Source organism: Xenopus laevis, chromosome 7L (assembly GCF_017654675.1).
Source record: "Xenopus laevis strain J_2021 chromosome 7L, Xenopus_laevis_v10.1, whole genome shotgun sequence".
In the NCBI taxonomy this organism is placed as follows: domain Eukaryota; kingdom Metazoa; phylum Chordata; class Amphibia; order Anura; family Pipidae; genus Xenopus; species Xenopus laevis.
This window is the reverse complement of record NC_054383.1, coordinates 128886543-128958631: the sequence shown is the minus strand read 5'-3', so window position 1 is coordinate 128958631 and position 72089 is coordinate 128886543. Positions and strand designations below refer to the sequence as shown.

Sequence of the window (72089 nt, the reverse complement as noted above, 5' to 3'; positions counted from 1 at the left end):
ACATTTTTTGCAGCGGTTTTGCAAATTTATTCGCCGGCGGAGAATCGCGGGAATTTGCCACTAATTTTTGCCTGGCGAATAAATTCGCCCATCACTAGCTATGAATATATACAGTAAGGCCTCACTGATCATTCCTGTGCAGGTGCAAACTAAAAAATAGGAGCAAAGCTTGGCTGGAGTGGGGTAACTACAGAGGAAGCCTGAAGCCCTAATTCATATACAATTCCAATAAATATTGGCAAAACAGGTCAATCTCTAGACATTTTGTGGACCTGAAAACTAATTTGCTGTGGGGACAGTGAGATCTAGTTACGACGGACAGGCTGGAATTCATTATCATTCAGTAGAAATGATTATTTTTTTCTTTTTTAATTCCGTTTTCAAACTGGGAACCACAAATCCCAAATGGACATTACACAGAAGGCAGATCAGCCAGGTATCAGGGCTCAGATGATGGAGAAGTCAGGACCAAGGAGGAAGCACTGGGTACAAAAAGTCCAGTTCACGGTATCCAAAGGTTTAAGTAGAGACGTTGACGTTATTCAGGCAAAAGTTTCAAGGCAGGCAGCAAAGTATCATAGTCAGAGTCAAAGCAGTGGGTTGAAGTACAGGAATCAATCATAATTATATTAAGGATCACCCAGGAACACCAGTTATTGGACTGCATCCTTTTATTTTCATATTTGGCAACGGTTTTTGGAGTGATATCACAAATGACATCACCATGCGCTCCTGGGTGCTGCTAGAGTGGCTGCTACTGCAGCTGCTGCTACTACTGACGCATTGTTGCCAAATTTATTTAAGTACATGCCCAAAAGGGAAGCCTGTTTCGTGTGTGCACCATGGGTGGATCCAATTAACCTTCTTTTCTGAACACGTTTTAACAATATTGTGGCTGGATTGCCCTTATCAGACAACATAAGACAGTATTGCCCTATGTGCACTTCCTTCTCTTTTCTCTATCAAATGAAGATTATCTGCTGCAAAAAACTCAAAAACGAGATGCCAGCGCCGTTTTTTTGGCAAAACGACGTAAATTCGCCCATCACTAACTATGATTATTGTCACTCTCAGTCATGTAACATTGCATTATATTTATTATTAGTTGTGTCTGTTAGTAAACTAGGAGTAAAATATAAACTGTAGATGGTGCCTTTTGCTTAAACAGCAACATAGTATAGTAGTAGATGACATTACCAGTGGTAATGACAAAAATCAGACATATTTTTAAGAAATGAGAACATGGGAGCCTTTTTTTTTTTATTGAAAAATTAGTTGTAGCCTAGTGGATACAAGTGCTCTAACAATGTGTGTAGCAGAATACCGAGTGAAACATGCATGTGAATGGATCTCCCCTTCAACTCCAATGCAATTCAGTGAATTTTTACACCAGTTTGAGAATTTTGACACAAAGCGAAACATGACAGATTCACTTAACACAGTCAAGAAAGCTTGAAAGTAAAATGTTTTATTGGTAGCCCCAAACCTGAAAAATGTGCCACAAACAAAACCACCATTGACTTAAATTTAGTTTCCCTCCCAAATAATGTGATGAAAAACAAAGGTCGCGTCAAACCAGTTTTGCAAATTTTTCGTTATTTCTTGAATTTTTAGGTAATTGCACATTTTTTTCCAGCAAAATGCAAGCGATTCGGTCATCACTAACTATCACCGACGGTTGCAATATTGGGAGAGGATAGTATTAAAGTTTGCTTTGCATTTCTCTGTATGACTTGTGGTTGTACAGACATATACATGTGGGTTTGCCAGTAGCTCTTGAAGTTTTCATATGAGCAAACAGCACAGGCAACATCAAAATGAAATCACCAATAGAAATACACACACTTCAGAGTCGGATACCCCAGCAGTTATTTATAAATACCCATTATCACAAGTGCTATGGAACAAAAGAGCCCCAAATAACAGCCCTTCGTGCCCTTCTTTTCCATATTGGTGTGCATTACCTATGCTTGTGCTCATTTATTAAATGGTGCGAAAAACAGGACTGATAAAGGGTTCTTTGCCCCTATATCAATCAGTGCTCTACTCTCTCTGGTGTAAGATAAGTGTTATAAAAGGGGAAGATCTTGTGTATATTTCACCAGTGTTAGACTGGTAAAATGCAAACTTTAGGGAAAGGTGTGTGTTTCTGCAGCAAGCATGGTTGTAGTTGTATAGCGGCTCAGAAAAAGCTGGATAATGTCCCTGGATTGAATGGAAGAGAGCAGGGAGGTCTTCTATTCAGGGCCAGAACTATGGGTAGGCAGAAGAGACACCTGCCTGGGGCGCAATGAAAGGGGGGCGCTAGGCAGGTACCTGTGTTCTGCCTACCCCTAGTCTTTCTCCTCCCCTCCAGTGGCACATCCCTGTACACAGGTTATAAAGGGGCTGTGACCAATCACAAAACAACAATCACATGTTACCACTTTATGCAATCAATGACGATCCACCTAGTGGTTAAAGTGCTAAGTGTTACCAACATATCTGTGCAATACAATGTGCAAAAAGAAAGATAAAAAAATAAATAAAAAACAAAAGAAAATGGGGGAAATAACATAATATATGCTATACGTGCTCCTCAAAAAAACACAACCATACTTATATGCAAAAATATTAATAATTAGTAAGGAAAAAGTAATTGATAAGAAAAAAAGAAAAAGAAAAAAGGTAGAAAAAGAAATGGACTAAATAAAGCAACTATTAATGAATCTTTAAAAAAAAAAATTAACAAAATTAAAATAAAATTTAAGTAAACCAAGTTTTCTCCAATTGCACAACAGGAATATATATCAAAAGGAGATTTTTTCAAAAAGACACTGAGGTATACACATAGGTTTGAATGTTTGAATGTTACGTTATATTTAACATATGTATTCCATAGACTTACATTTAGAAATTGTCGCAGTTGACTCTATATTTAGCAGTTTAACAGACTCTGTATAATAGTCATAATAGTGGTAACATAAAGTGCATAAAGTGGTAACATGTGATTGTTGTTTTGTGATTGGTCACAGCCCTTTATAACCTGTGTACAGGGATGTGCCATTCAACCTATGAGTAAGTCCCCCCACAGGCACGAAACGCGTTAGGTCATGCTCTGATGTCCTAATAAATTTTTTAATTTTTTAATTGATTGATTCATTATTTCGGGGGATACTCACATTTTCCTTTTTTGAAATGTTGACTTAAACAAGAGAAAATACAACTTGACCAAGATCAATACACATCTTGCAGACACAAGAATATACCTTAAATTGACATTAGATCTGTTGAATAATATACAAAGTAAGATCCAAAATGTTGTGGATAAGGCGGTGGAGGTGGGCCTAATTGATGAAGCTGTACAACAATTTCTTCTACAACAGCACCTGGTAACTCCGTCTTTTATACTCTGCCAAAAATCCACAAGGATTGAAAACATCCACCTGGTTGACCTATAGTGGCCAGCAGTGATTCAGTACTTGCTCCCCTCTCAATATATTTGGATAAAATCTTACAGCCCTTTGTGACACAAACTAAATCTAACTTAAAAGATACAACCCAGTTATTGGGAATTCTCAATACATTGAGAATACCAGAGGATGTAACTCTGGTGACGATGGATATCCAGAGTCTTTATACATCAATTATGCATGAAGAGGGGCTATATGCCGTTAAAAGGTGCTGGACTCCAGTGATGGTTACTCACAGGAGGCAAAAAAATTCTTTGTGTCTTTGCTAAATGTCCTGAGAGAAAATGATTTCCTTTTTCAGGATAGTTTCTTCCAACAGTTACAAGGAACCGAAATGGGGAGTAATGTGGCCCCTACATATGCGAACCTGTATATGGATTTTTTTTGAGCATATGCATGTATACACTAATTTGAGTTACCGTATATACTCAAGGTCACAGCCCTTTATAACCTGTGTACAGGGATGTGCCATTCAACCTATGAGTAAGTCCCCCCACAGGCACGAAACGCGTTAGGTCATGCTCTGATGTCCTAATAAATTTTTTAATTTTTTAATTGATTGATTCATTATTTCGGGGGATACTCACATTTTCCTTTTTTGAAATGTTGACTTAAACAAGAGAAAATACAACTTGACCAAGATCAATACACATCTTGCAGACACAAGAATATACCTTAAATTGACATTAGATCTGTTGAATAATATACAAAGTAAGATCCAAAATGTTGTGGATAAGGCGGTGGAGGTGGGCCTAATTGATGAAGCTGTACAACAATTTCTTCTACAACAGCACCTGGTAACTCCGTCTTTTATACTCTGCCAAAAATCCACAAGGATTGAAAACATCCACCTGGTTGACCTATAGTGGCCAGCAGTGATTCAGTACTTGCTCCCCTCTCAATATATTTGGATAAAATCTTACAGCCCTTTGTGACACAAACTAAATCTAACTTAAAAGATACAACCCAGTTATTGGGAATTCTCAATACATTGAGAATACCAGAGGATGTAACTCTGGTGACGATGGATATCCAGAGTCTTTATACATCAATTATGCATGAAGAGGGGCTATATGCCGTTAAAAGGTGCTGGACTCAGTGATGGTTACTCACAGGAGGCAAAAAAATTCTTTGTGTCTTTGCTAAATGTCCTGAGAGAAAATGATTTCCTTTTTCAGGATAGTTTCTTCCAACAGTTACAAGGAACCGAAATGGGGAGTAATGTGGCCCCTACATATGCGAACCTGTATATGGATTTTTTTTGAGCATATGCATGTATACACTAATTTGAGTTACCGTATATACTCAAGTATAAGCCGAGTTTTTCAGCATCCAAAATGTGTTGTAAAAGTCTACCTCGGCTTATACTCGAGTCAGTGGGCAGTAGCTGAGATTGCAGTCACTTTTATTCCTATACCAACAGTTCGCTTGGGGAGAGACTGCAATATCACACAGCGCCCTCTGTTGGTTATATGAAAGAATAACAGTGCGCCCTCTGTTGGTTATATGAAAGAATAACAGTGACTGCAATATCACACAGCGCCATCTGTTGGTTATATGAAAGAATAGCAGTGACTGCAATATCACACAGTGCCCTCTGTTGGTTATATGAAAGAATAACAGTGCACCCTCTGTTGGTTATATGAAAGAATAACAGTGACTGCAATATCACACAGCACCCTCTGTTGGTTATATGAAAGAATAGCAGTGACTGCAATATCACACAGCACCCTCTGTTGGTTATATGAAAGAATAACAGTGACTGCAATATCACACAGTGCCATCTGTTGGTTATATGAAAGAATACCAGTGCGCTCTCTGTTGGTTATATGAAAGAATAACAGTGCACCCTCCGTTCGGTTATATGAAAGAATAACAGTGACTGCAATATCACACAGCACCCTCTGTTGGTTATATGAAAGAATAACAGTGCACCCTCTGTTGGATATATGAAAGAATAACAGTGACTGCAATATCACACAGCACCATCTGTTGGTTATATGAAAGAATAACAGTGACTGCAATATCACACAGCGCCCTCTGTTGGTTAAATGAAAGAACAGTGCGCCCTCTTTTGGTTATATGAAATAATAACAGTGACTGCAATATCACACAGCACCCTCTGTTGGTTAAATGAAAGAATAACAGTGCGCCCTCTTTTGGTTATATGAAAGAATAACAGTGACTGCAATATCACACAGCGCCATCTGTTGGTTATATGAAAGAATAACAGTGTGCCCTCTGTTGGTTATATGAAGGATTAACAGTGATGGCAATATCCCACAGCACCCTCTGCACATGGTAGTGGGACAATGCACAGTAATCTGTTTGTCAATTCTCTGTCACCATCAACTTTGCAAAGAAGTCCGGTTGATCGCTGGGGGGGTCGCTTTGGTGGAATGTGCGCTGCTGGGAGACAGGGCTGTAGTTGTGTCTAGGCTTATACTCGAGTCAATAAGTTTTCCCAGTTTTTGTAGGTAAAATTAGGTACCTCGGCTTATACTCGGGTCGGCTTATACTCAAGTATTTACGGTATATACAATATTGTCAACTATACAAGAGGTACATAAAGATATTATTATGATATGGACAGGTACAACAGAGAGTCTAATGGACTTTTGTGGACAGCTGAATTCAGCAACACCCACTATAAATTTACAATGACACATGATCCTGTGACAATTAATTTTCTTGATGTAACAATTCAAAAAGGAAATTGTTCTCTCAAAACTGACATATAACAAAAAGAGACAGACCGCAACAGTTTATTGCAATACTCTAGTTTTCACCCAACCCCATTGAGAAATAATCTACCTAAACACAATTTATGAGAGTAAGACGTATAACCTCAGATGGACATAAAGGGAATATGAGAATGGGGGAGATGAAAAAGAGATTTTTACAGAGGGGTTACCTGAAGCACTCCTTAATACCTGTATACAGGAAGTGAAAGATATGACCAAGAATAGATTAATGGAACAGCAAGAGAAAAAAAGAGACACAGAGATTGGCTTTTGTCAGTAAATTTAATGTGGCCAGTAATCATATACGTAAAATAATCACAAAACACTGGCACATTTTACAGACGTGTGCTCTACATGTCCCGGCATTTACAGAAGTTCCCCTAATGGCATACCAATGGGGTAGAAATCTTAGAGACATATTCTTAAGAGCAGATGTGGGACCATCAAAGAAAGGAGCACAAAGGTTTTTAGGAACTCCCAAAATGGGAACATTCCCATCTTATGAAGTACACAATGTTTCTATATTGAATAGGCAATGTTTCAATTGTTAAGCATCCTTTTATTGTACTCAAATTGCTCATAATTGTGTATCCTTTTTATATTTTAGAATTGCACTGCTCCTATCCTGGGAATTACTGGTGTCCTGACAAACGTAGACATCCAGAACTCCAGTGACAGAGAAAATATGTGAGTCACAGACAAGATTTTAAAACTCATTACCATGGATTGAAAATGTTATGTTATTATCACACTATATTTCACAAAAAATTCCCACAACGGAAAATGTTCACATTTGATGGACAAAAATAACTTTTTCACTTAATGGATTATGTTTTAATATACTGGATTTTTATACCAACGGAATTTTTTTTTATCTTAAATGGATTTTTAACACAAATGGATGAACTATTTATTAATATATTGAGCTGTTTGAGAGATGAATTTTGCACAAATTTTCACTGACATTTTACAGAGACTGCTGGGAATTGAGTCTCTTAATTGGGAGGTGGTGACTAATTGGTAAACCCTCCCTTCAATCACCTTGTAATCACCTATATATGCACATTTGTATGGGCTCTTACTCACGAGCGGTTGTAGCTGCGCTCCCCTGCGTTCTGTTTTTCTGCGTTTAGCTGCAGGGGAGCACAGGAATAGACGCATTAAATTTTTTCAAATGGGGCTGTACTCACACAGGCGCGTGTAGGCGCCGAACGCAGGTTGAGATGCAACATTCTGCATTTTTCCTGCGTTCAGCGCCTACAAGCGCCTGTGTGAGTACAGCCCCATTGGAAAAATGTAATTCCTGCGCTCCCCTGCGGCTGAACGCAGAAAAAAACGGGAGCGCAGCTACAACCGCTCGTGAGTAAGAGCCCTTACACATTTTGTTTGGCTTGATAAAGGGCTGGAATAGCCCGAAACATTACTGTTGCACGAATTAAAAGTTTGATCAAAGATCAGAGTGCTACTGCAATTGTTTAATCCACACTTCGAAAGAGTATGATTCCCCTGTGTTAAAGAGTTTGGAGAGAGCTCCAAAAAAATTACTGGAGAGAGGAAGAGAGAGTGAAACCCCTCCCAGGAGACAATGTAAAGAGTGAATCCAAGAGAGGATTCTGGGACTTGTGTCCAGTGAAGGCTGTAAGTGTTGGAAATTTGTGTCTGTGTGAACACCATTGAGGATGTGAAAGTGGGACTATTAATGCTCATGTGAAGCCAGAGGGCTGAAGCATTGTTTTTGTTCCAAATAAAAGCCAGCCAAGCAGCATTTAAACGTTAACGGTGGTGTCAGTCTCCCTTTCTGTGGTGAAATCTGTGTCGTGGCTATGGTTTTCTCTACCTGAAGGTCACTATATATATATATATATATATATATATATATATATATATATATATATATATATATATATATATATATATATATATATATATATATATATATATATATATATATATATATATATATATATATATATATATATATATATATATATATATATATATATATATATATATATATATATATATATATATATATATATATATATATATATATATATATATAGCGCAAAAGAGAGATCAGCACTCACAGGTCTTAAAAAAATAAAATAAAAATGATTTATTAAAGAGCATGGACTAACGTTTCGGCTCTTCCAGAGCCTTTCTCAAAGTAGCTAAACAGACAATGAACATTGTTTAAATACACACGCTGGCGGGAAACACACAGCACTGATTGCGTATATGTATCGTCATATGTTCAGTGACTATCATTAACCCATCACACTGATGTTGCAAACTTTAATCCATAAGGAATTAAAACTTACCCATATGTACCTAAATTGTATCATAACAAGTAAGAATAAAAACAACCATATGTAACATTCTTATCTCTAGTAATTAGTAACTTTGTATCATTCTCGCAAAAAAATCATTCTTTACAAATAAACTCAATAACCTGTGTTACAATATGTAAAAATGAGAAAAAAGATCTAATACATGGCCCATGGGTATTCCTCTCCCATTCCTCGAGTTCTCTACTCTCCAAAACTACTTTTTGTTGCCCAACTAAACCACTTATAAAAGCCCAGTCCATATAGATACTGCATATCTTTGTTTTTTATTATTTATTATTTAATGCCCTTACCCTACTACCCTGATGGTTTCCTACAGTCTTATAAATTGATTTATACTTAGTTGCCTTTATGCTATTAAATGACCGTACTTGTCATTGATTTATTTACAAAGTTGTGTTTATGCTGCTAAATGACAGTATTTGTACTATCATACCACTAGGGGTCTGCCTCTGAGAAATGCACTCATATTACAATAGCTCCTCTCTCCTGTGTACTTTTAGGTAATAAACCATTATTACTGTTCCATGATAAGCCCATAAGTGATTAATCATTCCATTTAAGTGTAAAGCTAAAAACGCACTCATGTTATAATCACTCCTCTGCCTTGTGTGCTATTAGGTGATAGACCATTTACCAATTCCATAATAAGATTACCCCATATATCATTAATCAATCATTCCATTTAAATGTGAAGCTATATCCCTAAAATATCTTTAACCCCGTCTATGTATACACAATATGAAGATCGTGTAGACAAATCGAATACTACAGAAAATTTGCCTCCATACCTACAGATAAAAATATTATCCCCATAATATCAATTATTGTAGTACTAAGTCAAACACCTAAATAAGTGAAAAGTTAGAAAAAATGAAAAAAATAAAAGAAAAACAAAAATTTTTTAAATCCTTTTGTATGTGTCCAAAACCATTAATGATTACCATTGGTGTAATCGTGATTGTCAGTCAGTTGTTGTACAATTGTCTGTTATCAGTACACATTCCGGATCAGGTGTAAATCCTCAAGGCTCCTGTGTGGATATAAAATCCGCCAGTCCTGCTTCAGAGGTTAAAGTATAAATCATGTGATTAAATTGTCACACGGGCATCCCCCAACACATTACAACACCGGCCCCCTCCATAGGTCATTATGTATTGTCAAAGCACTGTAGGGTAACCGGAGGCCACGGCAGTCCTCCCATAACCGTAGATCATTATGTTGGCTATCTGCTACGGACCAGCAATCGCTGCGCTGGATGCTCCCGGCAAGCATATTAGGCCAGATGATCAATCCCGATTACATACCGGATTTGGAGTGCTGCCTCACGAGGTAACTCGGATCTCACTGGGGGCCTCTCGGTCCACGGGGTGTCACTTAGTTCCACACAGCCCGTGATCCACCTCAGCCACCATCATCGGTCTGGCATGCGTTCCGATTTCTCAGTCCATCCTCCATTGGCTTGTTGTGTTTGATATCCCTTCTGTGTGCGATTCAAATGGATGAAGGATGACATAGGTGCCAAACATACATTCTCAGGCTCCATCCATAAAAAGGTGCCAGAGCCCTATGCAGATACGGTTATGGCGCTTTCTCGCTAAGCTTCATAGGAGATCCGCGTGAATGATATCAAAAGCAGGCCCTCCTCCGTAATGATTTAGCTCATCTTTAGGTAGGATGTTAGATGGGTGATGCTCGTTTAAAAATTATATGGACATTGCTGATAAATACTGATATCACTTATCTACAATGGGCATTTTGGATGTCCCAGTAGGGATGTAGCAAACCGCCGAGTATGTGTTCGCGAACGCCGTTCGCGAACACCGGCAAAAAATTCGAACAGTTCGCGAACTTCGAACATCCGAAAATCGTTCGATTCGAACGATCGAAGGATTTTAATCGTTCGATCGAACGATTTTCGTTCGAATCGAACGATCGAAGCCATTCGATCGAATGATTTCATTCAATCCAATGGATTCGATCGTTCGATTCGAACGAAAATCGTTCGATTTTAGCGATCGAATGGTCGAATGGTCGAACGATTTTGACGCGAACACCTATTGGCGAACGTCGCGCGACGTTCGCGAACTTGCGGCGGACGCGAACAGTCGAAGTTCGCGCGAACTAGTTCGCAGCAGAACAGTTTGCTACATCCCTATGTCCCAGCAGCAGTCGATCAAAGACCAGGGAGAGGTGTCCGTTACTGTCCAGTCCATCAATGTTTCCTTCGCCAACGATGATCCAAACATTATGTTCAGCAAATTGATAGTCAAATTTATATATATATATATATATATATATATATATATATATATATATATATATATATATATATATATATATATATATATATATATATATATATATATATATATATATATATATATATATATATATATATAATTCTATTGCTTCATGTTTGACTATATGTATTTTGTGGTCACAGCCTCATTGCAGAGCACAACTTTTCTTTGTTTGTTATAGTTATACAGGAGCAATGACCAGCTCCATGTTGTAGCTCCCACCCTTCCCAGCTATAGTCAGGTGATCCCACTGGTGTCTAATAAAAGGGCAGCCAAGTATGGAGGTTTACTTTGAAAGCAGCTAGTAAGTTGCAGGTAAAACCTAGTCCCTGTGTAAAATGATTAATGAAGCAATAGAATTCTTAATGAATCAGATGAAAATTAAGCGTAGGACTGGCCAGATATGGGATGACTTTGACGTAGTTGGCCAGCTTAAATATATTGTAATATATGGACAAACAATCCCTGTTTTGTTTAAAGGGTAAGGCATTTTTAGTAGCAGTATGCACAAAAATGTCTCTGTCTTAAATATATTGATAATGGGTTGAGTGCTGAGGACTCTTGTAGTTGACTATATGTATTTTGTGGTCACAGCCTCATTGCACCCCCGCCTAATGGTTTTAAAAAATAGTGGTGAGCACAACTTTTCTTTGTGTATATTATATATATATATATATATATATATATATATATATATATATATATATATATATATATATATATATATATATATATATATATATATATATATATATATATATATATATATATATATATATATATAAACACCAGGGTACTGATCCCATAATCTCTTCTCAGTGTCGCTCACTAGCCCTATCTCTCTGTACTTTACTTTATAATATTCAGGACAGTGACTTGGGCATTAAATTGCCATAAAATAAACTCTGCATCTGTTAAATAAAGTGACTAAAACAAGCAGAATTCATCTATGTAGATAAAAAAGGATCTGTTCAGCGGTTCATAAAAGATGTCTGACTCCTTACTTGTTTATTCCCTGTTGTTTCCAGCTTGATTTTCACTCTTCCCACAGAGCAGAGCCTCTGAATTTTCCATCAATGTTGTTTCCTTCTTTATATTTGTTCTCTCTTCTCATTGCCCTCTGTCATGTCACTGGCTGTGTCTGTGTCAGGGTTACACACTCCACCTTCCTCTTCTGTCTCTCTGTAGTTGTGCTACACTTTTTCACTATGTAAAAAAAAAAAAACAGAAGTAACTACGTAATCTCACAAGCCACAAAGTAAGACCAGTCTCCATTCAAAAGATTGAGGATTTTTTTTTTAAATACGTAGTTGTGTTGGTAAATAACAGCAACACACCTCTTTATCATTGTTTTTCAAACCTATTGGCTAAATTTAAATTTGCCTTTATATTTAGATGCTCTTATTGCAGGAAAAAGCTAGTGATCCAATTGCAACAGCTGTCCCGAAATAATAACGTTTATCTAGTCCAACTTAGAGCTCATTTAAGTGGGACATCTTTTCCCCGCAGTGAGTCTTTTGTGCCTTCTGTTCTAAATTGAGTTTTGCAAATCCTGGTGTTGACGGTAACTCCAGGTACCCTCAGCGCTCTGTGTTAATAAACGCAACACACTAAAACCTAAAGAATTGGGCATAGATGCCCCACACACCCCAAACACTGGAAATGACACATACAAATGAAAACAGGCAGGCTGCTAAAAGGGAAGATTGTATCATACTTACCGTGATCTTCCTTTCCTGGACAACTCCATGTCATACTTACCGGGATAGCCCCACCCCAGTGCTCCCATCAGAAGGACCCTCCCCAAAGCTTTAAAAGCCCAACCCCACCCCCCAGTCCGGTGTCTCGTAACAAGCTTCTAGAAACTACCGAAAAAGGGATGGGAAAACCTGACATGGAGTTGTCTAGGAAAGGAAGATCACGGTAAGTATGATACAATCTTCCCTTTTCCTGGACAACTCCATGTCATACTTACCGGAACGTAGCAAGCTAATATCCCAATGGGAGGGAATTTGTTCCACATAAGGATGTGGCCGAGTATAATCTATACCAGATAAAACTCAGAAGAATGAAACCCCCAAAGGTGGACCACAATTACCTTGTGGAAACCTGTGAACTCTGTATTTTCAGAGGAAATGGACTGGAAGAGAATAAAAGGAGTATTCCTTAAAGGAACCCACACCAAAGTAATGATACCGAGTGTGAAACCAGCATGACAATTACATTTAAAAAGAGAGAATTATCTTTAATTAAAGAGAAGCGGATAGGAACCCAGAGTAACACTTCTACATAGTCTTACTCCTGCTACATACCAGCACGTTAATTCCAACCGCATAACATCCACAAGAGCACTCTTGGAAATGGCTCAAAAGCATGGTACCTGCAAAAGAGGATTTAATAGGGGGAAGGAAAAATACCATCACTAGTATTCTACATGACCCCGCTCTGTATGACACTACCGGTACATGGCATCACCTAGTGGAGTTCCCCGTCTCTTTAATACTAAGGAACCTGTATTTATTCTAGACCATAACCAATACACCTCTCAATGAGAGGTCCGTAGACTTATGGAGAAGGAGTGCTGTCAATGTGGGAATACCTTACCTGCCATGTGAGGTATCTAGAAGCATTCTGCAGTCTGTACAGATTGAAATTGTTTTTCTCTTTAGCTCATGATCCAACACCAAACAAGACTGGATAGTATTAAAGATCAGCGTGCCCTGGAGTAGACCAGGTAAAAAATGCCTGCAGATATGCATAACCTTGCTATGATACAGTCCTCGAGCCTTCACGGATGTGACCTGTACATAGCTGGAGTTATTGTACCCCATAGATTGGGCCTATAAACAATCTGTATGGCCTGCTCCCATGAGTTTACCATATAGGAAGAAATTTGAATGACTCAAGGAAGTATTGCAACCAACAATACTTCTAGAGATTGGTTATTCTCAAATCCCCGGACATGGACAGTTCATGAGACCATCCTTAAGTGTTCAAGATTAAAATTAATCTAGGTATGGAGATATAATTATTTACCTATTAATCTGCAATGGAACTCCATACTAGCATGTCCAAGCCTGTTGGTAAGAGATGCAATAACCAGGACCTTGCCTAAGGCCGATACTGCAGCCTCGGTCTAAAAGGATAAAGTGAATAAGACCCTTTTGATATTAAGCCCTATGATACTGACCTCAACTAGCCAGGCCAGTCTATGGTGGTGTAAAAGGCTAAACCCAGAGTAACAGACCTTTAGAAAACCCAGCATGCCAAGATTGCATGCTTCCTGTCTAGCATAAGGATTAACATTACAGAAATAGCCCGTTATAATTAACCTGTGGATCAAAACTTTTAGCTATAACTGAATTGATGGAGAATACCTAATTTTACAGCCAGCTTTATATGGTACCCATTAATATAATATGTTCCATGAGTATATAGTCCGAGAGCTGACCCCTATTGTATTGGAGACAAACTAAATAGATCTGTACTATAAAATACCTCATTGCGAGGCTCTAAAACCCTGTGGCAGTAGTGAATACAGTATAAGTGAATTAACCAAACATTTGCACTGACTGATGTACCCACTGTCTTCCAGACTGAGACAAGATAAGTTGCACCCCTGTAACCAAGAAAGAGATCCTGATGAATATCATATAAATAGACCTTGATTTATCATTGGAATATACAGAACATTTATCTTGCCTGATCTCCAGCTGTGGCGATATTAGAATCCTTGTTAAGTGTATATATGACTTTATACATGTCTACATCCATTTAGCCCCAGGCCAATCCTATCGCAAAAGCAGGATACCGTACTTATCTTATTTTCTTAATAAGCAGGAATAAGTCCAGTCGTAGAACATAGATTCTAATTAGTGAGATCCTTAAGACTGATAACTATTCCAACAGCCTATAGTTATGAATGTAAGCAAAAATATGGACCACGTCAACTTCAAAAGTTGTGGTCTACAAGTCCATGTTATAATACAGCAATTGTATAAGACCTACCTGCTGTTTGACTATTGCATAACACCCATATGCAGTATATTAGTATACCTTTAAACCAGAATTGGCCACTACTCTCACACCTTCTTTGTAACGGTGCATAATCCTATATAATACACAAAAGCCATGAATATCTTGTAAATTATATCCTTATAAACGGTGAGTTCTGATGTCATTAGTTATAAACGGTGAGTTCTGATGTCATTTCTGTCACATGACTCACTGAAATTTGTGTATTATAATAAATAAAGTACCCCCAGTTGCAAAATATGAGGATATTAGAAGTTACCTCGGAGTTCCATGACCTGTATAAAAACACTAGGCCTTCGGCCTCATACTTTTATATGGTCATGAAACTCCTCGGTAACTAATAATATCCTTATATTTTACAAGAGGGGGTACTTTATTCACTATATATTACATAGCATTTGTATGAATCAGAATTGGCCTTAGCCAATCCATTTAGACAAGATATATGTCTACATCAGTTACCACCTTTTCTGTATCTGTAACCCATATACTGATTGTGGCATACTTACCGGGACACAGTCCCCTAAGCCCTTATGGACTGCTGTAAATAAGGGTATAATACTTATCTGCAACACAGCTGACGCACTTAATTAAGTTCATAATACCTATATCTGACTTGGCTAGCGCCTTTAAGTCAGTCTTGGCTGCTGTTATCAGTAAGCATATGTTACCCTATTGGCTTATTTGCAAGAGTAATGCATGCTTATAACCTAAATCAAAGTTATTTGAAACAGACATGACCCAGGGATACTGGAGCCTTGGCTTGTGTTACCATGCTTACATACAAACCTGAAGGCTATATAGGCACCCTCTGGAAATGCCTAGAACCTTACCACACCCATTACTCATCAGTTTAACATTTACCTTCAGTTTGGTTGTTCTATTGATTGGTGTCCCAACCAGAGAGATGTATAGCATGTACATTTACTTTTGGTTATAACCTTAGTAAGCACCAAAGCCACTGAAATGTTTAAGCATTTACATACAGTAAGGTTATAGTAGTAACCAGTGGCTGGCCCAATTAATGTATGACATGTGCATAAATGTGGTTATTACAGCCAGCTCCCAAACCACTGATGTTACCCCATCTACATTCAGTTTGGTGTAATATTAAAAAGTGCCTATACCAAAAAATGTATAACATGTATATTCATATTTGGTTATTAAAACCAGCTCTAGAACCACTGAAGAGTTTCCACATATATAGTCCGTTTGGTTACTACCGAATGCAGTGACAGGCCCAGAAATGTATAACATATGCATTTGTATTTGGTTATTGAAGCTAGCTCTAGAATCACTGAAATGTTTCACATATACAGTCAGTTTGGTTACTGCCTTATGCAGTGAGACACAGAAATGTTTAATATATGCATTTATATTTGGTTATTCAAGCCAGCTCTAGAATCACTGAAAATGTTTCCACGTATACAGTCCGTTTGGTTACTGCCTTATGCAGTGACCGGCCCATAAATGTATAACATTTGTATTTGGTTATTAAAATCAGTACTAAAATCACTGAAATGTTCCCACATATACAGTCAGTTTGATTACTAGAAAATGCAGTGATAGGCCCATAAATGTTAAACATATTCCTTTGTATTTGATTATTCAAGCTAGCTCTGGAATCACTGAAATGTTTCCACATATACTGTACACACAGTTTGGTTACTGCCTTATGCAGCGACAGGCCCATAAATGTATAACATATGCATTTGTATTTGGTTATTAAAGCCAGCTCTAGAATCACTGAAATGTTTCCACATATACAGTAAGTTTGGTTGCAATATTCAGTAGTGCCAGGACTAGGAATTCCTACATCATGCAGACAGAGCACTCTGCCCACGAGTAAAGAGGCCCCTTTCTCTGGCTGCCCATCCCAGCTAGCCAGCATCAACATGTTCACACATACACACATATGTACTGGCTAAACAGTTTACTTCCTCCCTTATGGCAATGTCTAAGCTTCTAAGCTAGCTACCGTATATACTAGAGTATAAGCCGAGTTTTTTAGCCCCCAAAATATGCTGAAAAACTCTACCTCGGCTTATACTCGGGTCAAGCGCAAAAACGGTCGCCGGCGTCCAAGAATAGTCTCCAAGAATATTCGCCAGCGTACAAGAATGGTCGCCGGCATCCAAAAACGAGACGCCAGCACCTCCAATGGGAGCAGAAACCCTCAATTTTTTGATTGAAACTTACCAGAAGCTGCTGCATTTCTCACCCTAGGCTTATACTCGAGTCATTAAGCTTTCCCAGTTTTTGGAGGTAAAATTAGGTACCTCGGCTTATACTCGGGACGGCTTATACTCGAGTATATATGGTAAATCAGAAGCAGAGTAGAAGAAGTACATGTTAATTTAGTTCACAAATCTATACTATAAAGGAAAGAGTTGAAACACAGAACCTTACCTGATGTTTCAGATAATCAATCTGAGCTGCTAAGGGAGGGGGTGGGAGGGGATCTACCTATTCATTAACTGAACCTGCTAAGGGAGGGGGTGGGAGGGGATCTACCTATTCATTAACTGAACCTGCTAAGGGAGGGGGTGGGAGGGGATCTACCTATTCATTAACTGAACCTGAACACTGACCTCCAGAGTAATTCCCCAATTACCTGCAGCTGCTGTACACAGAACCTGCAGATCAACATAGTATTCTGAGTGCTCAAATAAGAAGGCTAACATTGTATTTGCAACATTCACATAACATATAGACAAGGCTTGCCTTAATGCTGCTTTCAGACCCTGCAGATCATCATTGCATAGAATTGCTCTCAGCAATTATCACTGTTTTGCATTATCACTGCATTATCACTGCATTGCATTATCATTGCTCACAGAACGTATATATCAGCCTTGCCGCTGCACAGTTCTTCCAATGGCCAACATGGCTCATACTTTTTTAAGAGTTAGGAGACTCTGGAACAAGGTGGCATTCTCAGCTTAAATTTAGCTTTAACTGCCAGTAGATTTAAGACCTCAGGGTTTTCTTTTATTTAACCCTGGAAGCTGCCAATTACCTCAACCTTGGGAAAGTCTTTTGAGAGAGGCAGCTGGCACTGACACCTAAATTCCTCCAGAAGAAAAAAATAAAACCCCCGTGTGGGAGAAAAAAGAGAAGGAGGCCATAAGGTTCAGGCCGCTAACTAAATATTGTTATCAGAATAACGTACCTAACTGCCACCTCCCTCTCCCATCCGTAAAAATCATAAAGGGTGTATGAGCCATATAACCCAATGCCGCTGGACGCTTTTTAGACATGCCCAGGTAGGCATACGGATGGGGGGACATAGCACTTGCCACAGACCTGGATGTAATCAGGCTGGAGGGCACATGGATCAAGGAAAGCAATGATATTAGCCACAGTAAAACTGTGCCTACCTGATCCAGATGATTAAACACTGAAGATTCGACCTGAGGTAATGTGCTTAGGGGTAAAAGATCACCAGGACCAACCCCGAGTCCCTAGGACGCTTTCCAGCAAGCCCTACTGCTTCCCCAAGGTTAAAAAGAAAACTTGCTTCTAACAGGAGCAAAAAAAATCTGAAGCAGAAGGAAAAAAAGACACCGGACTGGGGGGTGGGGTTGGGCTTTTAAAGCTTTGGGGAGGGTCCTTCTGATGGGAGCACTGGGGCGGGGCTATCCCGGTAAGTATGACATGGAGTTGTCCAGGAAAATATTTTGTGCAACTGCTCTATATTTGCAATAAAGTGCACCATTTTGATAATTTAAACACATCAGACAGAGGCTCAAGTCATCATCTGCATTGTGCCCCTATTTACGCAAGAATTCTAGGGAAAATCATGTTGAACATGATGTATTTGCAGTTGCAGGTTCTTAACTGAGCTTATTTGCGTTTGTAGCACTGTAATAGAGGGACCAGCACCATCAGTGCCTTAATAACCACCTACAGTATATTTACCAATGGTTACAATGCTCTACATCCTATTAATGAGTCAATGTCATTTTTATTCTTCATTATATGACACTGGAATCAAACATGGGGATAAAGGACAGACTTGTTCAGTGCTGGGAAACTCTGCTTCAGGGCTCTTACAGATGAGTTTTACTTGCGCTTTCTTCCGTTAAGCCGTAGGGGAGAAAAGGAGTATATGCACTGAATTATTGTCAATGGGGCTGTACTTACACAGATGCATGTAAGCGCCAAGCGCAGGTTGGGACACAGCATGTTGCATTTTACCTGCGTTCGGTGCATACATGCGTCTGTGTGAGTACAGACCCATTGACAATAATTCAGTGCGTCTACTCCTGCGCTCCCCTTCGGCTCAACGGAAGAAAGTGAAACGCAGGGGAGCGCAGGTAAAACCGCTCGTCTGTAAGAGCCCTAAAGCTTCCAACTCCAATTACAGGAACAAAGAACAGGGAGTCAGAATTATACAGATCAGCTGGGATTCTCATTGGAGGATTTTTTTGCATTTTAAAGAAGTCTCTGGCTGTGGAGAGTTGGGGTAAGGTTTGGAAAAGTTTTATTGTGCAATATCGCTTTAAGAATACAACCCTGGACTACAGCACGCTTCAACCTTCATTATATGTTACATTAGTCTGGGATTTGTATTCCAGCCATAACTGAGTATAGTTTAGTTGAGCAGTGCAGTGCATCAGGGTTTACTACCCCTTTAAGAGTTTGCTTACACTGGGTCCAGGGGCCTTGATTCAAGCCATAAAAACCCAAATTTACAACTGGCTTTACAGATGTAGGCATTTTTCCGCTAGCTATAACAGTTACATTGTTAATTCAGGTTAAAACCCCTCCAAAGGATATACCAGAAACGTTATTGTCAAATACCTCACTCTCTGGACTTATAAATCAAATTTCCATTTTTATTACAGGCAAAAAAATCTTTTTATTTGCCTGTAATAAAATATATAAATATGTTTTATAAGTCCTGAGAGTGCAATCTTTGACAATATCGTTTTCTGGAATATGCTTTTTTGACCCAAACCTTCTTCATGGTACTCAAGTCAACAGGCTCATTGGGTATTATATTACAGTTAGGGGGTTATTTATTAAAATCCAAATGTCAAAATTTCGAAATATTCACATTTTTTTTCACTAAAAAACAAATTTTTAAAAGGAAAAAAACCTCAATTATTTTTAGATTTATTATACCCTGATGCTGGAAAAAGCCAGACTCTTAATATCCACCATCTCAGAACTGTTGTGGTCCTGTATAAGTCAATGGGAGAGGCACCTAACTCAATTTGAAGTTTTTGTGACCTGTGATGGTTTTAGTCCAAAAACCTGACTTTTTCAGGGTTTTTGGACTAAATCTCAAAAAATAAGAGCAATTCTGGAAAAAAACATGAACAATTCCAGCGATTCAGGTTTTGGTCAATTTTATCACATTTTTCAGTGATTTTCCAATTAAATCAAGGTTTTTTATTAATACATCAGCTAAAATTAGGCATGGGAGTATGGTCGTGGTTTTTTTAGATAAAATATGAGATAAATTCGGATTTTAGAAAAATAATCCCCGTAATGTTGTAGCTGAAGGGCTGTGTTTGTTATCATTATCTTGAAAAAAAAATCAAGGATCTCGTTTTTGATGCCGGCGTCCAAAAAAACCGGACACCAGTTTTGCGAATTTATTCGGTGAATGCGAGGAATTCGCTGCAAATTTGCGCCTGTTAAATAAATTGGTCCATCACTAAATGTGACTCATGAGTATAAAAGGTTGAGGACCTCCACTCTAGGCCAACTCCTTGCTTTTTTTCCCCAGTGTCTATTCTTGTACATAGGAAGAAGCTTGGTGATTTATAATATGATGTCACTCGTTCAATTAAACACAAGAGTCAGGCTTCCTGAAAGAGTCTAATAAAATTTTTCTTATTTGACTAGAACTGGAAAATATTTCTTTATTAACCCAATAGGAGGCAGCAATGCTTTTATGAGCAATATTGTGATTAGATAAGAGAAGGGGTCTCCATGGAGTAGAATGTTTACGCACCACATTAGGAAGTGACCCAGGTGCACCGCCCTGAGCCCTCAGCATGAGGAGCGGACAACCATGAAAAAAAATCTGGCGCAGGCACTCAAATAAAGGCAATCTTCCATCAAATAGTTGAAATCAAGTAAAAACGATATATTGTGTCCTCTGCTTTACGCATTTCGTGTTACAAACACTTAATCATAGGCTCATGATTAAGTGTTTGTAACCCGAAACGCGTAAGGCAGAGGACACAATAAATCTTTTTTACTCTATTTCAACTATTTGATGGAAGATTGCCTTTATTTGAGTGCCTGCGCCATTTTTTTATTAGCTATATCTCACATCTTTGTAATGAAATAATATATTGTTGTGTGAAATGAAGACTCTCAGTGGAAAGAACATTTGAATCTGGGATGGGATGCTTAGGCAATGTGGGCCATTTATAAACACTGGCCAATAACCCAGAGCAATAAAGGAAAGACAATAACCAGGCTTGGGCGAATTTGACCCGTTTTGCCAAAAATTTGCCGCAGGCGAAATGTCGCCGACGCCCATTAAAGTCTATGGTCGTCATTTCCGCGTCGAAACAAGATGAAAAAACTTCGCCCATCCCTATCTCAATCCCAATCCCAATAACTCCATAGATGTAAGAAATGTATAAACTCACCAGTGGAAAAGTGCCAAGTAGTGATGAGCAAATCTGCCCAAAACAATTCGCAAATCTCATTAAAGTCTAATGGTGTACTTTTTGCTGTGGTGACTTTTTTTAATGGAGTTTTTTTTGTAGCAAAATACATTAGGTGACCTTATTTCTCACTCCAATTGCATTAAAGTCAATTAATTGTCAAGGGGTGTGTTTTCTCACTTCAGTTGCATAAAGGCAATGTCTGTCTTTTCTCCACTCCAAATGCATGGATCTGTAGAATGTTGCTGCAAATCCAGGCATGGTGAAATGATTCACTCATCACTACTGCCAAGCCCCAAGCCTACGTTGGATTAAACCACTAAACCACTAAGACAAAAGTACTTTTGTCTTTGTTCCTCTTTACTTGTGCAACAATGGCTTTTGCTTTTCTGAATTAAGTTAAAAGTACGAAGTAGTAGTTCAATGTAAGTGCAAATTGCATCCTTATTGGAATAGAGATGTACATCAATGCACACTTGCATCAACGGTCAATTGATTGACTGATATGTAAAAGGAACTCAGAGATGGAAAGTAAATTTGCATGAAAAACAGAAACAAATAAAAATAGGTAAATGTGGCACAGGTGCAGGCAGGTGATAACAGAAGGCGACCATATTAATACTCTTAGTACAGCCTGATCTAGTGAGTTTTTTTCCTTTCTGGTATAAATTGGCTTCCTGTGACTACGTCTTTTGATCCCAATAAAGAATCATTCCACGAGTGCTGTTCAACTCCTTTTTATGTATAAACTGGAAAAGACTTGAGTGTTTAAATTCATCCATTTCTTAAAGGACAAGGAAAGTCTAAAATAGAATAAGGCTAGAAATGCTGTATTTTGTATACTAAACATAAGCATGAACTTACTGCACCACAAGCCTAATCAAACAAATGATTTATGCTTTCAAAGTTGGCCACAGGGGGCTGTCATCTTGTAACTTTGTTAAACATCTTTGCCTGACCCTGCACATGCTCAGTGTGGTCTGGGCTGCTTAGGGATCGTCATAACAAAGCTGCTTGAGTTCTGCATGGCTGGTAAGTAAGGTGGGGGCTCCCCCTGCTGTTCATAAGTATGATTGTTTCCCTGCTCAGCATTTAGGGACCATCTGACAATTCCTATCCACAGCAGTAAATGAAGGGAGAATTTCACTGCAAACAGTCAGGTTTCTTATAAAAACGGTACACATTTTTTAATTAAAGTATATTAGAGATAGGTTTCTTTTTCATTAAAGAAAGTAAAAATGGGATTTTATTATTTTGCCATTCCTTGTCCTTTAAAGTATCAGTCGTTTAATACAGGGATGAACTTGATGGATGTGTTGTTGCTACGTTGTATGTTATCCTGTTTTATAACATATTCTGGGAAGATACATTGAATCAGAAATGGTATTTTGGCAAGCCCATGACATGCACAAAATTACTATAACATGCAAACCCCCGTGACAAGAAGGACTGAAAAGGCAAAGTTATTCTCACTAAAGATACAGTAGATTTAGTTCAAATTGTAAGTCTTCTTTTATATGCCCAATTGGTGGAGGTTACTGGTTCTACTGCCTATAGCTGTTGTTACTGGACTATAAATCCCAGAATATTGTAGTTTATAATGCAGCTTGATCTGTAGTCCATCAACATCAGGGTTGCATTCTTAAAGCAATATTGCACAATAAAACTTTTTCAAAACTTTTCCCCAAATCTCCACAGTCAGCAACTGTTTTAAAATGCAAAAAAAAATCTGGCTCCCTGATCTTTGTTCCTGTAATTGGAGTTGGAAGCTTTAAACCCAGTTTCCCAGCACTGAACAAGTCTGTCCTTTATCCCCATGTTTGATTCTAGTATAATATCATCAAGACAAAATACAAAATTATCTCTATATGTAAGATAACAGCAAGATGCCTGACATGGTGTTGGGAATCAGAATTTTCATTGGTTAATTCTTTTGCATTTATAATGAAGTTTTGATCAGTAGGATTTTCATTGGTGAAATTTCTGGCATCTATAATTATGGGGTTTTTTTTGGCAACTTCTATAGAAAACGAGGAGGTGCTGTTGGTCATCATTATGGCTGGGTTTACAACTCCTTTAAGAATACAACCCTGATGTTGCTGGCCTACAGCTCCTTGCATGCTTCAAGCTTCATTATATGTTACCTTTTCTCCTGCCTCCTTTTTGCTGTCCGAAAATAGTCTCCTTTCTTCTCCATGTTACCTCAAGTCACTATTATTATTAAGTTATGAGCTAACCAATCACAGTCCTATCTATTTGCTTACCATCATCGTGGTACCTCCGTTATACAATAGTCAGGGAGAACCAGTGTACCAGGCACTTTGCATTCATAGAAAAGACCCTGAGAAAACAGACAACTGGTGGCTTCCTTTATCTACATTGTCTTATCTTTATGGTACAACAGTTCTCCTTTATTTACATCCATGTATTTTTTCAGTACGGTATATCTCCAGGGTTAATTGCGTTTGACCTCAGAATATATGATTTCTGAATGAGGAGCTTCCATTGGTTTTATTTTTGAGAAATTGAGGGAGGCATATTGCACCTCTTTTTCATAGTTCATATACAAATCTGAATCATCCTTATTCTGTTTTGTTTTCTCTGTGTCCATGTAGGATTTCTGCAGAAAAATAATTGATATTTCTGTATGACTACATGGAACATAATATACAGTGCCTTATTTATGAAATTCCAAATTTATCTTGATGAAAATTTATTTTAATAAAAAAAAGTCCAACCAAACTAGATTTCATGATTGGACCTTATTAATTGTTTTTTAAAAATTCATGATTTTATCAGAATGGGCACAAACTGAAAAATTGAGCGAAAATTTGAATTTTTTTGTTTTGAATTTTTTTTACGAACGTTTTATTTGGATTTTTTTCCCAAATCACTCAATTTTTTTTTTTGGGCTTTTCCCGAAAAGTCAGAATTTTTCAGCTGAAATAGTTGTATTTTTAGGGCTAATTCCAGTCTCCCATTGACTTATATACAACCTTGGCACGTCTGAGATGCCAGAGTTTCAGATTCTGACTTTCCATCCTCAGGGTTTCATAAATATTAAAAAATGTGAGTTTTTTTTCCACTAAAAAATGTTTTTGCTATCAGACTTTAATAAATAACCCCCACAGTGTGTGTACTGTGCTTTATTACAAGATAAGCAAAGATGAACAAGAACTATTGTACAGTATATGTCAAAATACTGGGAACATTTTTACAAGTTTTCTTCTTTCCTTTGCATCTATTATTTATATTACTGGTTCTCCAACATTGGGACTTCCTTGGGGGGGGGGGGGGGAACAGAGGTTGCTCATCATGAAGGCCACGCATGGTGAGTATTAGGAGAATGGTCATTTGCTTACTAGATTGAAGGTTATTTAGGGTGAGATTTTGGGTGAACATATATTTGCTGTCATAGATACTTGTAGTACATAGTTCATTTATTTGGTTGAAATTTAAATAAAGCAAAGGTCCATCCATTTGAGCACCTCCAAATAACTCTCAGTGAGATCTTCAGATGAACTGCTTTATTTATAAGCATGTGTATAAATAAATAAATAGATGATTGATAGATAGATAGATAGATAGATAGATAGATAGATAGATAGATAGATAGATAGATAGATAGATAGATAGTCACTCTACCATATAAAATTTAATTCCAGAACTAATAAGTATTTATTTATTTAGTTGTAATATTGGTGTGTAGGTGCATCTCAGGTCATTTTGCCTGGTCGTGTGCTTTCAGAAAGAGCCAGTGCTGCACTATGGAACTGCTTTTTGACAGGTAATTGTTTCTCCTACTCAATGTAACTAAATGTGTCTCAGTGGGACCTGGATTTTTACTATTGAGTGTTGTTTGTAGATCTACCAGGCAGCTGTTATATTGTGTTAGGGAGCTGCTATCTGGTTACCTTCCCATTTTTCTGTTGTTAAGCTGCTGGGGGGAGGGATATCCATCCAACTTGCAGTACAGCAGTAAAGAGTGACTGAAGTTTGTCAGAGCTCAAGTTGCATGACTGAGGGCTCCTAGGAAACTGACAATATATCTAGCCCCAATTAAGATTTCTAAATTAAATTGTTTGCTCTTTTGAAAAATGTATTTCAGTGCAGAAATCTGCTGGAGCAGCACTATTAACTGACATGTTTTGAAAAAAACATGTTTTCCCATGACAGTATCCTATTAAGAATTGGAACCCAAAACTGCACTGCATACTCAAGTTGTGACCTTACCAGGGATTTATTAAGAGGTAAAATTATGTTTTTAATGCTAGAGTTAATGCCCTTTTTATTGAAGGCAGCACTTTATTTTATTTAGTAGCCCATGAATAAGTCTGCGTACTGTTGCATGGTTTATTATAGTATATTATATATATATAGTATAGTATATTACAGCGGCCGCAATACATTACTATTAGGTGTATAAGTACCATTTATGTTATTTCTACTTGAATGCATAACCTTTATCAACACTAGGAGCACACACTCACATACATAATGATAATTAAAACATAGACCCAATATTATCACTTACATCGCTGATGCTTTGTATATTCTCTATATTATTATAAAGCACATCTCCATCACTTTTAGGCATCTCTTTAGTAGTTTTGTCCTCCTGTAACTTCTTCTTCCTGTAACAAAACAACGAAAAAACATTAGTGGATTAGTAAAACACCATGGATTAAATAAGCAGCAGATCAGTGTTAAATGTATTCTATATATAACCTAATAATTTGGATACAGACATGTTCAAACCTGTTTATCAAAATTACTTATGATAAGCGTAACTGGCAATGTATTTGGCTGTAAACCTGTTTTTTATACTACAAAAACTTAGCTCCAAGCCAGGAATTAAAAAATAAGCACCTGCTTTGAGGCCACTGGGAGCAACATCATCATCATCAAGGGGTTGGAGAGCAACATGTTGCCCATGAGCTACTGGTTAGGGACCCCTGGTGTATGATATCAATAATAAGACAATATAACAAGCCTCCTGTCAAAGGTCTACATCCTCCCTTAATAACTAGGGGGTTCACAAAAAAAATTCTGACTTGTAACTCCCATTAATATACCAAGAGTTTGCCTAACACCAGTGGCACCATGCTACCACTTTTACTTTCTAACCCTGAGAAACACCATTGAAAAAAGCTTCATTACTGATCATACTGGGACCTGTGGTTATTAAATTGCTGCTAATTATTTATTAAGAGGAACAAGGGCATTTCAGGTGGCACAGTATAAACATTAAAGCTAAGAAGTGTTTGCTCAAACAAGCTTAGTTGTTGCGCTCCTAGAGCCACCAGCCATAAGATCTAGCCCTCTGATAGATATTACTACTTTACGGGGTCCCCTTATGCTTTTCCTGTCTTCTTGTGCCACAGAAGTATAACCTACCTATTTCATTGAGGTGCATAGTGTGAAAAATGCTGACTTTCAATGTGTATGTGTATTTTTATGTATACACATGCTTCACATGCTTAGAACAAGCATTTTTTGTTGATACTCACGTGTGACAATAATGATGAGAGAATTATTTGATAGCCCATATTTATTTTCAACTTGGCATATACATACAATATTATGTGTAATCTGGATATTCAGTACATCATTATCAGACAGCTGTTTGAGCGGATCAGTCTGAATCCAGGAAAATGATGCTTGGGGGTTACTATTAGCATTGCAGTGTAAGGACAGTGTAGATCCATCTGGAACTGAGATATTTCCTACAGGAAGGCAACCTGGAAAGATTGAAAATTTTAAATACTGTAAAGAGAAAAATTAATTATAAATAACAGAGTTTTAGTCAGTCCATGAAGTCGGAATTACCCTGCAAGTGCAAGGAGTAAAATACTTGGCTCGCTGACCCAGGTATCACTGGCCAATCACTTGCATTAGTTACAGGTCTGGAAAACCGTTATTTAAAAAGCTCTGAACTACTGGAAGGCCGTCTCCCATAGACTCCGTTTTAATTATATAATTAAAAATGTAATGATAAAACAGGAACTTGTACTTGATCCCAACTAAGATATAATGAATCCTTACCGTCATATTGGGATTATTTAGGGGGTTATTCATCAAAGGTTTGGGGGGGGCCCATTCACTAAGTTCGAGTGAAGGAATAGAGGGAAAAATACTCGAATTTCGAGTACTTTTTTGTGCTCCTCGACTATCGAATTGGCGTAAATTCGCCTGAGTAGAATGATTCGAATAGATCGAGCGCAAAAACGCTGCGACTATTCGCCCATTCGATAGTCAAAGTACTGTCTATTTTAAAAATACTTTGACTGCCTACTTCGCCACCTAAAACCTACCGAATTACTTTAAAAGCCTATGGGAAAGTCAAATAGGCTTGTTTTTTAAGTTTTTGATCGAATAAAAAGGCATTCGATTGATCATTCGATTGAATGAAAATCCTTCGATCGAATATTCGATTGTGCGACTATTCGCCGGGCGAATATTCACCCATTCGACTATTCGCCAGCGTGTAAATTCGCCCAAATTGCCTATTCGATTCTATTCCCCAGTCGAATTTTAAGGTGTTTAACCCCTCGAAATTCGACCCTTGATACATCTGCCCCTTAATGTTAGAGTTTTTTTTACTTCAAAAGAACTCGAAAATCGAATGGCATCTTACTTAAGAAAAAACTTTAATGGCAAAAACCCGATTCTGCGAGTTCGAGTTCTGAAATTAGAAAACTTTAGTTTTTTTTAACCAAAAATGTGAATTTTTACCAAAAAAACAACAACTCAAAAACTAGAATTTTCGTGGAACACACAACTTGAGCCTTAATAAATCTGCTCGGTGTGAAGTTTCAAATTACAGAAACAATCCCTTATCCATTAAACTCCGGGTCCCACGCATTCTGGATAACAGGTCCTATACCTGTACTTTTGCTCCCTGTTGTGTGCTGTATGCATACATTCAATGGATTTGCATCTAAAAAATTGCAGACTACAGCGTCTTTCAATGCAGTGCTGAAAATTATGCAATTTGCACTTCCGTGATCACCAGCAAAATACAAATGCAGCTTCTACACCAACCTGAACATAAATCAGCCTTTGCATTGGTAAATCATAGGCGCATTTTGCAGGTGTCTACAATTAAGCTGGAATTCTGTGAAATACAGTTGTGTGTTGAATTTAAAAAGTGTCTATTTTTGCATGTTAGAATGTTAGTAAATATGCCCCTTTAATAGATTAGATTTTTTTTTTGCTTTGATAACAGTATTTCCCTCCATAAGACATTACCTTTAAAGGGAATGTCAACCCCGAAAATGATTTTTGCCTAATAAAAGAAATCATAATTCTAAGCAACTTTGCAATATAGATTTGTTACAAACTGTCTATGGTTTTTAAGTTATTTGCACATGTATGGCTATTGAAATCAGTGTCTGCCTGTCCTTTTCTATTCTCTTCATTGATGGCTCATGAAACAATGTAAGACAAACCAAGAGGTAACAACCAGGAAGCAAATGCTGCTTTCGATAGCAATTGTTTTTACAAATAGTTTTTAAAGCAGTGAAAAATGATATAAAAGGCGTATTAGAAATTTGCTTAAAATTATGTTGTCTACTATTAGGCAAATTTTTATTTTTGAGTTGACTTGTCCTTTTAATCCATACCTAACTATTTTAACCAGCAGGTAACATTTACTGATCTATTGCTTACAAGCACATGGTTAATTGGCTGGTAGGGGCTCAAAGACATGGGGTACATTGAGGGGAATATAAAGAGTAAAACTAGACTGTTCCAGACTTTAGTTTCGTGTAATTGTATCTATAGCCCCCTTATGCCTCTGTACGAACACATTTTCCTTTGCACGAATTTAATATAGCTTTTGCGAAACTGTTAAGCGACCACTTCCAACAGTGGTAGAAGGTTTGCGAATTGTATCGTTTGCACCAGTGCACAGTGAATGTAATAAAACTTCTTCCTGAAAAAGTTTTAGTTTGCTCCAAAAGTGTAATAAAAACTACTCACCCTGGTAGTCTAGTGGGGGGACGGCAGGGATGCCTGCCGCCCCCTCGGCGGGGACGCCCACCGCGTCAATCTTCAGCGCCGCAGGCGCCGGTTCCTTAGGCCGCACACGGCGTGCCTCTTTGTGATTTAAAGGCGCAGGGGCGCCAAATTTCTTTTTACACGCTGCCTGTGATAGGAGTTTGTTCCTGGTGCTTCTGAGCGTTTGCAATTCTGTTTTTGAACCTGTTTTGATTCCTGTTGTGACCCCTGCCTGGCTTTTGACTATTCTGACCTCTGGATCCTGGACCCCTGCCTGATTACCGACTACCTCTTCTGCTTAACCCTTCTGATTGACTTTCTGGTTTGACCCTTGCCTGCCTGACTACGTTTATTCTCTGCCTGCCCCGACCCGGCCTGATCTGACTACTCTATTGCCACCTTGTACTACAACCTTCTTTCTAAAGACTCTAGCTAACAGTCGTGCCCCTCTGCCTATCCAGAACCTCTAGCCTTGCAGCTCTCGTTTAAGTCCTGGTGGCATCCAAGTATCTGAGGGCTCCTCCCTAGGCCAAAGGCGGTCACACTACAGGTGAAGCACGAGCCGAGACCAGGGTGCTCGACATTTGTTCTGGTGTTGGGTGCCGACCGTGACAAAAAGATTACTTAAACGTGGGCAATGCCCAATGAAAATTCACAATGCAATAACAGTTTAAGGAAGAATATTACATGCAAATTTTCATTCTTATTTGTGCAAATTGTTTGGCTCTTTGTGACTTTTATTACATTTCCCCATTGGAATTATGTCCTTCATTGTGTTTAATGGTAACTGTCTGGACCCTGCTGGTGAACTCATAGGTCAGGTAGTAAACACATGAAAATAATCACTGCCAAATGTCTGGTTGGGAATTGTATGACCCTTGAGTGCACCATAAGGGTCCCAACAATTGGTTGGACTTCCAAAGGGGACAATGAATGACAAGCATTACCTTTTAGCAACACAACTAGGGAACTCAGCACTTGTGAGGGTTTTTAATTTTCAAGAGCATATCTAGATATGGCTGCACAAGAATAGTGACGGACATTGGGTCCAATCCTTGGTCTGCTCCCTGCTGCATTGCTGTCATTATCTGTATCAGCTCTAAATTAGGGAAGTATCTGCGTGGTGCATTTAATGCATCATAAAGCTGGTCTATATTGGTCTAGTTTCTAAGGAAAACATAAATGAATTGTGTTATTACCTTCCAGGTTATATACAGAGATTTTTGGCTGTCGAGGGGCATCTGAAATATAAACAAAAAAAATCTGATTTAAAAAAAGCAAATAAAAATTGGCAGTAGACACAAGTTCTCATCAGTCAGCTCAAACTGTAAGAGAAATACACGGTAATAACGATACAAAAAAGAATTGTTTCTTCAGAATTCCTTAATTTTGAATTTGGATACAATAGCATCTGGTGCAGCTTCCATTGATGAGGGTTCAGGTGGGCCCCATCACTGTATAAGATGTATGCAAGGCCTTTGCTGCAAGAAATAGGCATCTTCACAATAAATGCGATGAACTCAAACCACTTTATTGTTGTATAGCCTCATGCAGGGTAACAGCTTACGGTTCAGACCTGGACTCTGGTTGCTGACAAGGCTATTTATCACCCAATACTTCTCACACACCATTGTTCTCCCTTCTGAAGCCTCCAGGGCCCTCGTTATGTAGGATACACTGGTGGGAGTGTTGTTAGTTGTACAGGGGCCTCGTTTTGCTAAGAAACTCTTACCCCCGATTCTCTGCTGTGACCTCACATGCAGCACCCAAGCTTCTCCAGTAGGTTCTCCGCTAACCTACACCTGATTTCTTAAATCCTTCATTCTGGTGCATCACCTAAGGTTCTAACCCAAACTATTACTCCTTGGAGGAATTTACGAAAGGGTGAATTTTAGCCTGGGAAGGCTCCGCACTAGTGACGCGCAAATTTATTCACCAGGCGCAAATTTGCGCGATTCGCCGCAAGGCACAAAAATTCGCTGGCGTCAAAAAATTAATTGGGCTTCATCGTCAAAAATGGGCGTTGACGTCAAAAAACGGACGTCGGCGTCAAAAATGAGACGCCGGCACTGTTTCGCAAATCTTTTCGCAGTTTCGCGAATTTCATGGGAAATTCGCAAATTTTTAGTCAAAGTGAAATGCTGCAAATTCGCCCATCACTACTCCGCACTTTGTGCAACTCCGACAAACACTAATTCAGAGAGCATACACGTATTTATCAAAATGCGAAGTTACGTATCGCCAGACGATTTCTGGCAAAGTTTCGCGAAAATTCTTCAGCGAGGGCATTTCACTAGCATTACTTTCATCCTAGCAAATCTTCGTTAACACACTTACACTTGGGTCAATTTAAATAGGGCGGGTATATATAGGTCATATATATATATGTCTTTATTAGAGATGTTGGTGCAAATGCTTGAAGTGGCCACTTATTATTACACATGCCCAAGGAAGCAAAATAAAGACTAAAGAGATCCTCTAATGTCCTAGACATGAGCCCACCCTAAAACCAATATGGCATGAGTTTCAAATGGTAAAAAAAAAATGTAAAAAAAAAAAAATAGAACAGTTACAACTTTTAAACATAATCCTACTTTAAAATATGAAAAAAACCAGCGTTATTTCATTTTAATGACTTTCCAGCATATACAGTAGGATATGATGTCACAGACATAAGATTGAGGAGGATGTAGCTTTCATCTTATCAGTTCGCCAGGTATAACCTGGTGAAGTAGACTCTGGCGAAAAGGGTATGGAAAATTTGCAATTTGCAGAGTAACACTCTTTCCCTAGAGCAAAAATTCACCTGGTGAAAGGGCACGAAACTTCGTTAGCGCTGATCTCTTTTGCTAGAGAATTATCCTCTACGTCTGTTAGTAAATTGGTGATGTCTCTGCGGATTGTCTTTTTGGCAAATTTTTGCTAGCGATGGCCACTTCATCCTGTAGTAAATGTGCCCCTTTGTTGGGACTACAGGTTTTCCGTGCTCGCTAGCCCTTTTTAACTTTCACTTCTACAGTGAACTCACTTGCCACTGCTATCCACTAGCTAGCCCTAACAATACCAGCCTCCCCACAGGGGGTCTCTGATGAAGTGCAGTGACACGAAACGCGTCAGACCTCATGGCGCAGGGTTAACAGTTTGTTAATATGTTCAACAAATAAAATGAAGTTTTTTTATTGATGAATTGATGAGCATGCAATTCCCAAGTGTGTGCAGTATTACGCTCCCCACAGGTCTGGCCACTTCAGTCTGATGCTGCTTCTAGATGCTTTTAGGCTCTCATATGGACTTGGTGCCACCTGCACTACACCATAGCGTAACTATTTCCATTATAAAAATAAATTCTTTATTTGTACCCCTTTACACATTGCTTTGCAGTGAGCACACAGCAAATTGTTACTTTAAGAAAATTAAATGTACTTAAAGACACAGTTTCTTTTACACACTGCCCGTTATATGTTTTCGTTACCTAGTGGTGTTTGAAGCTCTGTGCTATTTGTATCCTGATCTGAATCCTGTTTTTGACCCCTGCCTGGCTATTGACTATCCTGAATTATGTAACCTGATCCTTGCCTGTTATCTGACTCCGATTCTGCTAAATCCCTTCTGATTGATTACCCGGTTTGAACCTTGCCTGCCTGACTTTGTTTGCACTCTGCCTGCCTTGACCCAGCCTGATTTGACTATGACTCAACGTTTTGTACTGTGACCTTCTGCCCAAAGACTTTGCATACCGTTGTGCCCCTTTTGCCTGGTCAGAACCTTTCACCTTGCACCTCTCGTTATAAGACCTGGCGACATCTGATTAGCTGAGGGCTCCTCCAGAGGCCAAAGGCGGCTGCTACAGGCGGAAGCAGGAGCCAAGACCAGGGTGCTTGGCATCTGTTCTGACTTTAGGGTGCCAACCGTTACACATGGGAGGCAGTGTGCAATAGGTGGTGCATTGTGGTAGTTGGTTCAGTGCCACAATAAGGGGGTTATTTATTAAAGTCCAAATGCCAAAAACACAAAAAATCCAAGTTTGTGAGTCAATAGGAGAAGTCCCAAAGATATCCTGATCTGCGCTGGGTTTCATGCAAAAATCCAAAGATTTCGTGGTTTTCGGGCAAAAAATTGTTTTTGGGCAGAAAATCCAAAAAATTCATACAATTCGAGTTTTCATACGATTTTAACCAGTTTCTCTAGTTTTTTCCCACTCTGGAATTTATCTGGAAAAATGTATTGATAAATAAGGGGAAATAACCTGTCCAGATGTGGTTGGAGAAAAAAATTAGAATTCAGATTTTGATAAATATGTATCATATTTGTACAAGGTTGTTATTGTTTGGTGAGAACTAGTGATAAGTGAAAAATGTTGCCATGGTCAGTCTGTGACATCATCCAGCCCAATTACAGGCTGGAGAGCCATCTGATTGGCTGGGTGCCCCAAGTGCATCCTTGGGAGAGGGGGAGTGCCTGACTTTGGATCCAAATGTACAGGGTTTCTGACAGAGCTTATAAATGGAATCCTGCTGCAGCAGCCAGAGAGATCCAGATCTGCGGAGTGTCACTGTGCTGCTTGAAAGGATTTTCCAGGGATAAGGAAAGGGCCGTGTTTTGCTCTACCTGAGGAAGTATTTGAGCATCAGGGAGAGCCCTGCCTGTGGATACTTTGGCCACTGTGAGTTTCCCCAGGGTGAGGACAGGTCTTGCTCGTGTACCTGCCACATGGGAGTGGCTACTAACTCCAAAGGGAAAGGTACCTTGGGGCAGGTAGCACTACCTGGGGAAAGAAGAACTTGGGGAAGGGACATTGAGTGACTGGATTTATTCTACATTTATCCCCCCGGTGTGGAGTGTGGCATTGAGAGACTGTGCCAGGGGTTGATAGTACACATCTCCAGAATAAAAGCTATATTGGGTGATTTGCATTTATAGTTACTAAATACAGTTTTACATAAAGTTTATATTTGTTTTATTGCAAACTCTGTGTTTTATTTTTACTAGTGTAAATCCTCAGTGTTCCCTAGGTGGAGGCACTGCACTGGAAATCCCAGTTCCCAGTACTTTTCATATGTAAAAGGGACTCAGGACCCTGGATTGCCAAGGGTAATTGCTATTTAAAGAGACAGTAACCAAATAAGTGTTATACTTACATTCTACAGAGACGCTGATTGAGTGGTTGTTGATTCCCCTTTGGTTCTGTGCAGTACATGTATATATATCAGTGTCATTCTCTGCTACATTCCATAGTGAAAGAGTCAATTTATGTCCATTCTGCTTGGTATTCTCAACAGGGCTTTTTCCTTTAGTCCAGCTAATTTTGGCCGTTGGGTTACTGTTCACTTTACAGTAGATTTCCTGGGAGTCCCCTTCTCTCAGAAATAGACTGCTGCTCTCTCCCGTTCCCCCTGTGATTGCACAGCAATCATTAGGCAAAAACAAATATAAAAAAACAAGCTAGGAAATAAGGCTAGACACAACATCTGTAGACTGAATCGAACAAAGTATGTTAGGTCTAGATAACTTTAAGAAGGGGTTGGATGGCTTTTTAGTAAGTGAGGGAATACAGAGTTATGGAAGATAGCTCATAGTACAAATTGATCCAGGGACTAGTCTGATTACCATCTTGGAGTCAGGAAGGAATTTGCTTTCCCCTGGAAAGGCCATCTCCCACAGACACAATTTTATCCAAAGAATCCACTATCATTAAAAAGGATTCCCTTCTACTCTGTAATAATAAAACAATACGTTGTACTTGATCCAAACTAAGATATAATTAATCGATATTGGAAACAAAAACCAGCCTGTTGGGTTTATTTAATGTTTACATGATTTTCTAGTAGACTTAAGTTATGAAGATCTAAATTATGGAAAGATCCATTATCCAGAAAGCCCCAGGCCCCAAACATTCTGGATAACAGGACCCATTTTCTCTAGCGAAGTTTCTCCAACCAAAATTCACTAGTGAAAATCCGTTAATTTATCAAAGTGCCATTGGTTCCCTTTTTGCCAAAGTGTACTTTGCCAGGTTCAGGCTAAGAACTCCCATTATAAAGATAGAGCAGCCTACATTGCAATCTACATTGCATTTTCCATGCTACTTTTCTCCATGGTGAAAATTCTCTGGCAAAAATCCTCTAGCAAAAGTTGTCTAGAGAATTTTCCCCAGTGATTTTTTTTGTCACTAGATAAAAATACCTGGCTGTGTCTGCTAAAAATCAGGAAGGTTTGAAAATCCTCCCTAACAGGTTTCTGTAGGCCAGTGTGTGGGTGGGCAAAACTGGTCAGAGATCCTTTTATTTGGTGACCTTGCCAAACAGTTGGATCTTACCCTTGTAAGCTTTTAGGATTCACAACAGACACTTTCTTCTCTGTAAGGCAGTTTATTAAGGCACAGGGGTGACCATTGCAGTATATGAAACATAAATGATAAAAATAAATCCTGCCCACTGGGCGCTACCTTCATACATTTCATGAGTTCCCTCACTAAACTGGGCCCCTTGTGGACTACCAGTACCAAGACACATGTTGGGGTCACCCTTGTACTCACAATCCTTTGGGGGAGTTGCCCAGCCTCTTGGGTTTCTCTTAACTTCTCTACCAGACCGCCTCTCAGTCATGTCTCCCTCTGCTCCTTGCAGGGCAGCCGGCACCCCCAACCCATCTGAGAGTTCCTTACACAGACGGGTAACCTTCCAGCTCAGAGTCACCTTCCTAACATTTTCATTGCAATTAAATACCTTTCCACAGGACAGCCTTTCTATTAAAAGTGAGCTCCAATATGCAAGCTGGATCAGTGGAATAGAGTGCTTGGCCAGCCCATTCCTTACAGAATGCTCCAATTTCCAGGACCTGATAGCTAAAGTCTTTGAACAGAGAAACCATTCTCTGTTTTGTAACCTCTTCCTACCTCTTCTCCATTATGGAGAACTCAAAAGGAAAACTTATCTTGATGCATTTCTTTGGTCACTCTACCAAACTCTGTAAATCCAGCTTTAAGACAGTAATTGATTGTTGGGCTTGTTTGCCCAGAAAAGCCCCAATTCATGTGGTTGTGAACCTTGTGGAGCAAGGCATGATCTTAAAGGGATACTGTCAAGGAAAAAAATTTTTTTTCCAAAATGAATCAGTTAATAGTGCTGCTCCAGCAGAATTCTGCACTGAAATCCATTTCTCAAAAGAGCAAACAGATTTTTTTATATTAAATTTTGAGATCTGACATGGGGCCAGTCATGTGACTTGTGCTCTGATAAACTTCAATCACTCTTTACTGCTGTACTGCAAGTTGGAGTGATATCACCGCCTCCCTTTTTTCCCCCAGCAGCCAAACAAAAGAACAATGGGAAGGTAACCAGATAACAGCTCCCTAATACAAGATAACAGCTGCCTGGTAGATCTAAGAACATCACTCAATAGTAAAAACCCATGTCTCACTGAGACACATTTAGTTACATTGAGAAGGAAAAACAGCAGCCTGCCAGAAAGCATTTCTCTCCTAAAGTGCGGGCACAAGTCACATGACTGGGGGCAGCTGGGAAATTGACAAAATGTCTAGCCCCATGTCAGATTTTAAAATTGAATATAAAAAAATCTGTTTGCTCTTTTGAGAAATGGATTTCAGTGCAGAATTCTGCTGGAGCAGCACTATTAACTGATTCATTTTATAGTTTCACAAAGGTCTGGGCTCCTTGACTAATATAAAATAATATCCCCCTGCCCCAACAAAACAGCATTAACATGCAACAGCATCAGTGCATGAAATATTACCTGGAACAGTTATATTCAGGATGGGTAGATCTGCAACACAAATAATTTAGACATATTAAACTATCATACAGAGAAACAACAGAGAAACACATTGTGTAACTTAAAGTGGACTAGTCACCCAGACACAAAAGCTGTATAATAAAAGTCCTTTTGAATTTAAACATGAAATCCAATTTCTGTTTTTTTATTAAAGCATTCATAGCTGCTGTAAGATCATTTAAAAATTGCAGCTGTCAATCAAATATTGTCTGCCACTCCTCTATGCCTTAGGTAGACAATTACTTTCACTTTCCATTCAGCACTTCCTAGATGTCACTGCTCTCCCCACATTCCCCCAGTTCTCTTCACCATTTAATTGTGTAACCAGGGCATGGGGATGGACATCAGGTCCCCCATTCTGGTGCACAAACAAGATTCTGAGATGATCCAAGGCTTGTCTTAATAACAGTGTCCACAAAATGGCTCCTGCCTGCTTGTTATAATTATGAAGTCCCAGACTGAAGGAAACAGGATTCAAATAATTTATGTTGTGTAATTAAAGTTCATTTTGCTTAACTAATTGGAATTTGAATAATTTTTTTTGGGTGATGGGTCCCCTTTAAGGGGTGGACACACACTGAGGTCTTCCAGCCAGCAGATAATGTAAGCAGGGGTTAGTTACTAATGTTAATATTGGCAAGGAGCCTGGTTTTATTAGAAAAAACAGAGCTGGAATGGTAAGAAATAGAAACATTTTCTAAAGACATTATAGTCAGTTAACAACCTGTAACATGTTATTAGCTCCAGATTGAGATTTACTGGTAATATAAAGCAATTAAAGTGTATGACCATTAGCCATGCACCCAGGGTGTGGCTGGAGCTATAAATGTTTGGAAATTTCTCATACGCCAATGCCTGGGCAGGAAGTGGAAGTTTGTTGCAACTGGAGGAGAAGGTTCAATCTAACATCTAAACCAAGACGAGGTTGTTGTCTACGTTTTATTAAAACCTTTAATTGCATTGCCCTAGTGAGTAAATTGTTGTTTTATTTGCTGTTGTTTTTAAGTTGAAATGATAATTGGCTAAAAGCATTCACATATCACATTCATCTACTGTAGTTTGTACAAAGGATGGCACCCTTTAGATGGAGGGTGTATAAGACCTGTGTTTTCTGGTAGAGTTTTTAGCAGCACTTCAACTGTACATCCAAAAGTCGTTATGCATGTACAGATAGAACCAGATGGCCTGATGATCATGACCGATATCCATATAAAATGGATATCAGTTGGCTCGACGATTGAACAGGTCTGAAAATATTATCTGGAGATACACCATGTTGACTAGTGTATTGTGCAGCCGCACTTGGTGAAGTAAAAATGAGCCATGGTGCCTTGTGGCATACACAGAAACTCAACTCACTGCTCCTGTCTTAAGGTGGCCATACATGATAAGATCCGCTTGTTTGGCGAGGCCTCCAAGTGAGTGGATCTTTCCCAGATATGCCCACCAACAGCAGGGTGATATTGGGTTAATCCGAATGTTTGAGCCTAGGGGCTAACTATTGGATCACAATGAATGGAATAGTCGATGACGGGTCCCATGATTGGATCAGCCAACCGATACGGTCCTCAGTCGCCAGAAAAATCAAACTTCCCCAATCAAACTTCCCGATTTTTGGTTTGATATCAATCAGAGAGACCCATCGGAATCCCCCATAAACTGGCAGATAAGCTACCGAATGGGTCTAAAGGATCAATATGGGCAGCTTTAATCTATCTGTGTATGGCGACCTTTAAGCACACTGTTATAACACTGCCCAAATGCATAAATCTAACAAATTCCTGTTTTGAAAAAGAATGGTAGCGATGACTGGCAATTTTTGAGGGGAGTAAAACCACTTCTTACTAACATGATTAAAGAAAAACTCACACTCAATATTCAAAGTGATACTTGTCTTTGCAGACTCATGTTTATAAGTCACAGTGCAGGTTAAGGAGGAATTATGGTCACTCAGTGATGGAGTGAAAGTGATAGTTGACCAGTAGGTGACAGTCCCATCTTGGTGCCTCAATGTATTATTCTGTGTATTTTCTGTATTTACACTTCCTTCCCATGTGAAGGTTGGAGAGAGCCCAGGACAGTGTGTAGGAGCAGTGCAAGTCACAGTCACTTCTTCACCAGCGGTCAGATCATTGTTTGGAGATATATCAGGTTCTTTTAAGCCTGCAAATGAAATGACATTTTAATTTGAAACTTGATTCAAGATCAAACTATTAAGTGCACAAATGAATGCAAATTTTTAAATCACATTGATACTCTTCAAAAAGGAGCTTACACCTTTAAGGGTCATTTGTATCTCTAGATGAGAAGCAATGCGTCCATTCAGCCAATCTTATAAAATATGCACAAGCGTATGCATTGAAGCAAGGGAACCCTAGAATTACTAGCAGCTTAGATCTACCAGTAATTACAGTGCTCCCTTATTGGGTTATGTCAATAGTAACAACTGACTTGCTCCAAGTGTGCAACTCCATGGACAGCAGCTTGTGAACAATTTACCAAATCAAATGCAATGTTGTTCATATTGGTGCATCATATGGAATTTCTGTGACTACAACGTAGCATGTGCCCTCTAGTAGTGCATTCTATTAAACTGGAATTCTCTGAAAAAAGACTGAGTTGAGGGTAAAATGCATACCAATTGTGTTTGCACATTTTATGGTGTTCACAACTGAGCCTTTTAGGAGTAAAACATAAGTTGCTTTGTGTTACAAATGACTAATTTATAGATGGAATCTTACTTTACTGGCAGAATCCACCTGCTCTAGCCTAAGCCTTAGGACAATGACACACAATGATGCATGTTAAAAGGTCTCTACTGCGGCAACAAGGCTTCCCAAAAGTGCCTTGTGCTAATATCTTAATCGCCACAGGTAAATCACATTACTTGTGTCGACTTGACTTAATCACAAGAAAATGTGAAAGTAGGAACTTTTATTGTGCGCAACAAATCCCCCTGTGTGTCATCGCCCTTAAGCAGGGATGGGGAAATTTTAACAGAATAGCAGCCATGGGGAGATATTTGTATTATTGCTGCCTGCAGAGTGACATAACCAGCTCTCCCTGTTCTGTTCTTTACTCTGTCCTAGATCTATTTGGTTCATTGTGATAATGGCAGCCTGTAATTGTAATCATTTTGTTTGTATTTTCACTCACCTGTCACAGATACCGATGGCTGGATATGAAGATAGCTAAATTTTAAAGAATCTTCATCCACAAGTCTGAACTGATAGTGTGTAGCATCTCCTGGTTGTGCATCACTGATAGAGAAGGAACAGTCTCCTGCACTCACTTTCCCAGTGAATATAAAGCACCCGTTTGTTGTATCAGGGAACTGAGAGGAGTCAGTAGAAGCTGCAACTATGCCACTTTCTCTTCCTTTATACCAGATTCCAATGGCATCTTTAGTTAAGGTATAATCAGGACCAATAATAAAGTTACAGGGGATGATCACACAGAGTCCCCTCTGCACTGTCACCTCTGCTGGTGCCTCGATTTTAAACACTGGTACAAGCTCTGTCTGTTCTTCACAATTCCTGCCTGTGGGAGAGATAAAATATTATGTGCTTTATTTATTATGTTTTACATTCTGTCAGAAGCTAGTCACATGCAATAAGATTCAAATAACAATTCCATTATTCCATGCAGTGTTGTTTGATTACCAAGGAGCAACTTGATTGGCAAGAAGGTGTCTGAACCAGGAGACAGTGGCATAGCAACAGAGTGCTCCCCCCCCCCCCAAAAAAAAAACTTCAGAGTGTCCCAACACAGAGCAGTCCCTACTTGTCCCCTCCAAAACCCGCTGCTCTCTGGCCACTTGTGCTGGATTAGGTAAGAGCATGGCTGAGGAGAGGGGGTTATTTTTGAAATATAGAGGATGCAGACCCCATGGTCTGGAACCCCCCCAACTATAATGGGGTCTGCTTCCTCTATAGTTACACCACTGCCAGGAGATATCCCTTTACATTGTGCAGCAGTGGAGGTGGTCAGAAATAAATTTGATGGCAAGTCCAGGCAACAAAAAGTAGTAAAATTATTTTTAAGACTACCTTGTCCTCAAGTGGTAGCATCAAATGCCTTAGCATAGAGTTGGAGCTCAAGTTTCCTATACATGTTGCCTCTGATGCCTCTAATTCTGAGAGTTCTAAGAAAGGGTAGGGCAGACAAAGCCAATGTTACTGAAATTCTGCCAGATCAGCCAAGGAGTTTCCACTATGTCACTCAGTGCTCATAAAGAATCACCTAGACCAATGCAGTCCAGACCTACTAATAAAGGGTCTGATAAAACACACCTCTCCTCTAATGCGCTCCCTCAAGGTATGGAGAAGGCAGAGGATGATAAAGGAGGGGTTTTCAGATACGGAGTTTGAAACCAAGTTGGCTGCCAGAAAGTCTTCCAAAAATAAGACTTATGAGAAGGTCTGGAAAGTTTTCCTGGTTTGGCTAAAGGTGGCCATAGACGCACAGATAATATCGTACGAATCGAATTTTCGTCCGATATTCGTTGCGTGTATGGTGGAAAAAGAGACGACCGATATCGGCAGAAGATTTGGCTATCAGTCGGCTCGTCGATCGGGCTGAACTGAACGGAAGATTTTGATCGGGTGCCTTTGAAGGGACCCAAACATCGTCCATTGTTAGTGCTGAATCGTCAGATACAGGTAGAATTCTATTGTTTCTTCCCGTCTATACCTGTATATCTGACGATTCAGCTCTACACGTGTGTATTGAAACGAACGATCTTGCTTGGAAAGATCTTTTCCAAGGAAGATCGTAATTGTTACGTCTATGGCCATCTTAACTCAAGAAAAAGACTTTTTGGAAGAAGTTTCAGTATCTCATGGCTTAGCGTTCTCGCAGAAAGGCTTTGACAATTTTCTAAGCATGAGGACCTTTAAGTTACAAATGTCAGCCCCAGTGCCAAGCCAAATTACATCAGCTCCCCAGGCAACCGGTGCATATGCCCACCCCCTCCCGTGCTACAATGGGGAGACCTGGAGGGTCCAGGGTACTGGCATTTGAGATGCTGCAGTGCCTGAACTAGGGGAACACAGAAAGAAGGGGTACATGTCCAGCAACCCTGCACTATTGCGCCCTTGGCACATGCCTCTTCTGCCTACCCCTATTTCTGGGTCGGACAGAAATTCATTGGGCCGAGGATGCAAAAATCTGTAAAATTTCTGGCAGGAGTTTTACATCTCAGACTTTCGTCCTGGTCATTTTCAGCAAGCAGGGTGTGGTAACCCATAGGCATGAAAGCTGCCTATAGTAGCCAGGAAAAGAAAAATCCTGTACATATGATATTAATTTTCCATTTTGTTTCCCAAAGCCAGAAATAAAACTATAATATATATAATATATATATATATTTTATATATATATATATATATATATATATATATATATATATATATATATATATATACGGACAAAAGTATTGGAACCTGAATGGTGCCACATACCCATAGAGAAAAGGCTTACATGAGAATGTTTGGAAAAGAAACAGGAATTGTTATACTGGAAAAAATATAGGACTGAGTAGAGATTATGAGTACAGCCATCCTTCTGCAATATTTTCTTTTAAGATGGATGTGTGTGAATACAGATACCAGTGGAGCTAATACTGCAGTCCTGGCTGTGACAAAAAACAAGTATTTGATATGTTACAGCTGTTCTTATAGTTTCTTAAAAATCTCACACAAAAAAACTGATGCAAATGGGTTAAAAATAATTCTATGATGATTCAACATGATTTATGCTGAAACACTGTAAACATGTAAAGACCTGGCAACAGTTTTTTCAGGAGTTACCACACTCCAACCAGGGCAGGGCAACGTTTATTTTATCTTTCTAACTATTTCGTTATAGTGTTTATAACCTTTTGTGTCCTCAATTACATTAATAAAAAGTCAACTATACTCACCCTTCCAGTGCAATGACAAAATAGACAGGAGAATAATATGGTATTCCCAGTAAAACCAATATCTTCTGACCCCCATCCTGATATAAAGCCAGCATAGACTGGTCTATGGTCAAAGGACTAATTTACCTAGAAAAGACAAGATCAAACACGTATCAATGCAAACAGATGACTAATTATGTTTAATAGAACTTACACTATAGGCGCGTACATAGAGCTGAAGTTCTCATCCATAGCCCCTTTGGCCAATGGATTGGAATTAAAATCATTCCTTTACAGCAGTGATCCCTAACCAGTAGCTGGTGAGCAACATGTTGCTCTCCAACACCTTGGATATTGCTCCCAGTGGCCTCAAACCAAGCACTTTTTTTTTAATTACTGACTTGGAGGCAAGTTTTTATTGCATAAAAACCACATATTCTGCCAAATAGAGCCAATCACAGCACTTCCTTGGCACCCCAAGAACATTTTTCATGCTAGTGTTGCTCCCCAACTCCTTTAACATCTGAATGTTGCTCATGGGTTCAAAGGGTTGGGGATCCCTGCTTTACAGGAACAACTTGCACATCTTGCCCCAGCAACAATAACAGAAATAACTCACTTCAGCAGTTTTAGCGTTCAATACCCCAAAAGACTAACCAGGCTTGGTCTCTTAGGAAATCCCACAGGTGAGTCTCACCTCAGCAAAATCTCCATGCACTCTGCTCTCAGAAAGTTCAGCCGGTGAAAATACAGCGCGGCTCCCATGTTCCTACTCTTCTCACACACCTGCTGTTCACTCCCTTATAACACCCCTTGGATGTCCAGCCCACACCTCTAGCTGGTTAACCCTCTGGTGTTTCTTAAAGGGGTCACTCTTAAATGGCTGGCTCAGAACCTAAAGATGGGGGATACATATCTGCCATCCACAATATACCCGTTCCGGCTTGTACACTATCTATATAAAGATATATTTTATATGTAATATATTCACAGAAGTGTGTGTGTGAAATGCTGTCCCCATTATGTAACAGTAGACCTGGGCCTCCAATTATTATGGAAAAACAGATTCCTCAGTGAATGTAGTGCTGGTGCCTCCACTGAATAGATACTTTTTTTGTGGCTTGTGCATCACATTTATCAATATGGTGATATAATGAATCAAAAAAGATGAAATTTAACAGTCTGTATATTAAAAAGAAAACTATACCCCAATAGAACAACATAGGCCTCTATAAAAAATATATTGCATGAAACCCTGCTTCATCAAAATAAATTATTTTCACAATAATATACTTTTTTTAGTAGCATGTGCCATTGGCTAATCCTAAATAGAAACAATTATTTTAAATACAAAGAGCCGCCATCTGGGATCCTCTGGGAACCACACATGTTAGGTCACATGAGCCAATGAATGCACAAGTTCTGTCTTTGATCCCACACATTTCTTTTTCCAGTTAGAGTTGCGGTATTTCTGGTCAGATGACCTCTGAGGGAGCACACAGACCATGGAAAAATAGTGGCACAAGGGAAAAGATGTAGTTGGGCAATATTTACTCATATAAATATCCATATTCCAATTTGGTAAGATTTTATGATTAAAGAATTATGATCTAAATGATAATAAACTAATAATCTGTTGGTAGTTTTAAGAAAATGCTGAACATGAAGCAGATAGGAAATGCTTTTAATTCCAACCTCCAATTTGCTTAGAATTCTTGTCAATGTCACCCTTGCTCATAATTTCCCTCGTTTGAGACAAAGTTTACTGATAGGCTCTATGTAAAGATCGACTTTTATACCATGCGCTCTGAACCTTTTATAAAGGTCAAAGGCCTGTCTTTTTAACTCATCATCCGATGAAAAAATGTGCCTTAGCCTAAGACACTGGCCCTTAGGAATGCCCTTAATGTAACTGTTGGAGTGCATGGAAGAGACATGCAATAAACTATTGCTTGCCATAGTTTTCCGAAATAAGGTCGTGGAAATTGTACCCTGTTCATCAATATTTATGATAACAAAAATTCAAGTTTTTTTAGAGTCGTAATTCATATTTAAATGCAAATTAAATTTATTCTGGTTCAACTTACTGACAAATTCCTTTAACAAATGTGCTTTTCTCTGCCAGATGAGTATCATGAATATCATCAATGTACCTGTGCCACTTTAGATTATGGCACAGTTACATCTCGAGTTCCTCATCTGTAAAGATATTTCTCTTCCAATCTCCCAGAAATACATTGGCAGAGCTGGAAGCTCCCATCGCTACACCCTGTATCTGAAGATTATGTACCCCATCAAACAGAAATACATTATTATGTAAAATAAAACTTAAGGTGCTTAAAATGAATTCATGACTTCAATGGCTGAAATTGGATTCTAAATCCTTTCAAAAACAGTTCTTAAAGTATCCAAACCCAACTTGTGGGGTATACTCAAAAACTGCATAAAAATACAACATACTAAAAGGTAACTTGAAGGTGAACCACCCCTTTAACTTTGCTTTGCATTTCTCTATATGCCTTGTGGTTGTACAGCCACATACATGTGGGTTTGCCAGTAGCTCTTGAAGTTTTCTTATGAGCAAACAGGTCAGGCAACATCAAACTGAAATCACCAACAACACACGCACTTCAGGTCTGGATACCTCAGCAGTTATTTCTAATCACCAGGGTACTTATCCCAGTGGGGCTCTCTGTGATGTACTTCATAAAAATTCAGCACACTGACTTGCACATTGAATTGCCAAACTCTGCATCTGATAAAAAACGTGAATAGAAAAGTAGAATTCCTCTATATTTGATAGAAAATGATCTGCAATCCATAGTAGATTTCTATCTCCTTACTTGTTTATTCCCTGTGGTTTCCAGCTTGATTTTGATTTTCACTCACCCTCTGAATTATCCATCGATTTTGTTTTCTTCTTTACATTGGTTATCTCTCCTACAGGCTGTGTCGGTGTGTCTGTGTTTTGCCTCTCTGTAGTTTTGGCAATACTTTTTGCAAATGAAAAACAAAAAAAAAAACCTGAAGTAACTACGTAGTCTCACAAGCCACAAAGTAAGTCCAGTCTTGAATGAGACGATTTAGGCGTTTTAAAATAATTTGTTTTGTTGTTAAATAGCAGCAACACACCTTTTTATTATTGTTTTTCCAATCCTATTGGCTATTGGGTAGTTTTTCTCATAGACGTCAATAATGTTTTCATGTGTTAATGTTCATGATAAACAGGTTGATAATATTTCTCACTGAATTGCATCTGGCTCTATGGGGAAATCTGTAATTGTAATAAAATTAACTGGTGTGCGGTGGCTTGGACGGCCGCCACGGCGCCGCGCTCCTGATCCGGCGCCATCTTGATTCTTCTAGGGCGCGCGCGGCGTGCCTGCGCGCCTCTTAAAGGTACAGGCGCCAAGGTACAGGCCTCTTAAAGGTACAGGTGCCAAAACGAGTGTCAATACGCGCTGGCGCAATCACGCCAGCGCGTATTGACGCTCGTTTTGGCGCCAATTTCGAATGTATATAAAGCCCATTCTGACCCCCAGCCAGTGCCCGTGATAGAATCTTGATTCTGGTGGTTACTGAAGCCTTGTGCTGTCTGTTCCTGTGTATTTTGTATCTGCTATTCCGGTTTTGATCCCTGCCTGTTCCTGACTATTCTGATATCCGATTCCTGACCTTTGCCTGCATCTCGACTACTCTTTCTGCCTGACCCCATCTGTTTGATTACCTGGTTTGACCCTTGCCTGCCTGACGATTCTTGATATCTGCCTGCCTCGACCCTGCCTGTCTGACGATTCTCTTGCCTGCTCCATTCGTACTGTGACCTTCGGCCTAAAAGACTATCTACCTGCCGTGCCCCTCTGCTAGCGAGAACATCTCGCCTTGTACCCCTCGTTAAGTCTAGGTGGCACGCAAGTAAGCTGAGGGCTCCTTCTGAAGCCCAATGGTGGTCACACTACTGGTGAAGCCGAGCCGAGACCAGGGTACTTGGCACCTGTTCTGGTATTGGGTGCTGGCCGTGACAGTAATTTAATTAGGAGATAAGGTTTTCTCATCAAAATAAATGTGGCTATAAATACAAGAGCATTTTAAATCCGCAGCATAACTATTTACTGGCTGGATGTGCACCCAGGCCCCAGCTGCCCCCCCCCCAATGATAGCAGGCCCCAATGCTGAACCCCCCAGTATTTACACCACTGAAATATTTATTTATTTAACCGCTTCAATGGCAGACAAAAGTGTGTATTTTGGATTGTAACCTACAATGCAATAGCCCATATATAGCCCATAATTGTTGTGGCCCCTAACAAAGGATTGGTTCTCCCCCCCAAAAAAAAAACTTTGCAGGAGCCTGCTGTTCCTGCCACAGCCCATGTGACAATTTAAAGAAGGATAGCAGGAGGGGGTGGGGAAGGTGGATTCTTTACACCAGACCCCCTGTTCTCCATACCCTCCCTGCTACTGTGGAGTCTGTTACCTCTAAAGTTATGCCACTGACTTGTACTTATGGAAATATGTGTGTAAGCCTATAGTAAAATGAGCAGTACTATTACTATCACTATGAGCTTTACCTCAATAACTCCAGATGAGATCTATAATTTTCAGAGGGTGAGAAACGGTGTGGATACAGGGTGTAATACACTGTAATCAGTGGTATATTGAAAGAATGGGTGCCAAGGGTTATTTGAACTTAAGCATATAACTGATTTATTAGAACAAATCCTAATACTAAATAAAGCAGGAACATAGAACATCAGTGAATATAGACATATACTCATAGCACCTGTGGTCAGTAAAAATCCATGCAGGGTAAGGGCGTGAATATACAGCATCAAACAGAGTACTCCCAGTTTTCAGCCTTCTCCCTAAGTGGAGCTCCACGGGTGTCCCTCTAGACCCTAGCTCTGACACTTATTCACTACTTTTGGGCAATTAGTACCCAGGATCCTAGTCCCACTCAACACTCCTTGGTGGAGCCTGGGCTGCTCGCTAAATAGCCCTAACTATCTATCACTCCTAGATTGAGCAATTAAAGTGAGTAGCCTGTAAAGAGGTAAAATAAAACATTTTATTTAACTCATGTATATATTTAGCATTATGCAGGTTTAGCCAGTAGGTGGTGCTTAGTCCATTTGTAAGCATATATAAGAAAGCACCTTGCTGGGGCTATTCATCTTTTGGCCTGTAACATCTGGAAGCAGCATCAGACCGAAGTGGCTACACCCTTGTGGTATGGTTGCCACCTTTTTGCGGCTCACAATCCAGGCAGGGGGTGGGGCCTTGACAGCATTGGGGTGGGTCCGTGACATTGCAGGCGGGGTGTGCTGCATCACATGAGTGGGGCTATGATGAGGTGATCAGCAAGTGACTGATCACCATGTCATTCAGGGGAGTTCCTGGTTCCTTTTTTGGAAAACTGGGCAGACAGTCTTGACCCAGGCAGTTCTGGTCAAATCCGGACAGGTGGTAACCCTACATTGTGGAGCTTGGTACCATTAGGGCTATCTAGTGGATAGTAGTGGCAAGTGAGTTCACTTTAGGAGTGAAGGTTAAAGAGGGCTCTCAAGTACAAGGAGTAATAGTTTGGGCTAGAGCCCTGAGGTGATTGTGCACCAGAGTTAGGTGTAGGTTAGCAGAGAGCCTATGGGAGAAACTTGGGCATTGTATGTGAGGTAACAGCAGAAAATTGGGGGTAAGAGTTCCTTAGCAAAAGGAGGCTCCTGTACAGCTAATGACACGCCTGTCACTGTATCCTACATAACAAGGGCCCTGGAGCAGTGTTGACTGGCCCATCGGGATACCAGGAAAACTCCCAGTGGGACCAGGTGCCAATGGGCCCTCATGCTGCTAGATATTTGGCCTATTTCAAGGCCATTCCCTATTTCTATGAGAACAAAGAGGCTAAATAGATGGAATAATAGATTATAGTATGTAAAGAAAAGAGACTAGGAGAATAGAGGTTGAGTGAGGAGAGGAAGAATAATAGTACTGATAGTGGGCCCCTGGTCTAAGGTTTTTTGATGGGCCCCTAATCTAAGGCTTTTGGGTGGGCCCCTGGTGTGCCAGTTTGACACTGCCCTGGAGGCTTCAGAAGGGAGAACACTGTTGTGTGTGTGAGAAGAATTGGGTGATTTATACCCTTGTCAGCAACCAGAGCCCAGGTCTGATCTGTATGCTGTTCCCCTGTAAGTGGCTGCAATAACAATAAAAAGTGTTTCGTTCATCGCATTTATTGTGGCAGTGGATTCTTCAGGCAGCATAGGCCTTATGTATGAACATTTAGTGACTGGGGCACACTTACCACGAGTGTTGATCACTAGCAAGACCTGACTTTGTCTAGGTTCCAAGTGCAAATCTGTCCTGCCTGCTCAAGTAAAGGGACTTGCAAAATGGACCCTGAACAAATTTATATATTTACATCCAAATGGAGTGTGCTTACTTCTATATAGTTGTGCTCAGTGCTGATCAGTCCTTCTTGCCTTCTGTTCCAAATTGAGCGCTGTAGTGATGGTAACTGCAAATCCTGAAGTGATGGTAGTTCCAGGTTACCCTCAGCACCCTGTGTCAACAGACACACTTGCACTCTTGCACCTAAACAATTGGACACAGACATCATTTGCACCCCAAAAATGCCAGAATTGATGCAAATGTCACCAGACAGACTGTGCCCAAATTGTAATGAAGCACAAATGCAGCTGTGACCATTTTAAAGAATTGAGCACAGCTTAGTTGAACCAGACGCAGTGCAATTACATTCGATCCATCATCTCCATTGTGCCCCTAAATACACAAGAATTCTGGGGAAATGGTGCATTGTGGGAAAAACATGGCAATTGTGCTTGAAAATGCACTCTGCTCATTGCGTCTGGGTAAATGAATGTGCCGTCTTATCTTTAACTGCATCTGATGTTGTCCTTAACTGAGATTATTTGCTTTTGTAGCAGAGTAATTGTGGGACAAGCACCATCAGTGCCTAAATAACCACCTAAAGTTAAATATTTCCAAATGATTAAATCCTCTATTACCCTCTCTATTAGGTAAGTGAATTTAATGTTTAAAGTGATCTTTACATTAGTGGGAAAAATTTAAAAAAAACTATAAGAAAAATTACACAAATAAGTACTGTATAAACATCCTATTCATAGTTTAATTTGTTCCTTTTAAATCAATGCTTCCTTCTGCATCTTTCTATGAGATTGAGGCCTCAGAAAGGGTCCAATAAACATAAGAAAGGTGTGCCTATTTTATGTATGCCTAATGATGGGGATCAATTGATGCAAAAAGTATGGCTATAAAATATAAAGCTATAAAGATATAGAGATCCATAACAGGAAATGTATTGTTCCCTTCATTCGTCATATGATTCTTCTAGTAAAAAAACATAAACAGACTATAGATACTGGGAGTTTTATTAGATGGAAGAGAAAGGGGGGGATGATTTTCAGTTCCAGTAATTCTGAAATTGTAATTGCATTTGGGTTACAAATTGCTCCAGAGAAAAATGGTTTATGCATAACCAAACTGGTTTCTGTACTGGAATTAAAGGAAGAACTTTATTCCCATGTACTGTACAATGTGCTCACAGACAAATGAAATAAGTGAGGGTTGAGCCTGCTGCTCTCATGCAGTCACATGAACAGGTAAGTCAATTAAAGAGACAGTATGCCCTCTCGTTCAACATGAGAACAATCAATAGGACTTGTTTATAACCTAATGTTTTAATCACAAAACAAACAAATTTATTTTATTTATTGAGCTAAACATGGCAATAAGGGAAACTGAAGCTACTCCATGCTTGATACTCGTGTGCCCTTGTAAGTGGGTGAAATTTTAAAGAGTAAAGATGTAATTTTCCCCCCCCACCATTAGAAGGAGTTATAGAGGGTATAAAAGGGAGCCACACCCTAGATTTGGGGTCTTTGATGGGAGAAAGCTGCTGGATGCAGAAGCCTGGTAGGAAAAAGAACTGAATGGCGAAAGAAGAGAGAAGTTGTTTAGAGTAGAAAAGTTTAAAGTGTAGCAGGCACTAGGTGCCTGAGGAAGGTTAGCTAGTACGGGCCGTTTTATGTCCCAAAAAAAGGTTAGGCAAGGCAGGGTTTGAAGGGCTTTGAGTCAGCAAGCTGCCAGTGAGGTAAACCCGATCGGAATAACAAACGGGTGCTGGACGAGCACCGGATTGTTGAGATGGGAAGGCCTGGTCAGAATGATAAAGGGGTGCTAAGGGGCACGGATTATCGAGACAGGCAGGAAAACTGGAGCCCTAAGTGATAACCCGCCCTAAGTTTCCGGGTAAGGCCCTTTGGGACAATGGAAAGGAATTGCATTTCTGTGTGAGGAGTCTAACAGCTGGTAAACACCCTTACACAATTTGGCACTGCGAGCAGGGCGGTGGAATGTGAAGCGCTTGGATGAGGACACCCCTGGCTACAGTATTGATTATTTCAAAGTGGCGCTGCAAATGTGACAACACACGAAGGAAGGCGGAAGCGGAAGACGTACAGCTGCTTCCTTGGAAAGGGCACAGACTACTTTGTGCAAGCCAGGAAGGGGTAGAGGTATCTGGCGCCATCTTGAGTGGTGAGCTCTGTGTGGCGCAGAACCATGAGTAGTACTGTGAGAGTGCAAGATGGAAGGAAAAGCTGCTCCCAGTGATTTGGTGGATACTAATCAGCACTTTCTGTGGGTTGGTTATTTCGCCCAGAAAGCTACTGACAGGGGTGAAGCAATGTTGATGCCTACTTGCGGAGGCTGTCATCCCAAGCTCCGCTGGGCCATATTCGCTATAGACGGAAGTTGTGCCCAATGTAAGCGGCGCTATTACATCGGTCCTTTCGTCGCGAATGGTCAGATGTTAGAGCCACTGACAAAAGACCAAGGCACCCAACAGCTGGAAAGCAGATGGGATGATGTCGCGACCACAACGACAGATTTGTCCCTGGCGAGCAGATTGAGCCACAGTATGCAGGTCCCGCTATACCTAATAATGTTTCTGCTGGGTCAGTGGCTCCTAAGAACAAGGTTGCTGCAGCGGAGCCTAATACCCCCGCAATAAAGGATGACCCTCTGCCTCCAGTGCTATTGTAGGAAATAAATAACCATATAGTAGGTTCCCTGTTTGCCACTGACACTGTGCAGGGTCAGTTTATTTGTTCCTTGGTGGAAAAGTTTATATCCACCTGGATAGAGGATTGGGAGCCTTTTAGCACTGCAGATGAATCTCGGATACATGCGGCAGGGGTATCGAGCCACTTCCAGAGGAAAAAACCTTCTTAATTTAAAGGTTTTTATTTTTCATTTTATAACAATAAACAAACAGACATTATATCATGCGTGGTTTCGTCTTTTTGTAGTTATGACAGTACAGCATAAGCATTTAGTATGTTTGAGCCCTGTACATTTCTATACATTGTAATTCAGTTATACTTCTGTATTAGCGACCCCTAGTCCTCTTGAAGAGATGGTACAGAGATCGCTGTTAGCTCCCCTCTCTGGCTTTAAGGCTCCTCTGTGGCTTCCAGCCAGTCTCGCCATACCAGATCATACTTCTGTGGACACCCTCTTGCTGTATAAGTAAGTTGTATTAGGGGGAGTGCTGTTTTTAACAAGTTCAACCAGCCATTAAATGTGGGGGATCGGGGGGACATCCAATTCAGGAGGATACATTTCCTGGCATAGAATAGTAATGTACGGAAAAGTATTCTCCTGACTGGCCTCGGGGTGACGTCATCTATTACACCAAGAATGCATACCTGAGGGGTTACTATTTTAGGAAGTGCAGTTTTGTCCTGAATATAGTTTAGAACCTGGGACCAGAAGGCTTGGATTCGGGGGCATGACCAGATGAGGTGTAGGTAAGATGCCTCTGAGGCTCTATACTTAGGACACTGTGGCGAGTCGAGTCTCTTCATACGGAACAGCCTATTCGGGGTTAAGTGGAGTCTATGTAGGATCTTGAACTGAATCAGCTTATCTCTGGTTGAGACAAGGTAGTCATAGGCCCTATCAGTTGCCTCTTCCCAGTCCCCATCCTCCAACCCTGGGATGTCTCTACTCCAAATTGTACCCGCTGCATTAAATGGAGGTTTAATAGTAGCTAAGAGAATCGAGTACAATCTTGTAACAAGTTTTTTGGCGGTGGGGGCTCTAAGAGCTGCTTCTATCTTAGAGGTTGTAAGGTTCATATCGTTCCCTTGGAATTGGGTAGTGACGGCCTGTCTAAGATGGAGATAAAAGAACCAGGGAAGAGGCTCCTGGGTTTGGACATGTGTAATTTTGTTCTTGGGGCGTACCACTCCTTCCTTAACCAAGTCCCCAAATGTACGTAAACCCCATTGTGGCCATATTTTTTACTCCGCTATGTGTTGCAGATGCGGGAGGAAGGAGTTCCCCCATAGGGGTAACTGAGGCGACAGGAGAGGTGATGGTAGGTGGCAAACTTTGAGTGCTGACATCCAAGATTTGTATGGGGTGATTATAACTGGGTGGGTTGTGTGTAGATCAGGAGATTTGCGAAATGGGATATATGAAAGTGACTCTGTTGAGCTTGCCAAAGTGGCCTGCATTGGGAAGTTCGGATTATATGGATCTGGATTAAACCACCAATGTTTATAGTTAGTGATGGGCGAATTTGCGCCATTTTGCTTCGCCGAAAAATTCACGAAACGGCGCCGGCGTCTCGTTTTTGACGCCGGCGCCCGTTTTTGACGCCGGCGCCCGTTTTTGACGCCGGCGCCCGTTTTTTCGACGCCGGTGCCTGTTTTTGCCGCGAATTTTCGCGGGCGTTTCGCGAATTTATTCGCTGGCGGCGAAACGCGCAAATGCGCTGCGAATTCGCGCCTGGCGAATAAATTCGCCCATCACTATTTATAGTAGATCTGAGCTGCTAATGAATAAAAATACCAATGTGGGAGTCCCAATCCCCCTTCGGCAACAGGAGCCCGCAGTTTGGCTCTAGCAAACATAGGGGGCTTGTTTGCCCAGAGGAATGCTGTTTGGGCCGTATCAAGAGAGGCAAAGAAGGAGCGGGGGATGGGAACAGGGGAATTATGAAAGATGTAGAGGAATTTAGGGAGAAATATCATTTTTAGAAGATTGATTGGAAAAAACCTTCTTGGTTTTATCGGTCGAAGCACCCCCCCAGGAAAGTTTCCAAAGTGCAACTAAAAATTAATTATGAAGTCCACAAGCGATGGGGATATTTCAGGAAAAAGGAAAGTGGATGAATATTTGCGGGACTGGATAGACCAGGCCATTTAGTTATACCTCAAGTTTGACAGCAACAGCCTGGACCAACACGAAAGCGATGCTCATCAGTAGGTGCGAGAGGTTATGATTGTCTGCCAAAGTGGTGGCTGGGTCGTACCATCCTACGCACACATGTGAGGAGCGTGTACAAAAGAGCGCATGGACTCAGTAAAGATGTTAAAGTGGGAGAAGGAGAGCTTGTGGAGAAACCCCATCCTGCCTACTATGTCTCCCATGCTCTCACCAAATATTGGTTCCATCGCCTAGTGTGAGGCGTGTAAGGATAAGCCTTGTTGACGGCACCAGAAACAACTGGAATACTTTGATTGTTTTGCCTGGTATCTCAAAATGTTTAAAAGTTTTATGCAGATCTTCCACTTCCTCTGGGAAGATATTATTTTCTTGCGATTATACCAGTTCATGGTACCCTCTTTAAACTGTTGTAGTTTAGCTGAATATGTTGATTATGTTGATATGATTGAAAAAAAAAAATGTTCTATGAAACAATTAGAAAACATTCTATTTTATAAACATTTTAGAGCATCACAACTATTTAGTCATTGTCTTCCTTGATATGATCGATGCGTGCACGAGGACGTTCTTGATTCAAGTGGGTGCGAGTGTAAGAGGGTGAACGAATTTATGTGGGTGAGTGGTAAAGGTGATGTGTGAACGTATTACCCGAATTGACCACCACGGGTTGCATTAGAATGTTAAAGAGTAAAGATGTAATTTGTTTCCCCACCACTAGAGTTAGGGTTATAGAGGGTATAAAATGGAGCCACACCCTAGATTTGGAGTCTTTGATGGGAGAAAGCTGCCAGGTGCAGAAGCCTGGTTGGAAGAAGAAGAGAGAGGTAGTGTTTAGAGTAGAAAAGTTTAAAATGTAGCAGGGACTAGGTGCCTGAGGTAGGGTAGCTAGTACAGGCCGTTTTATGTCCCAACGAGGAAATCAGTGGCGATAGTTCCTGTTGACACCTCACAAGACAGGGACCCAGAACAAAGGGGTTAGGCAAGGTAGGGTTTGAAGGGCCTTGAGCCAGAGAGCTCCCGGTTGAGGAAAACCAGAGCCGCAAGTGATAACCCGCTCTAAGTTTCTGGGTAAGGCCCTTTGAGACTACGGAAAGGAATGTGTGTTAACCTGTGGGGAGTGAAATTGTGTTGGACGGCTGTACCCTAACTTTGTGGATGTGCCTGTGTGGAATCATGCTTTCAAATAAAAAGCTTTTTCATGAATTCTGAACTGCATTTCTGTGTGAGGAGTCTAACAGCTGGTAAACACTCTTACACCCCATCCTTGTCTAAGCTGTCTCTGTATATACAGTTGCTTAAGTCTTTGTTATTGTTGATTCCTGGTTTGACCTCTGCCTGCCCTGACTTCTAGCCTGTTGTTGGCCTTCGATTCTGTCTAGACCACATTACCAGTTTTGTGATCAGGTTCCCTGTTAACTCCACAGCTGAAAGTTCTGGGGCCCCAAAAAGGCATTGGTGAAGTTTCCAGGGGTCTCCTGCTTCATGTATTTTTAAATACATATTTATAAAATATATGAATCAAATATATAAACTGCTCAAAAATAATGAAATGATCAACCGATCAAAATTGGGTTCATATATTACTTATATACTCTTGCTCGCTTCCCATATGATTGTCCACTAGGGATATATGATTCTCGCTCACATTTGTTTTCTTGAATTTGAATAAATACTTACTCAAATCGAGCCTGACCACGAAGTTCCCCCTAGGTCTGACTTGAACCATTCACATGCACTCATGATATTAACCAGACAGCTTTATTTGAGGTATATACAGAGTATTAAATAATGGCTTATACGTAATGAAAGCTGGTAAGGACATGGGGGAATATTTAGCAATACAGCATGTAACAATTTAACCATTTGTTCTCTCGTGGAGCTGATCCCGTGATATCCAATTATCATCCTTGCAGTAGCATAATGGTGCCTCCCTGTCCATCTGAATAAAACCTCTTCTAATATATAATAGCCAAATAAGTACAACTGCTATGTCAGCACAGTATCTAGAACAGTATCTGTGCAGTGAGAACTGTATGTTTATGAGTAGTGATGGGCGAATTTGCGCCGTTTCGCTCCGCCGAAAAATTCGCCAATTCCGCGCGAAATTTGCGAAACGGCGAAAAATTCGCAAAACGGCGCCGGCGTCTCGTTTTTGATGCCGGCGCCCGTTTTTTAGATGCCGGCGCACGTTTTTGACGCCGGCGCCCGTTTTTGATTTTTTTCCGTGAATTTTCGCGGGCGTTTCGTGAATTTATTCGCTGACGGCGAATCGCGCAAATTCGCTGCGAATTCGCACCTGGCGAATAAATTCGCCCATCACTATTTATGAGATTAATGACTATATGTCTTAGCCTTTCACTAGGAATACGTGTGACGGGAGACAACAGATGAATTCAGTGTAAATATTCAACAACCCTTTAACCTTGAGCTTCTTCTATAACATAGAAGTTCTGCACTACTGTCCTGTTCTATAATCTTTATTCTTGACAACAAGAATATGATAATAACCAATATATGACAATTCTAAAACCCTAATATCTACACATGTAGTGTGCGATTCTTAAACAGTCCCAGGGCTCCTACATTATTGTCCATAGCTAATTATCTGTGCTCTGGTATTCTATCTCACAAGGAAAACTCCCCTGTTTGCACTGTTTAGTTCAAGAAATAAAAAAAAATACAGATTTTTATGATGAAAACAATAGACAAAAAGTATGTTCAAACACATACATGTGTAGACTTGCAGACACTGTATCACATACAGAGATTATTCTTGCATGCAGTAACATTTTACTGTCATTAAATGCACCATTTTCTTTTTAACATTTGCCTGAAAACAAAACAGAAAAACGACCTTCTGCTCATACAGTATTTATTCCTAAATAGCATTATAAACTGGTTTGAGTTAAGTCATTGACCCTTAAGGCTTACAGTCTATGTTTCACGCTGGAGCAGCTCAGTGCCATAAGGCAATAACAGCATTAAGGGGTTATTTATTAAAATCTGAATGTTAAAATCTCGAAAATCTTGAGCAATTCGAGGAAAAAGCCCAAAAAAATTTAGAGTTTTTCGGGTTTTTGCTCAATATATCGAGTTTTCCCACAATCTGATTTAATTGAGTTTTTTTCCTTAATAAATAAGCTGAAGGCGGGCATGGGAGTTTGGTTGTTTTTTTTTAATAAAATATGAGATAAATTTGTATTTTAGTAAATAACCCCTATGTGTTTTTTGTGCCTGTAACCACTATAGCTGTGCTGATATTTCTTATGGTACTGGATGTCTTTGTGGTATTGTCAGGGGGCTGTGTTTTGCTTGTATCTCATCCAGCCAACTTTCAGCTCCTCAGTTACATTAATGGTGCAGTATACTTTTGTTCAGGGCAAGCTTGTGCTAAAAAAACTTTTAGTCTATTGTTTTAATCTCAATTTTTTTTTGTTATTTCTTGAGATGATTGTCCCGTGTAGCTCAAGAGCCATATATTTTTCATGATTTAGATAGCTGTTTCTCACTCAACTTTCCTCCTCCCAAGATGCTTTAACTCAAAGCACAGCAGAAAATAAATCATGACAACGGGAATTTTATGAGACATTTAACTTGTCTGTTTGGGTGAGACTTTGTGCAGTTACACAATACATTGCATTTTGGCAGCTCATTCCTCTGCATTAAATTGTCCCAACCCTTCTTTATGGTGCTCAAGTCAATAGGCTCATTGGATATTATCTTACAGTTAATGGCAACTGAAGGGCTGTGTTTGTTGTCATTATCATTAAAAAATCACAGATCCAGATTAAAGGACATTGCATATACAGTAATGGTTTAAGGCTCCAATAGCAGTATTTGTTCTGTTGAATTGATTTTTATAGGAAATGACCATCGAAAGCATCTGAAATCTGCATTCCCTCAAATATGTTCAGATTGATATTGAACAATAACTATAGAAGAGTTTAATCCAATTAACTAGTTGCAGAAATTTTAAAACATCACAGCTTCAATCATAACGTCAGGGGAAAAAAATGAAAACATGTGTTCCATCAACTCCCTAATATTGTATGGTTTGTGATTTCCATGTAACGATATTCAAATGGAAATAGATATTTTCATAGCTGACTTTGCAATCATTTTATATTGTTTCTAGTGGTGCCCTTTTATGAAGAGCTTACAGTAAATATATAAAAATTGCATGATAATCACAAGCAATTTACATGAATCACATTTTTGAGCACCACTTTTGTGCATTTGTAAAGAGCCGTTCAGCCTGAAGATCAATTAGGAAGATTTCTGGGGTGAATAGTTTGCTGTCCTGTGAACTCCTGGAAGCATGAAGACAATTTAGTATTAAGCATTATTATTGGTCCTAGATAATATTAGAACTGTAAAAGGATGACTGCTGTGCCAATGTTTTCAAAACTGTATGAACTCATGACTTGAGTTGACTGGAAAAAATGAAGGACTTCAAAATGGGATGAAATCAAAAGCCTCAGAACAAGAGATCTAACATGTATGTATAATAACACTCAGTTCCTTGCTAGAGCTTCAGGCTACTCAGTTACTATCCTGGCTATAGGCAAACTAGAAGGACACCAGGAGAAAGGACTTTACCATAAACTCCCACATTAAAGGGGTAGTAAACCCGGCTGCACTGCTCAACCAAACTTTACTCCAGTTGTTGCTGGACTACAAATCCCTACAAATCCCAGAATAACGTAACATATAATGAAGATTGAGACATGCCGGGTGCTGTAGATTAGCATCATCAGGGTTGTTTAGTACCACTTTAAAACATATTCCCTTTTATTCTTCATAGATAACCCCTGCATCTATTAACCTTCACGTGAAAATTATCTTTAAAAAACATAAAATATTAACATAATTCCTAAAATAGAGTGTGGAAAAAGCATACTCATTTATCAACACTGAGCAAATTAGCCGATGGGCAGTTACCTATAGCAACAATCATTGATTAGCTTTTTAAAGCCAGCTACAAGTAGAACAATGAACGCAACAATTTGATTGGTTGTCATCCATGTATTTTTTCAGTATATCTCCAGGGTTAATTGCGTTTGACCTCAGAATATATGATCTCCAATTGAAGTGCTTCCTTTGGTTTAATTTTTGAGAAATTCAGGGAGGCATTTTGCACATCTTTTTCATTCATTATATACAAGTCATCCTTAACCTGTTTTGCTTCCTCTGTGTTGGTGTAGGATTCCTGCAGAAAATCAAATAATATTTCTGTATGACTATATGGGATTTAACATACAGCGCTTGTACTGTACTTTATTACAAGATAAATAAAGAGGAACAAGAACTATTATGCAGAGTATGTCAATGAGTAACCAAGTAATGAAGGTTTACTTCTAAATAGTCCCAATTCTGTTAATACAACAAATGAAGCATGGTTCACACAAGGAGAAATTCAAAAGAGACTATAACATGTAACGGTAAACAAAGCTCCAGGACCAAATGGTATTCATCCCAGGGTACGAAATGATCTTAGCTCTGTGATTGCCAAACCTCTTTTTTTGATTTATCAGGATTCATTGAGTTCTGGCATGGTGCCAAGGGACTGACAAATTGCTAATGTGGTGCCGCTATTCAAAAAGTGATCCCATTCTCAGCCTGAAAACTATAGGCTGGTAAGTCTGACATCAGTGGTAGGAAAGCATTTTGAAAGGAGTATTAAGGGATACAGTACTTGACTTCATTGCAAATAATAATACTATGAGTTTGTGCCAGCATGGTTTTATGTGTAACCGATCTTGCCAAACAAATGTAATTGCCTTTTATGAGGAGATGAGCAGGAACCTCGACTCTGCAATGGCAGTGGAATGAATCTACTTGGGCTTTGCTACAGTACCACACAGAAGATTAATGGTTACATTTAGGAGTAATGGCTCTGAACATAGTGTTTGTACTTGGATAGAGAACTGGCTAAAAGAAAGATTACAAAGAGTTGTTGTAAATGGAACATTTTCTATTTTGACCAGTGTTGTTAGTGGACTTGCAGGGGTCTGTTCTTGGTTTGCTTTTCAACTTTATTATTAATGACCTGGAGGTGGGCATTGAATGTAATATCTCTATTTTTGCTGGTGATACAAAATTGTGCAGAACTATAAGTCATATGCAGGATGCTGCCACTTTGCAGAGTGCTTTGACTAGATTAGAAAACTGGGCAGAAAACTGGAAAATTAGGTTCAATGTTCATAAATAAAAGGTTATGCATTTTGACAGAAATAATATAAATACAAGTTATACACTAAATGGCAGTGTGTTGGGGTATCCTTAACTGAGAAGAATCTAGGGTTTTTTGTAGATAACAAGTGAGGTTGTGGAATGCCCAGCTGGGCAATGTTGTTGCCCTGATGGCTGATTCTTTTAATGCCTTTAAGAGGGGCTTGGATGATTTCTTGGACAGACATAATATCCAAAGCTATTGTGATACTAAAATCTACAATTAATATAGATATTGGTATAAATAGTTTCAGTGGGTCTGTGTAGGTATGTGTGCTGGGTTTCATTTGGAGGGGTTGAACTTGATGGACTTTGGTCTTTTTTCAACCAAATTTATCTATGTAACTATGTAATACTGGGGATGTATCTTACAAGTGTTCTTATTTCCTTTGCATCTATTTACTGTATAATCTATAGCACTAGTTCTCAAACAGTGGGACTTACTTCCTTGGGAGGCTTGAAACAGTGACAGAGCCTGCTCATACTGAAGGCCACTTATGGTGAGTATTAGGAGAATAATCATTTGCTCTCCTAGATACACTTGAAAACGTTGTTTGAAGGTCAGTAGAGTAAGATTTTGGGTGAATATGAATTTGCTGTCATAGATACTTACATAGTTACGATGTTAATTTATTTGGTTGAAATAAAACAAAAGTCCATCTGGTTGAGCACCTCCAAATAACCCCCAGTGGGATCTTCAGATCAACAGTTGTATTTATAGGCATGTTTATAGATTTATATGTATAAATTTATAAATAGAGTGATTGATTGATAGATAGATGATTAATAGATGATAGATAAATTGATGATAGATAGATAGATAGATAGATAGATAGATAGAGAGATAGAGAGATAGATAGAAAGATAGAGAGATAGATTGATAGATAGATGATAGATAGATCACAATAGCCTTTGATATTATGCATATTCAAGATGTCATCAACATCTTACGCCATCACAACATAAGACATACATTTGCAAAATGGCAAAGAAATGACTAGTTGCAAGTCTTCTGCCATCTCTCTAGCTCATTAATACCATTTCTAAGGACTGAGCCCCAAAACTGCACTGCATCAAGGTGCAACCTTACCAGGAATCTATTAAGATGCAAAGTTAAATTTTTAACCCTAAGACTAATGCCCTTTTTAATGAAGATAGCACTATATTTTCTTTAGTAGCTGCTTATTGTTGCACAGTATATTATCCAGAAAAATCCTCAAATCTTTCTCAATTACAGAGGCCCCAATACACTACTATTCACTGTATAAGTACTATTTATGTACCCAAATGCATAACCTTTATCAACATTTAACCTCATTTGCCCGTTTGCTCCCTGGTTCTCCAATTAGTCAAGTCACTCTGTAACATCCTACATGGAACTTTTGCACAAATTAATATCAGCAAGAATAGAAACTTACAATGCCGACTCTAGTCTGTTAATAAACAAATACAAAATTATGTTCTTGGAACTATGGTTTAGTACCTGATAAACTGATAGTTTACAATATATGTACCCATTTCATGAGCTAAGAGTGCCATCAACAAAAACTGAACCTTCGGATGGGCCCTAAACAAAGGTTGGACCATCAAGGAGAGCTTGAATTCAAAATGTTTAACAATCATTGCTCTATAATTACATTGTGTTACAAGGACATGATTCCATCTTACTACCTTGGTATCCCTTACGGCAGAGGTTTCTAAACTGAAGGCATCAGACTGAATGAAATCAATAGACAGGGACTGAGCTTTTTGGTGACAGACAACTGACTGTGCCTCATCTGATAATCTCTGTTTTTTGCAGAATATACCAACGAACCCAGGAGCACACACTCACATACACAATAACAATTATAAAATAAATGAAAAACCCAATAGTATCACTTACATCGCTGATGCTTTGTATAGTCTCTGTATTATTGTAAATCACAACACCATCACTTTTATCCAACTCTTTAGTAGTTCTGTCCTCCTGTAACTGCTTCCTGTAACAAAATGATAAAAATACATTAGTGAATTAGTAATACCACCAAGGATGAAATAAGCAGCAGATCAATGTTAATTTTTTTCTATATATAACCTACTGGTTTTCATACAGACATGTTCTAAACAGTTAATTAAAATTACTCAAGATAAGCATAAATAGCAATTTCATAGATAAGTCTGTTCAGAAAAATTCTTTACTCCAGAAGGGCATTGTCTGAACCAGATCAGCTTTCTGAGAAATTGTTAAAAATTGATACATTGAATTGACCGTTGACCTGCCAGGGTACCGAAGGATCTCCTGGTGGCCACCATCAATTCCTGTTTACCATAGTTCTACATGAACACTGTCAGCATCTGAATATTGTGAAAGTGGGCCCACAATGTTAGGTTCTCTGGTGGGCCCTACGAAGTCCAATTCAAAGTGTTTTGGATGGACACTATGACTTCTGATAATTCTGCCTCTAGATAACCCTATTTGACCTCTGTGGACCTGCTACATTCTTGGGAATTTGTTTCTGCACAACAGAAATAACAAATAAAGAGGAAGTTTCATCAATCTGTTTCAAAGCACCAATCCTGAAAGAGATATCATGATAAAGAAATAAATAACCGAAGACTTACTTTCTCATCCATCTGAATACAAACACCAATGTTATCACCCCAAAAGTGAAAAATAAAATACAAAGTCCGACAATGAAGAAATGTATCTTTGACTTTTGTGCATCTGAAAAACAAAAGGGGTTTATTACATATTAATGATCATATGAAAAGAAACAACTACACTGCAGATGATTTAAGAGGGGCCATCATTTTGGGCTGTTCCAAGCATATTCTAAGTTACAAAGCTATTACATGCATGGAAAAGCTGTTAACTGAGTTGTTGCTGGGCTAAAGATCCCAGCACAATGTATAACAATGGTCCCAAGCCTTTTTTACCCGTAAGCCACACTGAAGTGTAAAAATAAAGTTGGGGGGGCAACACAGGCATGAAAAAAGTTCCCGTGGGATGCAAAATAAACATTCATTGGCTATTTGGTAACCCCTGTATGGAATGGCAGATTACAGGAGTTTCTGCTTGATCACTAGGAGCATCATCCAAGGGGCTTGTGAGCAACATGTTGCTCATGGGCTACTGGTTGGGGATCAATTGTGTGTGATATTATCAAGAATAAGAAGACTTAGGGGCAGATTTATCAAGGGTTGAGTTTATGGGAGTTTGTCAAAAATCGAAATTTTTCAAAAAATTCAAATTTTTCAAACTCGGTTGAATGGGATCGACCTGCAAACTCGAATTGAATTTGAATTGAATCAAATTTGAGTCGAATTCAATTCAAGTTTTTTCTCCAAAAAAAACTTGATTTTCAGTAAGGGTGCAAACAACAGCAATTCGGCAGGTTTAAGGTGGCAAATTAGTTGAATTTGAACTCTTAAAGGGACAGTTCATGATAAATTTCAAATTCAAATTTTTTTAAAAACTCAAATCGAATTTTAACAATTCCCTAGTCAATTTTCACTAACATAAAATTCTAATTTTAAAATTCAAAGTTCAGATTTGAAATTCTAATTTTCACTTTGGCACTTTGATAAATCTGCCCCTTAATATAATAAGATATGAGCCCCCCCCCAAACTTTGTGCTCCTAGAGAACCTGAACGTAATCCTCTGATAGCTTCTCCTTCCTACGTCCTCCTGTCATAGGTCTACATGGTCCGTTTGTAACTAGTGGGTTCACAGGAGGATGTGGTGCTGGAGGTGGTTGATTAAGTGCCAAAGAAAGTCTTTTTTTTTTTCGGTTGCCACATTTTTACAAGGTTGTAAAATGTTCAGTGAGAACATTTCAAAGATAGATATAAAGATTTAGGGTATGATAAATCTGGGCCTTTTATTCTGTACATGACAGAGATGTACAAAGATATATATTCTTCACAGAGCAATAAAGAGTACAATTGTTTATTACACACACACACACACACACACACTTGTATGTTGCTTTCCATAAACAGAAATTGTATCTTGTTACTGATATTCAAGTCCTTCAATTAAATATATGCTAGACTTACTGTACATTAGAATTAACATCAGATAAGTGTAACTTACATTCTACAGAGACACTGATAGAGCGGTTGTTGATTCCCCTTTGGTTCTGTGCAGTACATGTATAAGTATCAGTGTCATTCTCTGTTACATTCCTTAGTGAAAGAGTCAGTTTCTGTCCATTCTGCTTGATATTCTCAACACGGCTATTTCCTTTAGTCCAGCTAATTTTGGCCATTGGGTTACTGTTTACTTTACAGTAGATTTCCTGGGAGTCGCCTTCTCTCACAATTAGACTGTTGATCTCTTCTGTTCCCCCTGTGATTGCATAGCAAGGTATTAAACTCATCATTAAACAAAAAAGAAATCTATAGACTGAATACAGCAAAGAATGAATCAAAGAATGCTTGAGCAAGAAATACACTGTATATAATATATAATCAGGCTGGGGCAGGATTAATAAAACATTACTCTGGACACTGGAAAATGTACCTTAAAAAATAAGGCTGTTTTTTTTGGCATAAAAATGTAAAGACTGGCTCCTCAACCAGACTCTAAATGATTGACTTGTGGCTCTCCAGGAATCAAAGGTTAATTAAATCCAGCATTTTGCTTAGGACAAAGTCTCCAGGCTGTTGCGCTTTATATCTTTTCTAGAGAATTATTGGCTCCTGAAGGCTGCTTAGTGGGAGGCAGCACCCACAACCCTTCTGGGAGTCCCTTCCACAGACAGACCAGACAGGCTCCTTGACTGATATAAAATAATATGCCCCACAAAGCAGCATTAATATGCAACATCAATTGTGCATGCAATATTACCTGGAACAGTGATATTCAGAATGGGTGGATCTGCAACACAAATAATTTAGACATATAAAAACACACATGTAGAGTATATTTACAGCAGCAAAGAAACACAACATGTGACACACATTGCTGCTGTCCAGCCAGCAGATAAGCAGGGTTTTATCGCTGATTTAATTTCAGAGTCTCAAACTCTGATAGTTGTGCAAAGTGTAAAGGTTTGCTGCCATCAGAGGAGGAGGTTTAAACTAGGGATCCACCGAATCCAGGATTCGGTTCAGAATTCGGCTATTTCAACAGGATTCGGATTTGGTGAATCCTTCTGCTGGCCGAACCGAATCCGAATCCTAATTTGCATAGGCAAATTAGGGTCGGGAGGGAAATCGCATGACTTTTTGTCACAAAACAAGGAAGTAAAAAAAATGTTCCCCTTCCCACCCCTAATTTGCATATGCAAATTTGGATTTGGTTCGGTATTCGGCCGAATCTTTCGCGAAGGATTCAGGGGTTCGGCCGAATCCAAAATAGTGGATTCGGTGCATCCCTAGTTTAATCTAATATCTAAACCAAGGCAAGTGGTTGTCTGCATTTTATTTAAACATAGTGGGGGTCATTTATCAACACTGGGCAAATGTGCCCATGGGCAGTAACCCATGGCAACCAATCAAATGGCTGCATTCATTGTTCTACTTGCAGATGGCTTTAAAAAGCTAGTCACTGATTGGTTGCTAACTGGCCTTGGGCAAACTGGTAACTGGCCTTGGGCAAATTTACACAGTGTTGCTAAATGAGCCCCAGTGACTCGTTTCTCTTCACCAAAAATGTGCGAAACAGCGAAAATTAGCCAAAAAGTCTATAGGCGTCAAAAAATGTTGGGCCCACAATGTGGTGCGTTTTAACCCATTGGAGTCTATGGGCATAATTTTTGCACCATTTAGAGTACAGGATAATACATGTGTTTTTTTCTGATAGAGCTTTCGGCAGTTATTCAATTGTACTTCCCAAAGTCGTTATACATGTATGGATAGAATTGAGTGGCCTGATGATCGTGATTGTGAAGTACTATGAATATCAGTTAGCCCTACAATCAGACAGGTATGGAAACAATCTAGAGATACACCATGTTGGCCAGTGGATGGTGCATCAGTCATTGGTGAAGTAAAGATGAGCCACAGCTCCTTTTGGCATATACAGAAGCTCAACACACAGCTCCTTTCTTAGCCACATCATTATAACACTGTCCAAAATCACCCTTCTTTTTCTTCTTAAAATTACTGCTTTGAAAATGTATGGTACTACTCACTGGCACTTTTTTAGGAGTAAAACCACTCCTTAATAATAGAACATGATTAAAGACTTACATTCAACATTCAAGGTGATGCTTTTCTTAGCAGACTCATGTTTATAAGTCACAGTGCAGGTTAAGGAGGAATCATGGTCACTCAGTGATGGAGTGAAAGTGATAGTTGACCAGTAGGTGACAGTCCCATCTTGGTGCCTCAATGTATTATTCTGTGTATTTTCTGTATTTACACTTCCTTCCCATGTGAAGGTAGGAGAGAGCCCAGGACAGTGTGTAGGAGCCGTGCAAGTCACAGTCACTTCTTCACCAGCGATCAGATCATTGGTGGGAGATATATCAGGTTCTTTCAGGTCTACAAGACACACGAGACAAGGAGGCTCATTCATGAATGCAAGGACAAATATAGAAGTGCACGATTCATATTTATTGCTATTCAAAAAAGATCTTACTTTAGGTGAGAAACAATGTTTCCCCTTGGGCACAATCTGAAAGAATATACACAAGTGTATGCATTGAAGCAAGGGAACTAGCAGCCTAGATCTTCCAGTAATTCTGGGACTCCCTTAGAGGGTTATGTCAATAGTCACAACTGACGTGCACCAAGTGAATTAGACACAATGCACAACAACTTGTGAAAAATTTAACAAATCAGATGCTATGTTGCTATCAGTGCATCATATGGAATTTCTGTGACTACAACTTAGCTTGTGCCCTCTAGTAGTGCCTTCTATTAAGTTGAATTCTCTGAAATAAAAAGGCTGTTGTTAAAAACACATACCGATTGTGTTCGACCTGCTCTAGCCTAAGCCGCAGGACAATTACACACACAATAACCCATATTGAAAATGTGCTACTCCCCGAAAGTGCCTTGTGCTAACATTTGCAATTGCCCCAGGTAAATCACATTACTTACATTGATTTGGCTTCATCATGAGAAAATTGGAAAGCAGGAATTTTTAATGTGCGCAAAAATATCTCCCCGTGTTTCATTGCCCTTAAGAAGGGATGGGGGAGATCTAAAAGAATAGCAGTCATGTCATGGGGAGATATTTGTTTTACTGCTGCCTACAGAGTGACAAAACCAGCAATCCCTGTTCTGTACTTTACACTAACACTAGGGATGGGTGAATTTATTCGCCAGTGGCGAATTTGCGGCAAATTTCCGCATTTCGCCGCCGGCGAATAAATTTGCGAATTTACTCCATTAACATTAATGGCCGTCAAAATCCGTGTTTAACAAATTTTTCGCCCATTTTGTGAATTTCACGGTAAATAGCAAATTTCGTGGAGAACTGAAACGGGACAAATTCGCCCATCACTATTTTACACTGTCCAAGATCTGTTTGGTTCTGTATGAACAAAATGGCATCCTGTAATTGTAATCATTTTGTTTTTATTTTCACTCACCTGTCACAGATACATTTGGCTGGATATGAAGATAGTTACATTTTAAAGGATCTCTATCCTCAAGTCTGAAGTGGTTCTGGTCAGTGTCTCCTGGTTGTGCATCACTGATAGAGAAGGAACAGTCTCCTGCACTCACTTTCCCAGTGAATATAAAGCGCCCGTTTGTTCTATCAGGGAACTGAGAGGAGTCAGTAGAAGCTGCAACTGGGCCATTTGGATGTCCATTATATCCTTTATACCAGATTCCAATGGCATCTTTGGTTAAGTTATAACCAGGACCAACAGTAAAGTTACAGGGGATGAGCACACAGAGTCCCCTCTGCACTGTCACCTCTGCTGGTGCCTCAATTTTAAACCCTGTTCGAGCCTCTGTCTGTTCCTCACACTTCCTGCCTGTGGGAGAGATATAAATATCATATGTGCTTTGTTTATCATGCTTTACATTCTGTCAGAAAAGAAAAATAGTTATATTCTTGAAGGGGGTTATTTATTAAAGTCAGAATGTATCTAATTGTTTTCTGAAATGTCCCCTTTTTTATCAATACATTTTCCCGAAAATTTCCAGTTTGGGAAAAACTCTAAAAAATCATGAAAATCGTCCAAAAATTTAAATCGTATTAATTTTTCAGATTTTCCTCCCGAAAAATCTAGTTTTTTTGCCTGAAAACCAGAAAATCCTTGAATTATTATTGCACGAAACCCAGCATAGATCAGCATATCTTCGGGACTTCTGCCATTGACTTATATACAAACTCGGCAGATCTGAGATGCCAGATTTTTGGATTCTGACTTTTTCCATCCTCGGTTTATAATAAATCCCAAAAAACGTTGTTTTGTTTTTTTTTAACTAAAAATTTCAATTTAATAGTAAAAAAATAGATTTTTTTGGATTTTTGGCATTCGGACTTGAATAAATAACCCCGTAAGATTCAAGTAACTCTTCCATAATTTCATGCAGTGTTGTTGATTTGCAAGTTGCATGTTATTCTGCATGAATCGGATGTGGCTCTACAGCAGCCCTGTTCAACTGGATCCACCATTCTGAGAACTTACACACAGGTGTTTAAATGTAAAGTGTATTGTTAAACATCTCAAAACAAATGTATTGCATTTATATGCATTTTCATACATGGAATCACATCTATTTTTTCAGTTCAACGTGTTTTATTATTTTATTGAATTTAAAATGTGCATCAAACACATAAAAAATACATATCGAAAGGTGGTGGCTTTTCTAAGTCTCAACATGATCAATAAGCATGAGTGGAGACTGAACCAGAAGATAGTGGCTTAAGACAGTGTCCTTCCCACCACCCTCTCACTCCCTGGCCATTCGCACTAAATTCTTCTCACACAAGAAACCAGTTGATACAAATGGGTTAAAATGATCCCATGAAGATGATGTAAACATGATTTATGTTGGAATGCAGTTCAGTTGTATAAAGACCTGGTAATCCTTCAGGATTTTTTAGGAATTAACCCCCACCCAAACAGGGTACACCAAAGGCACAATTGGGGCACAACTTGTAAGGGGGAGAATGGGGCAACACAAAAGTTATTTTGGGGTAATTACCATTTTCTGCAGCTAGATGGTTAAGTTGGATATATGTTAGTTCTAATTATAGTGTCTGGGCAATAGAGGGAGCTAGCGAGTAGGCAAAAACCTAAAATGTTCAAGGGGGTGGAGCTCAGTAGGATATAAAAGGAGACAGGATATCAGGCAGAGGTGTGCTTCATGGGAGGAACATCTAGGGAAGAAGACAACATAGAAAAGAGCCCCAGACAGTACCAAACTTATTGGAAAGAGTGAAGCCTGGCCTAGTCAGCAGCTTAGTTTTGTTATAGTACACTTAGCAGATTAATATAGTGACAATGGGCAGCCAAAAGCCCCACTGAGGAGTGCGTGGCAATAGTTTCCTAGTGGGTACCTCTCCAGTTAGGGTTAAAATGAATAGTGTAGGGCACTGGACTCCCGGGGAAGTTGACTAAGAAGGTGTTAAGACCAATTAAGAGTGCCGTGGAATTGCTGGTGTCATGGTTTTGGCCCTGTAGAGGAGAAAGTGTTCACGGTTCCCTAGAGTGATAGCACCTAAAGTGGTCGTGAGTAATTGAGAGAAATTATTTAACTGAGTGCTGACCTGACTGTGTTGACCTGTTACTTTAAATGCCTGAATTATGCTATGTACTTGTATGATGGTTTGGAATGATTTGGTTCCAGGGAGGTTAACATTGCTGAATATAATATAATTTTGCTTGGGTTTTCCTAAATAGGGAGCTAAGCAAAGAATTGGCCTACTCTATTCTACCTTAGCTGGCTGCCCTAATCTGATTTATCAACATTTGAAGAAAAATAATTACAATTTCAGTAGTAGTAAATAGAATTTTTGTTACCAGTGGAAAACATTTGATTCACCCGTGTTATCTAACATTTTGTTCAGAGTGAATACTTTTTAATGAGTTGTGCATTTCTCATAGATTTAGATTGTTAATTTAACTTTTTTGTTTAGTACTTTAGCCATTGCCAATTAAATACTTCAATACAGTATATAACCACTTTTTTTTTTTCAAAAAATCATAAAACCTAGTAAAAACATTTTCACGATGGAAAAAAATTAGTGGGTGGGAATAAGAATAACTAGATCTTTAACTATGTCATTACATTTAATATATATATATATATATATATATATATATATATATATATATATATATATATATATATATATATATATATCTTTTTTTTGCCACAGCAATATTTTTTTTTTTTGTAGTGTTTATTCTCCTTTTGTGTCTTCAGTTACATTAATAAAAAGTCAACTATACTTACCCTTCCAGTGCAATGACAAAATAGACAGGAGAATAATATGGTATTCCCAGTAAAACCAATATCTTCTGACCCCCATCCTGATATACAGCCAGCATAGACTGGTCTATGGTCAAAGAAGGACTAATTTACCTAGAAAATATGAAAAAAGTATGAAGTGTGAAGAGATGGCTAAGTATGTTTAAAGGGGAACTAAAGTCTAAAACAGAATATTGCTAGCAATACTGTATTTTATATACTAAACATAAACATTCTGAACTTACTGCACAGAGACCAGCCTAGCCAAGCCCAGAGGTTGAGAAGCCTAATAAAAATTAATGATTTATGCTTTCAAAGTTGTCCATAAGGGTTGCCATCTTATAACTTTGTTCCCCCGCCATTTGAGTGACTGGTGGACATGCACATGCTCAGTATTCTCTGGGCTGCTGTTGGGAGATTGATGTTAGGGATTGTTGTAAATTATCAAAACAGCAAAAGTCACATATCATCTGTCACAGAAGCTGATACAGCAACATTTATTAATAATCAGAATTGATATATGCAGTCTGCACTGTCCTATCATGTCTTTATGGGGAAAATTCTTAATAATGGAAGAATATAGGCAGTAGATATAAGAAGAATATAAGTAGATACAATATGAATATAGTAAGTAGATATAAAAGACTAGGAGAATAAAGAAGTTAAGGAAAGGAGGAATAATAGTTTGGAAAGTGGGCCCATTGTCTTCTGTAGTAATAGTTTTCTGGTGGGCCCCTGGTATCCCAGTCCGACACTGAGTGCTGGTAATCTAATTAGAATTCCCACTGGTCAATTCTCTTACATCTATAATTAAGCTTTTCTTTTCAATTTCTGAAGAGAACTAGGGGAATCAAGAAAAGGAATCATGGAGGGATTCCCATAAATTATACTGAACTTATACAGATCCAGGCATAGAAACAAAGGTGTATTATGGATACGGGTCCATATAAAGCAGATATTTTTTTACTAACTTGAAACCAACACTCTGATTTAAAGAA

The 72089-nt window shown here is 39.2% G+C and overlaps 2 protein-coding genes across 2 annotated transcripts; both read right to left on the bottom strand.

Annotated features, from left to right (window-relative positions):
- Window positions 1–24047: 24047 nt before the first annotated feature.
- LOC108695945 (sialic acid-binding Ig-like lectin 13) lies at window positions 24048–43408 on the bottom strand. Its single transcript, XM_041569714.1, has 9 exons — window positions 43233–43408; window positions 40466–40849; window positions 39179–39472; window positions 37271–37300; window positions 34657–34911; window positions 30718–30759; window positions 27028–27258; window positions 26052–26151; window positions 24048–24137 (listed from the first exon to the last, which is right to left on the bottom strand). Exons 1-8 carry the CDS (start codon window positions 43306–43308, stop codon window positions 26075–26077), a joined length of 1389 nt encoding a protein of 462 aa, XP_041425648.1. The 5' UTR covers window positions 43309–43408; the 3' UTR covers window positions 24048–24137; window positions 26052–26074.
- A 16046-nt stretch (window positions 43409–59454) lies between these two features.
- Window positions 59455–71195, bottom strand: LOC108696821 (sialic acid-binding Ig-like lectin 13). The gene is made up of 8 exons (XM_041569717.1): window positions 71077–71195; window positions 68250–68642; window positions 66901–67194; window positions 65555–65584; window positions 64799–65053; window positions 63324–63426; window positions 62605–62701; window positions 59455–59697 (listed from the first exon to the last, which is right to left on the bottom strand). Exons 1-8 carry the CDS (start codon window positions 71150–71152, stop codon window positions 59539–59541), a joined length of 1407 nt encoding a protein of 468 aa, XP_041425651.1. The 5' UTR covers window positions 71153–71195; the 3' UTR covers window positions 59455–59538.
- Window positions 71196–72089: the final 894 nt, after the last annotated feature.

What these genes read in the sequence shown, in the direction of transcription:
- LOC108695945 (XM_041569714.1), bottom strand. Translation starts at nt 43,308, where the DNA reads ATGGGGGTCAGAAGATATTGGTTTTACTGGGAATACCATATTATTCTC. An exon ending in AATCAGCGTCTCTGTAGAAT is followed by an intron (nt 30,760 to 34,656) that starts GTAAGTATAACA and finishes TTTATATTTCAG; the next exon opens with ATGCCCCTCGACAGCCAAAA. An exon ending in CTCTGTATATAACCTGGAAG is followed by an intron (nt 27,259 to 30,717) that starts GTAATAACACAA and finishes CAATCTTTCCAG; the next exon opens with GTTGCCTTCCTGTAGGAAAT.
- LOC108696821 (XM_041569717.1), bottom strand. Translation starts at nt 71,152, where the DNA reads ATGGGGGTCAGAAGATATTGGTTTTACTGGGAATACCATATTATTCTC. An exon ending in TTTGTCATTGCACTGGAAGG is followed by an intron (nt 68,643 to 71,076) that starts GTAAGTATAGTT and finishes TCTCTCCCACAG; the next exon opens with GCAGGAAGTGTGAGGAACAG. An exon ending in GTATTCAGATGGATGAGAAA is followed by an intron (nt 62,702 to 63,323) that starts GTAAGTCTTCGG and finishes ATTTTGTTACAG; the next exon opens with GAAGCAGTTACAGGAGGACA.